A 71,671-nucleotide genomic window follows, 5' to 3' on the forward strand; every position below is an offset into this window, starting at 1 on the left:
TCTCTCAGTGCTTTTCCTTAAACTGTCTCTGGAAAACTCTCTGAGTCAGCAGAGAGAAAGCGCTTCAGAGCAGCGAGCTGTTCCACGGTGGCGGCAGAGCGAGCCGGAGCTGCAGCACATAGGATCTGATCTGTGAATGGGCCTCAGTGAAGTCTAGAGTAACAATGTGGCTCATCGATGAAAACACTCATTGTCTTTGCTCTCGGTCTCAGAGGAGTCGCTGCACAAAGGGGGTTTTGTCACGGTGCCAAACCTCTCGGCTTTGTCGGAAGTACACATCCATACTGCAGACGAGTCGAAGCTTACTGCTTCAAGGTGATACGTGTTTTGTAAATATATCACGATAGAGATGAGAGCTGGTTCTTCATTTTGGTCGTAGATGTTAAGTGAGAGTCAAGCCATGCTGATGAAATACTGCATCATTCGAGAGCTCTATTGCACATCACAGTGAAACCTACACTTGTGGCTTGTGAATCACAAAGGCAGACTGAAACAGTAGCAGTCTGCAGACACACAGACCAGAGGCCGCAAGGTTTTTCCAGACTTATTCTACATGTTTGTTAAGGTTTATTTGTCTATTATTTTTACTTGTATTGTTTGAACTTTCTGTGTTTGTGAAAGTGAATGACTGTGTCTACTCATTTGTTTAGGGTGGCCTTTGGAGAAAAATATAAATAAATATAGCAAATTAAGCATTGAAAAACAAAAACAGAAAAACCAAAGACTTTCTCTGCTGAGTTGGCCCATTTGTCATCTTGTTTTGTTTTCTCTTAAGGATCTGAATCCTTGAACCTGCATTAACTGAAGTTTTCCGGCCCCTTGTGTCAGTAGAAACAAGCAACACTGACATATCATCACCTTTTAAGTTGGTAATGTTGAACTTAATAGCAAAAAGTTGCTTATTAAGAGGTCTAGCAGACGTGGAGCACCATTATCAGCTCCAATATTACCTCTCCTTTTAGCTCCGTGTTTGGTCTCTACCAACTCCTGAGGGAAATATCTGGTTATGAAGTGAAAATCCTCTGTAGATTTGTCACTATGATGACTATGAGCTGTACTATACGAGCAGCTCCTTTAACATTATGCGTAGTTTATGCACTATTTGATCCATTTGTAAGATAAAATATTAATTATGGCAGCTATAATTCAACAGCCGTGTTCCCATTAATGTATTGTCATGCGCATTTTAAAGTATTGCATCAGAAAAGGTTGATGAAAAGTGCAAATTCAAAAACACCTCCTCAATTTCACCAAACGCTCAAGGTTGCTTCAGAGTAAATGTGTTTAATGGGAGATTGAACACTTTTTCCGAATAGGTTGTTTTTACAACATTTCAGAACTTCGCTTCAACTTTGCTTGACAGTAAGATGAAAGCACAGCTACAAAGATGTCAACCTATATCTGCTTGGGAGGGTTGAAGGACCAAGAAGAGCTGCTAATGGAGAACTTTCAAACTCATAAAATTAAATCACTATTCTCTCATATAAAGGGACAACACTAACTGCTTATGACTGACAGACTTGTATTTTTTTCCCAGTGCTCGTCACCCCTGTCTCAGCCACAGGTGGCTGCTGCCCTGAAGCCTCACACGCTTCACACCGAGACGAGGGCCGGTGAGACCGCAGGCCATGTGACAACATTTTTGTTGTAACTGCTCCGCACTCTCCCACCCTCTGCAGCATTTCATTATTTCCAAACCCATGGGCTCAAACAATTTGTCTGTTCAGCTCAGTCAGCTGTGGCCTTTGATGTGAGCTCCCCGGTGCTGCGTTCGTGTTCATTAGCTAACAATCAGTGTTTTTGCAGAGGAGTAGGAGGAGGGTCGGAGAACAAAACAGAAGTGGCCACCTCTGTTTTCTTCGGTCTGAATTAATAAATCATGAAAGGCAACAGAAAAAAACAACACATGCAAGAAGAGGAACACAGGCATTTTTACGAGAATAGTTTTTAAAGGTTAAAGTTTGATATTAAAACCCCTCTCCAGTTTAACTTCTTTGGGTGGGGTCTGAAAGAATGTTTCAAGAATGGACCCTCTGCTGTTTTACGGGGTAACAAAACTAAACACATTTGCTGACGGATTCATTAAGTGCGAAAAAATGCCCCTCACAGCCATCTGCCAAAAACTAAAGAAGTGAAAAGGAGAGGTAACCCAAGCCCACCAGCACGGCGTTATTTACCCACACCGCCTGCACAAACATGCAGATGGTAGCAGTGATGGATTAGGCCGAGGTTATCCCAGTCAGGCAACACCGTGATAATAGAGTGAGTGCTTTTGGGCTGAGGCGACGTCGACACTGAAGTGATGAAAGTGACGTCCAAGAAGGGAGATTTGTGTCCAACATGCCACAGAGGATTAAGTATCTGGTTTCTCCGCCTGCTTTTAATCTGGACCAGAGGGGACGATTGTCACTTTGCTAAACAACACGTATTGATAGTGTGCGCGTCACCTCCAAAGCCAGGTTAACACTGGGGATTAAACACAGGCACTTAAAGTGGGAGGGCTCGGATTAGGGACGCCATTGTAAATTCCTTTGTAAATGTTTTGAGGGCATAATTTCAGTGTGATAAGTTCACACAATATTTAAGGAGACACATCTTACTCTCTGAGGGCTGACGGGAGGGAGTTGTGGGTGGTCAGCGACCGGCCAAGTCCACGCAGGTGTGACAAAGAAAAAAAAAACAACAACCCACTCGCTTCAGTCTGTGAACCGGTGATGAAGAGGGTGCTGAGTTAGACAGGATGGAGAGTTGTGTGAAATGGGTCAGTTAGTTACGATCACAGGTGTGGACAGTGGAAGAGGCTGAAGGTGACAGAGACTGATGGCCACTGGCCTCAGAGACAGAAGCACCTTCACCTCACATGGGAAGAAAAAGCACTCTCAGTCTTTTCTCTCTTTTTATCTATCTGGCGTATGGGTAGCATAAATGCAAGGACTGGGCAACAGAAACGAATATAACAATATCTGTGACCAAATACACCAATATCGATATTGCGACAATATGGTAAGGATGGTATCTATTGGTGTCTGGTAAGTTCAGAAAATTACATCGCCACACTGTAATGCAGCATTTAAAACCAGGAAAAGACAACATTCATGACACATTAGGATATAAATATATCCAAAAAGATGATACATATTCTCATCCACGATAATGATATAAAATGATAAATTGCCCAGCCCCACATGTAGTCTATAAATATAAAGAAAGAAAGTTTCCAGGTCCCATTGTGACGCATTTAGTTTACTTATGTCATGACCCGGCTCATGAGCCATGACAAAAGACTGGAGACGCGTTTTTAAACGGAAAGTTCTCCAAATATATTAATTAATTAATGGACACAAACTCAAAATACATACCAAAGATATGAGGTGTGTTATCAGAGTGTCAGCCAATGAGGGAGTGAATGTGATGGATGCAGAGTGCTGTCGAGTGTTAAACTGAAACTACTAACCAGGCTGAAGCCAACTAACAGGATCATGGTGCCAGAGGGATGATGAGAGAGAGAGAGAGTGCGAGATTTGTGACTGCTGGATCTTAAAGGCTGTGGGAGACTGTCCAGGTGTTCCCAGTTACCTTAACTAACCTCACACACCAGGCACCTGCAAGACAGCAGACAGCAACAGAACAAACAAAGGGAAAACACACACCGGCAGGAGGCCGTCACACTTATTTGGTCTGTACAACAGCCCCAAACCCAAAGATATTCCAATTAAAATGATATAAAATAGAAAAAAAGGGCTTTTACTGTAAAACCTTTAAACGTTGTAGTTATGGTTGAAAATGACAACAGAAATAAACAAGTTTGCAAATAAATCACCTTGAACTTTGCGTCGGTTTGTTGCAAATGGAAGCAGAAGTAAGAATTTATCTCACCTCAGGTTGTGGAGTTTTCGTTTTTTTTTTTTTTTTTTAACACAATCTTCCTCAGTTTGCTCAGTTTTTTTTGTGAATTGTTGTTGAATTTCTCTTCCGAGCACCTCTGAAGGAGAACTCGTCCAAGTTGTAGATTAAAAGCGGGGACTGAAAGTTTGCTGTTGACCTTGGAAACAGCAGATGACAAAACAATCTCACCACGAGATCAATCTAGTCGCCGTCCTGCAGTTTTTGATTGAGTCACGCAGCCTTTCCTGAGCAGATTTGAGGAAGACTTAAAAATTAAACACCTACGACCGGGAACGGCTAACTAAAAATCTTGACATTCATCAAATAGCTACGGTTTGTTCCTGCAGGGGTACTGCACTGTTTAGTAAATTGTCTTTTGTAATTTTGTCCTCCCCTGCGTCTCTCTGTACAGCTCTAGATGGATACGTGCAATCTACATATCATATTAACACAGTATTCCCCTAAAAATGCTGATGCGAGTTAAAAAACGTAATAAAGCAAAATAAAAAATCCTCCTCTCTGAAAGCAGAATCCCAGGACACGTTTGAGTGCAATAATGATGGTCTTTTATTGCAAACAAAGGAACAAAACACAATCTACCGCACTTTCATCTCTGATTCCTGCGAGACATCAATCATTCAAAGAACAACATACAAAATAATTGGTCAGAAACTCTCCAGAACAAATACAAAATGCAGTGAAAACAGCATCGCCCTCTAGGTTATCATGAGCTCCTCAAAGAAGAACTAATACTCTGTGAAAATTACAGACCTCATACAAAAAAATAAGATTTTTTTTTCTCAATAATAATAAAAAAACAGCCAGCATATTTACAGGACAATAATATTTTCTATGAATCTGGCTTGCCTAAATTCCCAGTGAAACTTTACTTATTAATTTTCTCAGTAACCAACTTGTTACACGTGTCCGCTCAAAGTGTATAAGGCATGACAATCAACCTTTTGTCTATTCTGACATTTTGATAACAGCAAAGTCTTAAATATCAGGATGGAAGACATGTTAATGGACCAGTCAGTCCTCCTCTTGAGTATCCTTTATATTTTTCAGTAATTGTCATTTTTCAAAGTTTCTGTGCATTACTCAGCCCATCTAAGGCACCGACTGTTCAGTAGGGGAGTCCAGAACAAACTGTACACGAACATATGAATCAAACAGCTAATCCTATGCTAACCTATAGCATTATGTACAAGTGTATAAACATTAGTGATGAGAAATAATGAGCGTAGTAGGTAGCGAATAACTTAATTTACATGCAACCAGTTAAATGGGCGACCATTTCATCATCACTTCAGTCCATTTTGCTTTAGAGATGAAGCAGGGAAAAAAAACAGAGCGGAGACAGCAGTTTTACCAAGTAAGTAACAAGTAGACGCCAATGAATCAGATGTGTGCATGCAGACGCGGATGCGCAATAAATCATCGAGTTGGAGCACTTTGGTTGCCAAGGGCGATGAGAAAAAAAAACGGAGAAGTTAATTGAAAAGCTCACGGTTTGAGGTGAGGACTGCTCTTTGGATGTGGGCCGCAGTGGCAGATGTGTGGCGGCTGGGTGCGTGCGTGCGACGATGAGAGTGAGAGCGAGATTAAAGTAGTTTATTCTCAGACTCTCTAAACCTTCGACCAAAGCCCTGGCATGGGAAAGTGAGGGTGGAGAAGGGTTAACAAAAATAAAAAAAGGGAGAAACTGCAACCACAATCTATAAAACCCCAATAAGAAAGCGCAGACCGCAAACTACAGCCAACCCCCCCCCCCCCGTCCTGATCCGACTGTAACACACATATATGGTTCCGTCTTCGAGCAACAAATACCCTGATTGACTAAACGGGGATCTTTCCAGAAAGGGTTTGTTTTCCCTTTCATGTGAGGCCACTTTGATCCATGTATCATTCCTGAGGAAATAAAAAAAAAAAAGGGGGGAGCACTAAGTGGAAAAGTGTAAGGTCAAATCAAGCAGTGAGAGATGAGATCACTGGTGATGTCAACTCTTTTGTTTCTTCTTTAAGTCGCTGGGTTTGTTGTTTGTAGGAAAAATATATATCCCTTGGGGAGCCGTTACAGAGACAGCTCCAACCTAGATGTTTTTTTTTTTTTCACTCATGGATTAAATTTCTAGTTTTCCATAATCGCTGTGTATCCTCAGAGGAGCTGCCGAGGAGCCAAACCCCAACATTATAGCCTGTTCTGTGATCAGTAGTGATGTCAGCCGCTCAGTGTTTCCAACTCTTCTGTGAGGTATTCGCCCAATCGTACTTCAAACAAACTGAAGCTGAGGGATCGCTTTATTACTGCCACTTTTTCTGAGCTCTCCGACCTCGTTTTCAACAACCATTTTGCTTATTTATCGTCATGAATCACAGCTGAGGAGTCTCGAGCAGGAGCAGTGAAACTGTTGGTGGTTAATGGAGCCACATAACGTCAGACGATGACAGCTGTGATAGTCACATCTGGTATTTATAACACGATGCTTTGATTCCGCGTTTAAAATAAAAACTATAATGACCAATTGGTGTTAGTCGCGCAGGCAGAAATCATTGGATACAGAGGAGGGTAAATGGAAAAGACAGAGATGCAGCCTGTTATCATGGATAAGTGCAGAGGGCCGAGGCCTCGTTGGCTTCCTTTGATGTGTACTGACAACTGTAATAACAGAGTTGTGCTTTTCACTGCGAGGAGTGAGTGTATTAACACATCTCAATAATGATTATAGTGTGTTTGGTACAGTTATAATCCTTAATACTATCCTGATACTATACATGGTCATAGCCCTTTAACTTATTCACGATGAGTAATTATCTATATATCTTTCTAGTTTCTATTGGCAGTGAGGGAGTCTGCCACGAATCAGACTGCCTTCCTCAACACAAGGGATTCAGAGGAAATGATGCATGACTTCCGTCCAGCACGATTTTATCTTGATATCAGCTTCACTGTTTACTGTTTACATTCTTTCACACTGTGTCAGAGCTGCATCTGCTAACCGAACGTTTGCTACTGCCGCTGGGTGACTTTTATTGTGAAGCCCCCACAGGAAAGTATTTGTTTTGTTTTATTTTTTAATATCATGGCTGTCGTCAATACTGGTATATCGCAACACCCTTGCCCAAAGACTCTTCATTTATTATCATAAATGACAAAGAAAAGCAACGAATCTTTGCATTTAAGAAGCTGAAACCAGAAAATGTTTGACAATTTTGCTTAAAAAATGACAGAAACAAATAATTTATTACCAAAAATAGCTGGCAATTGACTTCCAATCAGCTAATTCATTAATTGTCGCCGCTCTAAATGTCACTGGATCATTTTTAAATTTCAAAAGCAAGTAATGAAACAAGACGGAGCTGCAGGTGACAGGCTGCACACCTCCAACTCCTCAGAAAGGTAACTTCAGTTTGACCCGCTGCTGTTTGAAAAACTTCTCACGCCATTTACATGCAATTATTATCGACTGACTACTTAATTAGTCACTATACTTGGCTGCACTGTAAACTGATGCACCACTTGCTCCTCTTATATTTCTGACAAAGCTGTTCAAGTTTGTAGTTTTCAAACCAAACTTGCTGTTACTACAGAAACCACGGGTGTCGCCAAATCAGTTATGATTGTAATCTGAAGGATAACAGCTGTAGGATCAGAGTTATCTGTAAAATAAATAAGCTGAACTGAAGCTGAAAGTAAGAGCACTTCCACAGGGAGTGACCTCTTTTACTCTGTTGTCATCTTCGCTGTCAGGTGACAGGCTTTCTATTTCATGAATAATTTACAGAAGATACTCAAAGTTTGCAAAAGCCACTGAAGAACTTTACCAGAAGTTTAACAAGGGGCAGTTTTTTTTGTACGAGTGTCAGTTTGCTTTTCCCTCAGTATAATGCCTGTGTAATCTCCCTTTGAACCATGTGTCTGACTAACGTTCCCTTTAACGTGATGATACAATTTGCTTTTAAAAAAAATCATGCAATACAATTAGCTGTAAATACTGATTGCAGCCATGATAAACATTTCATGTGTATGAAAACGCTGCAAGCAATTGATAGACCAGTTTCAAAATGCCACAGAAGCTGTGAGGTTCTATGGGAGCAGAGCTCAGTCAGTCAGGGGTATAAATACTTCACTAACAAGGGTCCGAACACCTGACCTGTGACCTGCGTTAAAGACAGGTGCAAACACAAACAAGCACAATACAAAACCTCATTCACATCAGTTGAAACTCCACTGTGTGCCTCTTAAGCCTACAAAGATAATATCATCGAGGCGTTCCAGCTTAGTTGTAGCTCCTTGAAATGCTACAAAAACTGTAATACAATCCACATCCACGTCCTTAAGGTTAAGTGGTTACAATCAAGGCAGAGCAGTATTGTTCAAAGAGCTCACTGTGAGACTGAGCTGAGTAACTGACATGACACGACCTTTAATGATATTTATATCTGTCACTTGTTAAATTATTCTCAGCCAGTCATTTGTCCGTTATTTTCTTCGCTCCTTTCCTCAAACATACCACTCTCTGCGTGAGATCACAGATCCGTCCATGTGGGACACATAGTCGCTGTCTGTACCATTGTCATAACAGTCCTCCGGGAGGTAGGGGGAGCCGTTGTTCACCACGGGGCTGTGCACAGGAGGCCCACAGGGGTGCATGTTTTGGGTGTTGTAGTGATCTGGGTAGTAGTTTCCATCCTTGAGGACCCTGTGGCCATCCCCCCTGTCGGCCCAGTCATCCCTATCCTTTCGTTCAGGGGTGTAGTCGGGGTAAATGATGTCTCCCCCCACTTTGGGTTTCAGATCCTGGCTGCCTTTGCTCGTCTTGTCCCCGTAGACCTCCTGCAGCTCGTGCGGCTGCAGCACGTCCAGCTGAGACTCCTTCTGCATGTCGGAGGGTCCCAGGTACTGTTTGGTGTAATAGTCTCCTCTGAAGGTGCGGCGCTGTCGCATGAAGCAGGCCCCACCAAGGATCAGCAGGAGAATCAGGAATAAGACTCCACCTACAGCCCCACCGACTATAGTACCCAGGCTGCTGTCAGGTAAGGAGGCCAGCGTCGGCGAGCTGAACGGGGATTTCTGCTGGTCCACGGCAGTACCGGTTCCGGCGGTGTCGTGCAGGAGGGATGCAGTGGTGCTGGGGGCCGCCGTGGTGGGGGGAGGATCTGCAGAGTGAACATGTGATGAAAAGATTTAAACAGAGAGGAAGGACGGCATATGGAGTGAGGAGTCATAAAAATAAAGGGGAGAAAGACCGCACTTTATGTTCTGTAACAACTGACGAAGCAAGTGTGACTGGTTTTTAGATTAATTTATAACAACACTGAGCAGTGTTGGAGCACAGACATGCCTCTCCTGAGACTAAAGAATTTGTTGAAAGCCGTGCTGTAGAGCATAAAGGGGGAAATGAAAGGGGCAGAGTGAGGTTAAGTGCTAAATGTCATTGTGTGCGTGCGTGAGAGAAAGACAGAGAGGAATCAGAGGACAGAGGACATGCACTCATGAGCATCTGAGTGAGCGTGATTGGCTCTCCACCCCGTTCTTTCGAAACCCTGCTGTGGGGAAGTCATGTGAGAAGATGAAGTGCTGTGTGATCGATGTGAGGTTCCTGCATCTGATTTGTCCTCTGGTGGCCGGCGTTTCTGATAGCTGCCAGAGTCGGACAGAAAAGGGCCGTGTGGAGCTCAAGGTCAGGAGAAGTGTCTCCATTTTGACCTCCAGCCTCGGGGGCTAAGAGCAGCCTGATACCACTAGTCAATCGCTGCGCCGGCACATCAAAGGCCTGACTACAAAGCAATATGACTCGCACTAATAGAGGTCTGCATCTCCGGGAGGTTTTGAGGCGCTAGTTATCAAAACCAAATTCCCCATAGAGCCATAATGATTTCCACAATTTAAGTAAGAATCTAATTACCTGCAATTATGCACTGTGTGTGAGCCTGAAGGATCAGGGCTAAAGTAAAAGCATGAGTGAGGATAATGGAGACAGATCAAGGTCAGTGAACTGATACACTGGCAATCGTCTCATTCGTCAGTCATCAATCCCACCCTGCAGCGTGACATTTTAACCTCATGTAGGTTGTGAGCATCTGCAACCATGTATCTGATCATCTGAGTGACGAGCAGCCAAAAACCACAAGGCTGCACAGACAACTGGGAATATGAAACAGCCACACCAAGCAGCCTTGGAGGGGGGAGGGGGGGATATATAGCTGAGCTCAACCTGACTATCTCCACAGGGGAGGGAAGTGAGAGGCCGCATGCCCAACTCTTAATATTTGACAAGAGAAGCAAGATAATTGCTCAGTGCTAGTCAGTCCTGGACAGGATGTCAGCTGTGCTTTCGTTTGGAGCAGGACTCCAAACCAGGCCTGTACACAGATGGAGTCTGACAGCCCTTTTTGGGGCTCCTCCAGCTTTTCCCTCTCGACAGTGAGAAACGAAAAGGGTTGTGTGTGTTAGCCGAGTACGTGTCCAAAAGCAGCAGTTGCTTTGTTTGGAAAAGGATTAAAAGGAGCAGAGGAGAAGTGAAAATAAAAAGGGATGCAGAGTTCTCAGGATCCACGCCCTGACCTTACAATAATGAACTCCTAACCCATGGACAGACAGAGGGAGCAGACGGGAGTCGTTTGGTTTCCTGCGAGTTTTCTGACCAGGATTTATGTCAATGAATCAACTAATCCAAATGCAGGGAAACCCCTTTAAATGAGGCAAGGAAGTCCCCTCTCTGGATATTAGTTTTAATCTGTGAAGTGTTGAGTTGAACTAAATAAACTGATCACTTTTCATTCAGAACAGCTTTCGGAGAAGAATAGCAAAGAGAGTAGAGAGTACACACACATACTTCTGTGTACAGCAAATCTGTGAACACAATTCATTATGCCCCGCTGTGAAATCTGACCTTAAACAAAACAAAGAAAAAGGTTACATGGGGGCATACTTTGCTGAACCAGCAGGGGTAAACACCCTCTTCCTTATCTGAGAAATCTAATGTTGCCAAAACCACAACAGTGGAAATGTTTGGTACTGATACTCTTTATCCGCGCTCCGTGCTCCTCTGTTGCCAGGAATGTGTGAAAGTGGATCTGGGCTGGGACATTTATACGGAGGCTTAGCTCGGCTAGAAGTGTTGAACCGAGGGCTGATCGTACTGAGAGGGTAATCTTACATCAGAAAGGCACCATGGAAGTCAACAGATTCCTCTTTTAACCTCAGATGTTAAAGTTTATTTATTTAAGTTAGTAGATGGTTAAAAAAGCATCCACTGGCACTTTAAGAAACTGAGTGTAAAAGTCAAACGTACCTTGTACCCAGAGGTTCACATCTTGAGTGCGGAGACCGATGTCGTTTATCACTTCACAGCGGTATACTCCAGAGTCATTGCGCTCCAACGGGCGGGTAAAAGCAAAGCTATTGTTTGAGATCTCAACACCCTCAGGCATCAATCCATCCAACCTGTGCAAAAATGAAACATTACATAAATCTCACAGTGCATCAAACATAGACCTTAAAATTCATACATTGTTATTACTCATATTATGTTTCAGAGACACAAGTATAATTGAGAAAGCTCCTCATGACTTCCAACAACGCCACTGTAGGCCTGTTGCAACTATTAAAATATCACATGACTGCGATAATTTAAGATGACTGCGCTTCCATCAATCGAGGGGAAAAGCTTTCAACTTGAACACAAGGTTTCAGTGTCAGGGCAAAAAAAGAAAGCCAAAAAAAAAAAGAAAATAAAGAGCTTGGCTGTCTAGACTTTACTGGTTCTGTCAGCTCAAATGAGACCATATTTCTTGTTTTCAAAGCAAGATGATGACAAAGAGCTGCCAATGGGCCGGTGTTATTCTGATGCATGAACCATTTGGAATCTTTTATTTATAGCAGGGAGTCCCGATGGGTGCAGCAGGGCATTCGACAGCTCCAGTGTCCGGGCTCAAAAGTTATGCTGGAGGTAATTTATAGACTGACGCTTCTTCACTTCGCTGCTTAATATAAGTTTGTTAAAAGCCAGTTTTGGATGGACCAAACAGCAGCTGGTCCGTTGTATAGTATTTGCTATAACATTAGATAGTCAAAATGTGTTGTAGCCACGTAAGTGTAAAATAACAGTGTTAAACCAACTTGAACACATAAACTATTGACTTGTCTAGGATAAAAAGGAACCAACAGTGGAGTTTAAGCCTGACTTTCATTATTTACATTCTACAATGGCTTTTTCAGAGGTGCAGATGATGTTACGCAGCTTAACATTAGCTGCTGACAACCTGAATATGAACATCAAAAGTTTTCCCAAGGTTTATGAGTTGAAAAGAACCTCCTGAATGCACCTTTTCACAACTGACCGCACTCCGACACTACCGAGGTCTGCAAAGGATATAGCAGGTAGAAGCAGCAGTAGTTAAAGTCCAAGGGGCACTTCTGAATGACATGCTCAAGGAGAGTTGTTTCACTGCATAAAGATTTGGTGAAACAGTGAAGAGTACCAGGTTTAGTTTTGCCTCAAGGATATGTTGTTCTCCAACAAGCCTTAATGTCTGACAATATAAGGAATAACGAACAATATGGCGGCCAAGAAACACCTGAAGACACCATCATGTTTCATAAAATCTGTCTGTCAAATGGTTAAATGGTTTTGGAAACTTTCTTAAATCGACAATCCGACATTCACACTCACTTCAGGGTTTGAACATCTCACTGAAATGCTCTTTTGTGATAAGTATTTCTGTCACTTTTTCATATCTCTATATATATTTAAATGATTATTGCGTCTCGTCCATCTGTGACTTTTCACTCCATCTTCAAGTGTGGCTGAAATCTTTTGCCATCCGCATGATCAGAACCAGTTATTTTCGAGCATAACCCGACCCTTAGAGGAACACGATAATCTACCGAAACCATGGAAAATGTGTGATCATCTATTTCCGATGAGAAGTGAGGTTTTTAGGAGCAAGCATTAAACCACCATTAGAGAAACGTCCTTGTTTGTTTCAGCATTCAGTTACAGTGGTTGAAGCTTACTCTCAAAGTCACCAGAGTGCCATTCAGTAACTGTCTTGCTACACCTACAGGATGAAAATCTAACAAAACGGTTGTCCCAGAGATCAGATCTTCTCAAAAATCAGACAGACTTTTGGCAGCTTTTGCTGATACTGACCTGATCCATGTGAAGTGATGGGCAGGCGGGTTTGCTTTGGCACCACAGACGAACTTCACATTCTCTTGACCCACATGCCAATTTTTGTCATTTCCTGTTATCGATACCATTGGTGCAACTGTAAACAAAATAAAACAAAAAGGTTACGATGTTTTAAATTATTTACAAAGACAAAAGAAATAGAATACATATTTATATCAAGGCTATGTTATTCTTTACAACTTACAACATAAGGTTGGTTGTTCTAACCAAAGTGTATTTTATTTTTATTTCAAAAGGTGAAAGTCAAGGACTCAATAATCAGTCACTGTGATCCCAGCAACCTGGTGACAAATGAGCTTTTCCAGAAGGAACAAAGCTTGCATTATAAGCACAGTAGCGAGCGCTGACAAAAACAAAGGCTGTGCAGGACTGTAGCAGGGTACAGCATCTGCTGGTGAACGAGCCAAGAGAACAAACAAATGACCCTGGGTTGGTGGAAAGTTAGAAAATGACAGACTCAGTCAGACAGTAGATGTAGTGCAGCTAATAATAAACTCCACTGCCTCACCGTGACAAAGAAAAAAAACACAACGGAAGGCAGGAGGATGCCTAAATGAAGCCCGGCACATGCCACTGTAATAAAACATGGCAAACACTGCCTTAGATATCCAATTTTTTATTTTGATTTCTCTGGAGGACAAATGAGGAACTCATTACAACACGCAGGAAGATGCCCCGGCTCACCGTGTCCACTGACCCTTTTCACGCAGCTCGACGTTGAAATTGTGCTTCTTTTGCACTTAAAATCCCTTGCCTCGGCATTTGACATGATTTATTGAGCTGGAAAGGCTCTTTCTTCCTGTATTAACCTTGGTTTTTCTGCATCTCCATCCGCTGCCCCCCAGCAGCCCCCCTGCTACTTGTGTTGCTGCGGAGGCCTGATCAATATTTCATAAAATACCTTCATTAGCCTGCACTCACACAGTCCAAACACAGACCAACCCTCCGTACTGATCGCCAAGGAAGTACGCATCAATGATTATAACATTAAAATAACTATTAAATGGCCTCTTTACGGGCGCAAAAGGAAAGGTAGTGACCATAAATCAAGCTATCATCATGGGATAATATCGATAAGATATGCTGTACCTGTTAGGGCTGCACAATTAGAGCTACAATAATCATTACTTCTCATATGTAATGATCATGATTATTCAACTCGGTGATTTCAGGAAGAAAAACGTTTTTTCTCTGTTTCCGACTCACAAAAGAGGACATTTAAAATTAAATTAAAACGTTTAATGATAATAAATAGAATTTCAATACACAGCATAACCTTACACATTTAACTGAGCAGCCATATGATTAAACTCAATCCAAGGTGGTGAGCAACATCATCAGAAGCAATTTGTTACAGAGGATGATGCCATTCAGACTAAATTTTAACATTTAGAGGTGGAACTTAGGGCTGCAGATATTCTATATTTTTGTTGTTTCAGTTTTTAGTAAACATGCTGAAACAGGAGTACATAGTGAATTGGTCGGGGACTGCGGATTTTGTGAGCTAGTGAGTATTTACTGCATCAGGACAGCATATGTGACTCAAAGTAAACTAAAGTGTCCATGTTCCTCATCAATGTTGTGTTTTTGGGCAGTCAGCAGAGTTTCCCACACAGACTTTACTTGGGCGGGCCGCCCAGGTAGATTAAACGGTGCCCAAGTATATGCGGTGACCCATTTCAGCATTTTTTAGAATTTTTTTCATCCTTTTGAGAGGACATGTCATCTGCGATCGATCAGCGAGTGGAAAATCTGCCCCCTCTACACCTCTCATCTACTGACTGTCACACATGCTCTGCAGAGAAACAGAGCGAGAAAGATGTTCTCTGGTATTATGTTCCTCCTGTAAAAGCACTGATTGTGATATTTAATGTAGCTCTTTTTATTCTTGTAAGTGCATCTGGTTTTTGTGATGTAATTTGGTACCACCTTGGTTTCAATAGGCGGACAATTAAAGCAAATTAAAGCAAATCTGAGGCCTAAGTTGATTTTTTGAGGCTCATTCTCAGGTCTTCAAATACAGACGCTGTCGGTTGGTGGCTTGGATCTGATATATCCACCACAGGTACGTGGTCATTCTGTAGGAAACACTGATCAGTGTCCAAAACACATGCAAATCTTTCTTGTCAAGGTTCTGAGTCCAAAGAAATTTGTAATTTTTGTCTACAGAGGACTTGCAGCTGTGTTAAGTGCTTGTTCTTTTCCCAATAGAAGTAGTGGAATGACTTTTTTGTTGGCTCTCTTTTCTTTAAGAAAAATATAGACTATCACCAAACCTTTCCTGGCAGATGTAAGAACAGACAACACAAAAACCGAAGGAGGTCTTATTACTCAGCACTTACACTGAACATTAAGTATGTAGGGAATGCGAAACTCTGTTTGCAGGGCTGGATGGCGCACCACACAGGTGAGCGTCTTCCCCTGGGCGTAGCTCTGTGGTTGCCACATGTAGCGCACATGTGTGGTGCTGGTTCCGTTGGGCTCATCCTGACTTTGTTTCTCACTTCTTCCATAGAGCTCCGTCTCCCAGAAGACCTCCGCGGCGGGACGGCCTCGCTCTGCTATGCAGGTGGCCACCAGTGACTCATTGCCGCCATCCAGCAGAGCTGTGGGGCCGGCAGACACGTAGACCTTTGGCTCCACTGTGTGAAAGAGAGAAGGGGGAGGGGAGGAAATGACAGAATGGGGAAGAGATTACAAAATGAATATTGATCTTTTTGTGTATGTATATGAATAAATAATGTCCATCATATAGTCTATGGACAGAGGGAAGTGGCTTTAGTATACTTAACTGCCAGAGAGAGCAGATTGACTTCTTCCATTTCACATATATGCATTAAAAATTGATGAACCACGCTATTCAATCATATGGAAGCATTTCAGTGGAGACATAGCTCTCTTTATTGTTGTGTGTCAAACACATGGAAGGGCAATTTATTGATCCTACTGTATGGTTCTAGCAAAGCATATTGGTGCCTAAAGTATGGATCTGACATGGGGGAAAAAACCCTAAATAATGCAGAATCAGAGGATACTGATGGTAAACTGTTGTGTTTGTATCTGACTGTGTTGTACTGGAAGATGAGAAGCTAAGCCTAAACGCTGTAGAGCTGTGGTAATGTTACCCCGGCTTCTGTTGAATAACCGGAGGTTTAGACGTAACAAGGATTTTCTCAACAGACAGGCAAAGCAGACTCATGCAGGAGGGACGCAACCAGAATAATGCAACCATCTACCTGTTGTGCAAAGAGGTAAAACTATTTATCTTTTGCTGCACTGGCCTAAAAACACATATGGGGCTGTGTTTAATAATCACAAACTGTGGGAAATGACACTTGGGAAAGTTCAGCAAGACAAAAGAGGAAACAGGACAGTGGAAATACAAAAGACAGTCTGCTGAGGGAGGGGAGGACACTGTGTAGGGGTAGTGAAGTAAACTGGCTACTTAGGTTACAGAAGATTACACTTCCATTACTAGAATTTCTCTCTAAAGCTGATTTCTTCTTCTTTGTCTTGCAGTGCACCACCTCCTCCATCTCTGTCCCTCTTAAAACAACAATAACAGCTGCTCCACTTACTGCAACGATGACAGTTTTAAAGGCGGCACGTGGAGGCCCACATCAGCCTAAGACAAGGCCATCACCTTTAAAGACAACTGCCACCCTACTCCTCCCCAGCCGAGCAGGAGGTCCAAAAACAAATCCAAATAACTCCTGGCTCCCTCTATTCCCAAAATAAAACCTGGCGTCTCCTGTGCCCAGTGCAGGGGCAGGGACGCCGTTCTCAGTCATCCACCCCACATTCTTCACTCCCTTCTCTCTGCCCCTCCTTACAGGCCTCTGACTATAAACAGTAGCAGCTCTATGTTCGGCGGCGAGCTGGCTGAAGCTCCACAATAACTAAATCAGAGAGACGTGTTAATTTGGAGCTGCTGTCAGGAAGGGAGGGGAGTGCTTTGGATGAGTGGAAATGCTTCGGGGAAAGGGTAACGATTTCCCTTCAGCAAACTGGCTGCATTGGCCCTTTCCCGCCCACACACACTGATGAACATATGCACACCGAACACCGACGTCAGAGTGGGATCCCCTAAAACGAGGGGTGGTGTGATGATCTATAGCAGCCATAATTTCTGTTTTAGATTTTGGATGCTGTGATGCAAAAAGCTGGAGCGTAGACAAAGAATTAATTCTGCACCAAAAGCAAATTTGTGATGCAAAACAACTATAATTCATTGTGCAAATGGAGCCACACATGGCAAGCAGGTAGGATCAGTGGAATTATCTGCAAGTAAGCTCTGAGCTAAGATTGGCCTCATTAGTTGATAGTTAACAGAACTGGAAAAAATGCAGGTTGTATAGTAACTGCAAACAAAATATAGCTTTACGACACATTCAGCATGATTTCACTGAAGGAAGAAACAAAACACTTTTAACCACAGAAAAACGATGACACTCTTCAGATTTTGGCTTCAATGAGTAAGCAACTTTAACCGTCTCTGTGGGGGGATTTCTCAATTTTATGTCTCAGCACAAAAAGAGCTGAATTAGTGGGCACATGATGAAAAAACAACTGTAAAGATAAAAGAATGTAGGCTTGAGGAAGAAAGTCAAATATGAGGTTTAAAATTATCTGCAGCAGAACTGCTTATCAATAAAATCTGCCTCGCCAATTCGGTTTGTGTGAATGTTTTGTTTTGAGGAACTTCAAGTGCGGTTTAATAAATGCCCTATTCATCTGTCAGCACTCTCAAACAAAGGGGTCGCTCTAATTCATTCACTTTATGTGTCATATTTTCCTTCCTGTTTCTTATTGGTAGGGACTTTTGGCTCATGTACTGTAGCGCAGTTCCTGTGGAACTGTTCCTTGAATGCTCATGCCTTTTCTGTGAGAAGTTGCAGACGCAAGGAGGGGGAAAAAAGCAAGAATGTGCTGGTCCAAAACAAATATTGTGTGTTGAGTGTCTCATGATACTGATTAATACAAGACGAGTTTTGAAATTAAGTCAATGTCCACGGCACCTGTTAATCATTATAATGCGTGTCGTGACTTTGGTCTATTATTTATGCGTTTGAGCCTTTTCACTGATTTACTTTAGTTCATTTGAAAGGAATGAAAATGAGGTCAAGTTCTCTCTCATAAACCTCAAATGTATAAACACAAATCAAAACTGGGAACTTTGAGTTGAGTTAAAAAAAAAAACATGTTTAAACTCAAACAAATACAATATGCACCCATACACTGACGTGCACAGTGTAGGGCTACAGCCATCTTGTCCTTTCTCAAAACAGCAACAGTCAACCAAAACAAGGCAGAGATGAAGAGGCTAGTCTTCATCGCTGCCTTGGGGAATTGAATCTGCTGACTTTAGCTCTACGTGTAATTGTGATGTACTCCCTGTGGGAAAATATGCTATGAGACAACCTAATTCCAACATGACATGTATCAAATTGCAAAGAACATACATGTCCTCCATAATTACACCCTATAATTACATGTGAATTGTAAAGTAGGCAGAAGCATGTATTTGTGAATGGGTGTGCATGTTATGTGTTTATGTGAGCTATGTCTGACAAGCTGCTCAGAGAGGAGAGCAAGGTGTACTTGAACTCTGTGACGTCCCAGACACTGTGGCTGTCACAGCAGCACTTAATGTACCACTCATTAGTCATCAGAGTCTCCTTCACTCTCTGGAGGCAGACAAGAAACTTCTGCCTACAGTGCAATCTGCTCCTCTCAGCCCTGCCTGAGTGCAATCCAACCACCCATTTGGGGCTTTGAATCATATGCTGACCACAGAGGAAGTTCAGCGTTCATGCTCCTCAGACAGAAGGTTATGGCCCAATCCCATTTCCAACTTTTACCCCTATCCCTCGTTTTTGAGTGCTCCTTTTACCCTCAGGAGAGAGTAATAAGGGGAAATGTTCAAAATCTCCTCCTATTGAATGACACAACCCTTTACGCTGACGATGGCGTAAAGAGATGCAACCGGTCATTTCAAATATGCTGTCTTCAGCTGTGGTGATTTCACTCGATCCTGGTATTACTACAATGCCATTTGCCATTTATCTGGTGGACATAAAAAAGTATGGACGGCCGCAATTTGTTCACAACTTCACATTATCATTAAAGCCATCAAATAAAACAGAACACTGCTTCATTACCTGACACTAACAGGGTTTATAGGCTAACATTAGCAACCTGTGATCCTACCCCTGCCAGTCTGCACTGATATTAGAGGAGCGTTACCAAGGCTACATGGCCCTCCAAACAGAGCTTTTCCTTCCTTTCTTTCCTTTTCTTTATAACAAGCATAAAACAATCGCGTCCAGTTTGCTGATGTCTCAGTAGCTTACTATCTTGCTTGCTAACGTTGCACTTGCAGAGTTGTGCATGACAGTCCAAGATTTTGAGGTGTTTCAATGTTGCATCCCCCCCTTTGATAGTATATATTGCCTTAAATTTAATTAAAGTCCAGCAATGAAGTAACTGTACTTGATACCGCTCCTCTAATATCAGTGCAGACTGGCAGGGTAGGAGCACAGTTCGCTAACATTAGCAGTCGGTAATGAGGCAGTGTTCTTTTTAATTTGATGACTTCATTGATTGGAGAACGAATTGCAAGTCTTCATGCTTCCTCTCATCTCCATCAGAAAAACTGCAGATGGCATCGCAATAATACAGGAAGTGCCACAGTCACACAAGAGGAATCATCACAGCAGAAGACACTTTGTTGGAAATGTCTGGTTGTAACTTTAACACCATCAACTGATGACGTATGAGGATCTTGACGGGTTGTCCCATTCCACGGGGGGGGGGGGATTTCAACTAGTACCCTTTATAACTCTGTTCTGAGGGGCAAGGGGTTACCTCAACAACGAGGGGCAGGAGTAAAACTTTGAAATGGGATTGGGCCTAAATGGTAGGGGTGGTAGTAATATTAGGCCTTAGTGTCCATACTCTCTTGTATACTGTCAGTACGCAATGCTTTGGGAAATCAGAAAAGTTGGTAATGAAAATCCCCATTGAAATGCATGTTTTTCATATTCATAAAAGCAGCGATAAATAAGCAAATTTTGGACCAGGGTGTGTTTGATGTGATGTTGTACATTTCTAATTGATTTTTTGGTCTCTAATATAAACTGTGGCCATGTTTTTTTGCTTGGTTATCAGGGGCAGACAAACTGCCTCAAATTAAAGATGTAATATCAGCAACAATAGAGGAAAGCAGTAAAAAAAAAAAAAGAAAATTATGGTGAAGCTAAATGTGCAGACACTGATAAGTATAGCATATTTTATGATATATTGTTTATACTGAAAAGTGAAGTTTGTCATCTGCTTACTCAAGGCATGTGAGAGCTTTAGAAATGCCAATTACTCAGCCTGAGGTATGATTTCATAATTTCTGACAAAGGCTAGAGAGGGCAGAACTTACAACAGTCCTCACTGCCTCCAGGGAAATAGCTCCACATTGTAGTTTTATGACCAGTGCTACAAATGAAACTTTTTCATGCTGCTTGGTTAAATGCGTCTGAATGTCATGAGAGTCACTATGTATCACACCCTGCAATTAACTTGTTGTTGCATGCAACTAGTTGCATCAAGTTGGGACTGTTTGAACGTTCTTGTACTCTATTTACAAAGTTGCTGCATGACGAAAGAGTCTGCATATTCCATAAAAATGTTATTATGTGCACTTTGTGTGCAGTCTGCAAGTGGCTTTATGGAGATCATTATAGAGACTCAGTGAAATTAATTTAAACCTGACGTAGCAGTTTTTCACAGTGAGCGACACTGGAGTGAGTGAGATGAGTGGGGCTACACCACAGCAGCTTTTAAACAGCTGCAGATTCTTACAGGGATTTAAGTTTACATCCCCTCTGTCCAGGTAATTTTAAAAGCTATGTAGCTTCAGGAAGTAGTTTATCCCTCTAGGGAAAATGCTTAGTGGTCACCTCAGCTTTGCTTAATCACAGAAAACAATGCCCTGCTTTGAAAAGTAAGATTTAAAAAACAGCATAAAGAACTCAATACAATGAAAAAGGAAGTGACAGAGCTCTTCTTTACCTAATACATTGACGTAGGTTGATGCTTGCGTATTGCCCAGGGGAAACGTCGCCACTTTGCAGATGTAGGACCCGATATCTTCAAAGCTAGCTCCTCCAATGTTAATGGTAGCATCACGAGCAGAAGGGGAAACAAACGAGACCCGTTTGATATACTCTGGAGAGATGGAGATCCCAAATTCGGGATTGAACACTGCCAAGGTAATGGTGCCTGAAGGAAGGCGACGCTCCCAGGAGCTCTGTGTGAGACTGAGGTTGGAGCCCACTTCTATTCTGCAGCTCAGTGTGATGTTCTTTCCCAGCACTGCGTTCACTTTCTCGGGAACAACCACCTGGTTACTGCTCACACCTGCTGGGAGAGAGGATGACAGAGATAAGATTCAGATAAACAGCAGTGACACATAATTGTTGAAGCTTTAATTCAACTATAAAAATGCATCACTGCATTGGATTCAGAAATGACAGTTTTTGATCTCTGGCGTCTTACGACAGAGGAAAACTGTCTGGGAACTCAAATTTAAATTCAATTTGTCAAACAGTGAGTTTCTTCTCATCTACTGTGACAGCTGTAACACCACAGAAGAAGACCAGCTATCACCAGACTAGGCCTGCACAGCATGAGGAAAATCTGATGTGCAGCAACATTGCTGAACACTGTGATGACGAATCGAGATAATAGTCAATATCTTCGCACGATTGACAAAAAAAACTGTCCAGCTCACTGACGTACAGTCCTATACTGGTTTCCAGATTTATTTTGAATTGTCTGAGCCTGTCACTCTGGCTGAAGGCCTGGCTTGCTCATTGTGTCCCCCACAAAAACAAGTCAAATCGGATTCCAAACTAAACACAACAAGGAGATGAGGTTACCACCATTTATTTATGCTAACCTTCATGATTTATGATTACTTTGATAAGATTCTTTGATTGATTTATTTTCATTAAAAAAGATGTATGTCGTATCTGTGATGCAAAGTGTAAGTGATTCCAGTATGTTTTAGTGCAATTTTATATTTTACTTTAAAGTTTTATGAAAGTTTTGATGATTATTGGGATATTAGCATGAATCCCAGTTATGTCTGACAGAATAATCTTGACATGAAGTTTTCATATCATCCAATGCCTAATCGTGAAGACCATGAAATCACAATTTATTGGTCACCACTAAACCAGTAGTACAGTAGCTGGTATGTGCCAATCAAGGGAGCTGGTGTGGAGACATTTTCTACTTTTACAGTGTGCTCATCACTGTTAACGCTGGAAGAACAGGACATTAGCATAAACCTACATGGCACAATGAGTCACAACTTTGTACCACTCATGTGAGATTACATAGTTGTGGTGTGGTGTTGGTGCCAGTGCGTTCCATCCATCCATAAAAGCAGCAGTGAAATTCAGATTAGAGTTTAATTCTTGATTAGCTTTCTACAAGCTGCAGTACACTGTATCACACATTCCTGTCCCTCACTCATCATCATCAGTACTAGTCTTTCCACGGTCTCATTAACAGCCATCATTTGTTTCAGACACGTTTTCCTGTGGTTGAAATAAAAAAGACCAGACTTCATCCGTGTTACTCTGAGTGCTTTAATAAGCAACACACTTTCACCGCAGGACACTCAGACTTGTCCCTCTTGCTAATCATCTGAGCACCTTCTAAGCAGGAAAGAAGAAAAACAACCTCTGGAAGGAGATGAAACAAAACAAGCAGTTTGATGGTTTTATTCCCTCTTTTTATGTGGCCCTTAATTTTGACTTGAAGCCCACCACAGGTTATTTTTTAAGCTAATGCAGCATGTAAACTTGGTTTTGAATGTTAACGGCCATTTGGATGCTGCAATTCCTCAAGTCAAGTAAAGACACAAAGAGCATTTGACAACGAATGCCTGAGTGGTCTAAGTGGTTAAAATCATACTTAAACTTTGAGAAATCAACAGTGAAGAGATGTGACTCAGTGTTCATAACGTGCGAGCTGTATGGACAGTAATGTGCATGTCACAGTTGATAGATGTGCTACTGGGTTGTAGAAAAAAAAACAAAAACAACCAGCTCAGTGGGAATGAATGCAGTATCTTGGAAAACTAGCCGGACATAAATCCTAAATTACAGGTTATAGCTAGGCCTATAACCTTGAATGGAAAAAAAATCCATCCTAGCTCTGCTTTTTGTGAGTATAATCACACAAATGAGTCATTGATAGAAAGATTTTTAAGCGGCTTTACAAATTTAAAAGGTAAATTGACGAGTAGATCCGCATTAAGCCTTGAGAAAATGTCGTTGTAAACAAAATACAAAAAGTTGATTTCATTCAAAATATTCAAACTGTCTCTGTTTTCTTAACACAGTTGCAGTTGGAGTAAGCTATATTGGGAGTCATAAATTTCCACTTTGTACGTAGTCTCGGATGTGTATGGAGTAAAGCTTATAAAAGTGGTCCATTGGCTGGTATTTTGAGTCTTTGGCATGAATGTGAGTGGTAAGCCACAGCAATGCTATCTTGGTTTGTGAGGAATAAAGCCAAGGGAGGCTGAGGCTCCCCGTGCTCCATTACGTCCCCTGTAATTTTAGTGATTACACACACACATACACATACAGAGTTTCACTCTTCCAAAATAAGGAATAAGAGTGTGGCCATGTGTGTAAGAGTCAGGCATTTTGTTTGAATGGCTGCTGCATCCTAAATGTATGCTGCATTGTGTTGTGAAGTGTCATGCTGCGCTATAATACTTGGGCTTTCCTGTTTGTTTTTTTCTTTTCTCTGCTGACCCACATTTTTCAAAATATTTTCCTTATGTTTCCTGTCTTGCTGTGCAAACTACTCTTGCACACTTGTGCACTGTATTTAGGCATTTAACCTATTAACCCAAAGCATTATACTCAGCCAGCCTTATTTGTCTTTCACTTAGAAAGACACTCTGGAAAGTCACTTCCAAAGGAAGGATTATTATTATGACATTTCTACAAGATAATTTCAGAGGTCCGTTAACATCGTTTTCCCACCTTTGAATCATGACCTGCTCTACGAAAGGGAGCTCACGCTGCTATAATGTGCTTTGCAGTGCATGTGTTGCCTTGTGTTTGCATTGCGGCTGCTGGAGTCCTCTGGGTACACTGGTGTGGGGGAGAATGAGGGTCAGAGCCTTGTGGGTTTTGCGTTCTCCACCCCATGGTCATCTGAGCCGACAGAACAGCTGTTTGTTGCCACCTTACTAGTTCAACTCAGTTGTTTTGCTTGCCAAAGTATAACATAATTACACTGCCATGACAAAAGCTTGACAGTCAGATAAATGTTTGCAAATATATATCTATAACTGGCATAAGAACAGAGATGGCATGCTGATAAAAATTCTCCTGCAGCGCTGATTTTCTCAGTAGTAAACCAACATGCTTGGCATGCGTGACATTGCGTTGATGCATGCAGACACGTGTCTCAGACCAGGCTTCTTCTCCCTAACATGCTCCACATACTGCAGCTACCTGACACGACACTCCAACTGCTACCGTACGTAGTTTGTCTATCTCAGTGTGTCAGCTTTCAGGCCTGTCAAAGCATACAAAGAAACTAGACTCCATCCATGCTATGCTGTTTGTTTTACAGTGAGCATTTGGGAGTAAGTAGGAAAGGAGGGAGAGAAAGGGGGGAAGTGCTTTAAGAGGACTCCACCCTTACCATTATGGGAGGGGTGACAGATGGCCTCTGCATGGGATACCTACAGCCAGGAGGAGAGTGGGGAAACTTGGCACTGCAAGCTGGGAGCATGAAGAACACAGCCAGGGCTCACAAACTAGAGCACCGCAAAATATTATATAAAATACTGCAGGCAAATGAAATGTAAGCAGTGCGTTAAACAAAGCTGTCATGCTGTTTCATCAAGGAAATAGGAATACTGCTGCAGACCTGAAGCACAGCTCAGGGCTGTCACTAGTTGCATTACTGGTTATCAATCTTATCCGGTAAACAATGAGGCTCAGAACTTCAGAAATGATTATTTTGGTGGCCATCTTTATGCTGTGTCACTGTTTTGATTTGCAGCCCATTTAGTCAACTCAAAGTGTGACTCCCTGCACCACAGAACAGCCGGCAAAACCTAATGTGACCGAAGAGAACACAGCTGCACTTTTGCCCCCTTTTTCCCTGAGAAACGTTAGGAAAGAATGAACTCATGGGATGGATATGCCTGCCCTTTGAAGAAATGCTTCATATTTGTTTCTTTCCCTCCTGACATCACTAATTGCGACAAGCTGCTCGAAAGACGCAATGCTAAATCAAAACCTTCCTCTTTGCCTGGCAACCGGCTCAAACATTCCACGTCGGCCACTTGATGAGCCAAAATCTCCACCTACTCAGACCTGACCGAGCTACAGCCCTGACCTCCGCAGCGGAGGCCGTCTCCTGGCTGGAGATCCTCGCTATGAAGCCTGCAGTGCATGTCAGAACCATGTGAGACGTGGGGGATCCAAGGCCAGAAACATTTACAAGCAGCAACAAAATAGACAATATGTCATGTTCGTGTAGACAAACTCCATGCATAGATTATCATGTCAAACAGCACTCATGAGGGACTGATCTGAAGACCTCACAGGAGAAGAATGCAGACATGAGATCTGCGCAGGAAGGAGTGTGGTTTAGGACTAAAGCAAGAGGAAACTCTGAATACAGTGAAAAGAGGATGACTAAGGACACAAAGCAAGAAATAGGGCAGTTATTGAGAGGAAGTAGAGGAGTGAGATGAACCGAAAAAAAGACTTTTACAACAGTGTGAACTATGTGAGGATATAAAACTGTAACTAGCTGGGTCAATCATTTTTACAAACTCATATTAATACCTGACAGGAAATGACAGGGACCACCAAGTTTGCTGCTGAACCAGGACAAAACTGGTTGATTTGAGCAGACGTTATAGTGCCTGCTTTTATAATCATTTCTATCATTTATGATTACATGCATCGTTTATGTTCTCACTAAACTACTACTGACATTTTGAAATGCTGCAACATCACTGTAACAAAGTCGAACGGGGCAATAAACATGTGGTCAGATGATCAGAGAGGAAGCTGGAAAAGAGTTTAGCAATATTATCAACAGCTTAATTTGAAGGAAGTCAGCGCACCCATAATGTTAGTAATAATCCCCCATTGTACGGGAAAACTGTGGACATGTACAACTACAGCAAGTACGGTAGGTCACAGATGAACTAGGAAGTTTGCCTTTGTTTTATCTCCCACCTAAGTTTAGCTAACCTTGTATTATCACTTGACACATGGTGTTTGTTACTCTGATGAACTACTTTTTAGCGATGTTGCAGTATTTCCAGCTCTCAACAGCTACTTTGAGGAGTACAATGTGATCACAACCAGTGACAAAATAAGATCCAAATGATCATGTCAAGAGTTATTATTTTGAGAAATGTATTTTTTAACTCTTAATTTTGAAGTAAAATGTTAAGCAATGGAGATAAATAGTCAAATTGCTGTTTTGGGGGATTCAAATTGTAGTTAGACGCCTTCTCTTGGTTTGGAAATTCAAGTGACTGCAGCAAAGCTGATTCAGCCCTTTCTGATTACATCACATTAAAGATTTCAAAGCAGTCTAAATCAAGTTGGCAGCATCTTTATGTGCCCCTTATTTCAAAATTGGTAATTGGAACGGAGTCAGTGGAAATCTGTGTCATTCTCCTCTTGAAGGTGTTAGCAAGCATCCCAGGCACCACACCTAGTCTAGTCCTCCTCACCCTCTTCCCTGCTTCAGTAGTTTTCGACTGTGAGTAGGAGGTGGACACAGGCTGAAGGGCAGTGTTTCATTACTGTTTAATGAGTGCAGTAATTTACACTCTTTCCAGGCACTGAAGTCCCTCAGTCTAGTATAGGCCAATGGCAACATTAGCTGACTATTAAACTTCCATCTTATTCTCAAGGTCACATTTCAAAAATGTCCATTAACATGTATTTGAAAACTGTATTGGCAAACTATGCCAACCTCATGCAAAGCATCCAAATGGAGCTATGAATATGGACTAATAAATGACTATTGGATAGAGTCATAAAATAATTATTCATTGAGGACTGGATGGGCTGAAGACGTCGACTGCAACTGTCCCCGACCCATTCTAAGTCCTGTGTGTGGAGGACAAAAAAATAAATAAAATTAAAAAATGAAAAAAACATCAGAAAGGTGAGAAATTTGTATGAAATTAACATAGAGTGTAACAGTTGTGAATTTTCAATAGCACATCAATAAATCTTCCACTGGGGGCAGCATTTTCTGAGTCATCTGTGCCTTTAAACACTGCAAACTCAAAGAAGTCAATAGGCGGTGTGGAGCCATTTGTTTGCTATTGTTACTTTCTAAAGTGGTGACTAGGAAAAAAAACAAAACAGACAATGCCTATATGCCTGGCACAGGCCCCCAGACTGTTGCTTTATTTTTGTGAGGCCTATAACTCCGTCTCAATCAGTTCGACACAGGATAGACCAAGTGGTGACTTGCCTGTTTTATAGCGTGTCTTTATCGTAAGAAATATTTGTGCAGTGTGTGAAAACATTAGTTCCTACACCAGCTCCATCAACCCCCTTCCTTCCTCGCATTGTATCCTGTGAGGGTGGGTGGCTTTTTCAGTGGGCTAATTCATGGTGGAGACAAACACAGGCTGACAGGCCTTTAAAAAGGGGCAGGCGGGCCTCTTTCACATGTCACTGTCCTCTTCAAAACCTTTTTCTCATTGCTCCCCCATAGCAGTGTGGACTCCTGCGTCCTTCGCATCCCGGGTCACATTTGATTAAAGATCCATGCTTAAAAGAAAAAGATCAATAGTGTTGACATACAAAGTGTCTGGGTAGGTTACAACCTCTCGTCAGAGTCAACTACAGCGATGAAGTGGAACTCGTGAAGGACAATGTCTGCCACTGTGTATCAAAGCAACACAAATACTCCTACAGCATCCTGCCTTATTGTGTGGGATTTGTTATTGTTTGCTGTGGGGGTTTGTGGTATTTCAGCATGTGAACACAGCGCTATGGATTCAGAGAGGGCCAGCATTGTTATTTTTCTATGCACATGGAACTTATGGAAAACAGAAAAAGAAATGAGAATTGCAAAAGTCACAGATGGTCACATGAGGAAAAGAAAGGCATTTTCAGTCTGCTGTGTGAATAAGTAACTTAATTGTGGAGGTCTCCTTTTCAAGCAGAGAGGCTACAAAGGGACTCTTTCTCAATTAGAGCTTAAGTGTATGTCATCCCTGACATGTTGATGCTAATAGAGACTGCACTGCACTCACCACAGCAGTGTTGAAAATTGCAGTGGGGTATAAATGTTGTTCATTGCAGGGTCTGCAATCTCATCAAGTGCATCCGTACTGCTCCTGTCCTCTTTAAGAAAGCTGAGTGTTCTCAAAAAACCTTTATCTTGTCTCAGAAGTTGACAGCCATGAACGAATGTTTAGACATTTACTACATAAAGCAATTAGTCAAGACAACTGAAGCGTCTACACTTTCAGAACAAGAGGTGTTTTATGGTTGGCCTAGTATCTGTGTCATTGATTTTAGTAAATTATTCACAGCGTCCACTGAAATCTACCATCACGAACAAAGACAGGCTACCTAGTGATAATTGGAGGTCTAACCCCCTGCATTAGCCACTGTGAAAAAAAAGAAGATTAACTGTATGTTGGACTGGCATTTGTTCAACTTTGACTCACTGCAGCTGCATCAATGGCCCCACTGCTAAGACTCTACCACTTTGTCTCACACAACTGTGCTCCTGAACCTTTGGGTAAAAAGAGGAGAAATATCCTTTTCCTCACGGCAGTCTCCTTACCAATGCTCAAGTGTTAACTCAGGCAGCAATGAACCATACCAACTGTTTCAGTCAAGAATTATGCATTGTTTTTAGACACGTCACTGTCCTTTGATAAATACTGTAATTTCATGACAAGAAATCTGATAAAACCAAGTTCAATTTTCATTCATTAGGACAGAAATAGATCAGGCCCTTGTTGGGTGGTGGTGGCAGAGGGTGGGTGGAGCTTTGCAGAGAAGAGCGAATGAGTCCTGTACTAATCACAGACTCCACTGCCCTCGACTGGGTCTAAATGGGCTACTGTACTTTCATTAGGCCGATCAAACATAATGGAAACATAGTTTCCCACATGCCACAGAGACCCTGAAGGGAATTAGACTGTTTTTCTTTAAAATAATTCCCATGATTGTCCAATTTTAGACTTCTTGTATGACGGCTGTTTCTGCCAACAACCAGCAGCATGTCGTGTTTTTTTTTCCTACATTATGTCAGTGACTGTCACATGTAGGCTACACCCACTGGACTAGTATTATCTGGGAAAGTGCAGAGATTTGAAATATGTTTTGGTGTAGAAGAAGAATACTGGTGGGCGGTGAACAATACACTGCTATTTTTATATATAATTACACTCTTTTATCCAGTAAGATGCATTTCAGACTAAAAGCAAACCACTCTATGTTAAAAAATTTGCTATTTGAACATGTTTACAGCCCTTTGTATTGATACAAGTGTAATGGTCAGGCTTTGTTTTAAGTGCTTGATCTGCCAACCAAGCATCTAACCTTATTTGTGTCCTCTAATGGGGCCTTAATGTTATGTGGGATAGTTTGCTATGTTAAATACATAATTTTATGTGGCCATTCCTTGAATACCAACAGAGGAAAGAGGGAGCACAGTGAATCATTATTGAAGCTACGATTCAAACAACTCAATCTGTTTCTCTAACAGCAAATTAACATGGATTTCGCTCGGTAGAACTAGAGTGGGAGTTAAATGCACGATATGTAATTAGAAGGCCATATGGCAATATACGATATATACCTCAACATTTTGAAATCTTCTCAAAAGCACTTCATATATATGATAGGACAGGGCAACAAAATCAAACGTCACAATATTTTTGACCAAATAGGCCCTACTTTGATATTGATGTCGCAACAATATTGTAGGGATGACTATTGGTACTTTCACAAAAAAACACATGAGATTTTTTTATAAATAATCATCAGTAATGTGGATATAATGACTAAGAGGGTAAAGGCTAATATTAGAAGAAGTAGAACAGTCTGGTAAGTTTAAAAAATGACATCGCTTTACTGTAATGCAGCCTTTAAAACCAGCAAAAGATGACACGACATATCACAATATAACCATATCCAAAATCTGAGACGAAATATAGTCTCTTATCACGGTAACTCAGCCCTACCCAAATGTTAGAGCCTCCATGCCTCTATCAAGACAGTATCTAGAAATGAACAAATGTACAGTGCTTTAACACATCGATGAAGTAAGTGCCGGTGGACATTCTTGAGCAATTAGCATCACTGCATATGTCAACAATCACCACTTAACAGGAAGAAGTAAAGCAAGCCAACTGCCTCTGTACTGTGTATCCAGTGGTCAATAAAAACAGTAGATAGTTCGGTCAGTGTGGCATTTCGGCAGCATTATCCTGGTTAGAGGCAGTTCACTTTCCCGGCACACCCACTATTCCCGGCACACACTCTCACCCTGTTTCTGCAACAGATTAGAGCGGTACTCTTGAATCACAGTTACCACCCACTTCGAACAGTGAAAACAAGGAGATTTAGGCGAAAAAAATCACAGCTGACTAAAGCACATCTATAGTGACCTCACAATTATATGCATGCCAACATGCCAATGCAAAGCATTAAGCCAGCTGCTTTGTGTATGATGACATTAAGTTGCCCTACATCCTGTAAAACTATTTTTAGACTTCAATCGAAGTCTACACATCGTTGCAATGTACACCACACTCCCCTCCTACAACTGCAAAGTCCAAAGAGATTAAATTTGCTACAAGACTAAAAAAAGTCTGTAAGGCAACATTCAAGTGTATTTTTTCTGGGTCTTGGGTTACATGTCTAGTTTGACATAGTGTTCCCATATTGTGAAACTCGCTTGGATTTGAAAGACAAATATTTTGAGAACATAAAGGTAGCAGTACCCCATTTATTGTAGGTCTAACGGCTCTGGGTTGGAGAACAAGTAAACTTTTCAACTGTGAAGCCCTCCTCTTTACAATGTAATGCAATTTACATTTTAACATTGTTTTTAAGCCCTAAATAGAACTGGCCACTTGTTTTGTTATGATCCTTTTCGCAATCCAAGTAGAGGCAAAATATAGCAACCACATTGACCTATCATGTTTGTCAGCAGTGAGCAGTAATCTATGTCTCTGTGACAGAGCCGCTTCGCTACTGAAAAGGACAGTGTATGTTCTACCTTTCTTCGTCAATTTTAAACATTAATGAAACCTTAGTTTTTACAGCTTTAATCAAACAGGGGGAAATGTCTTCAGCTTTAAAGTCTATTTGAAAATAAAGAGACCATCAGCAACTTAAAGAGAAGCAGGGGGGATTGTGGACGCGGGGGGTGAAGCTGGGATGTCAAAGGAATACATAATAATTTGGCTGAATACCAGCAGGGATATAGTTGAGCAAAATCCTATTCAAGCCATTACTGCAATATATCTGCATCAAGAACCGGGGCTGCTCTGCAAGCCAAATCAGGGAACTCTGAGGTAAGGGACAGGTCTTTCTTTCCCTTAGTTTCGGTGTCTGATGTTATCTCACACAAAAGGAGGGCAGAGGGCGGGTGCTGAAACCTAGAAAACTTGGACAAAAGTGCTGATAAAATAGCAAAACTCTATGTGAAACTCAACTGCATCAACTCCGACTGTCACAGGCCGTCTGCTTCAAATGATGTGAGTGTTCCCAACTGAAACGCAGGAATGTTAACACTCAGTACTACAAGACACGGTTCTGGACTGTCACTCATGAGCAAGTCCATTATTGTAAATAATGCATGCAGTGAACATTTCCTGCTCACTTACGGTTTTGGACCTGTCATTCTCAAACACTTGTTTTATTTTCATGGCTAAATTCACTTGTATGTCATAGATTTATTATTTGTTAATAATAGGCTTGCTGCGGTAGTCAGTGTTACTGGTGTTACACAGTGTTTGGGCATATACCAATTACATTACTTGGCCACTGTCCCTCACTGTCGTTTTGTTTTTTCATAACTATTTAGTTGGATGATGAACGCACCAGCAGCGCCAGCAGCAGAGTAGAAGGAGTCACATTTCTTTTATAACATGACAGGAGTCAGAAGAGCTGACCGACAAGACGATGTCAGAGGATTTGTGGTCAAAGTGAAAAGCAGTATTTTGGATTTAAACCCAAATCTAATAAGGAAGCAGATAACGTTAAAGAGAAAAAAGGAGATGGTTACCTCACTGAGAAGTTGTATGCAGCTTGTTGCCTGTAACTCTTCATCTAACAGCTAACTGAGGCTGCAAGTTGTTCAATTACTCCTACAAAATGTATAAAACTACTCCCTAGCATATTTCAAACTGATACACTATCAACAAATACTGAAAATGACCATTGTTTTGCATTTTTGATGAATGATAGAAATAAGTGCTAAACTCTTGTGACTAGTCTAGTTCATAATAAAAGTAAATTTGTGTTTCACCAGCTAAATGCTTTTAATGTGAAGCTGCAGCAGTAGGAATTATTCAGTTTGCATTAGCAGCAATTTATCACAGCGCTCTAGACCCACAAGATTATTAGCTGGTGGGGATGTTTCGACACCGTGGGTTGATAAACTTTGCAGGAGGAAATATAGTCTCTAACAAAAGCTAGTATTTTGGTTGACTGACTTTGCTGAGATTCTCCAGATATCTTGAGCCAAGTGTCTATTATCACACTAAATAAACACTGTGGTAAAGTTTGTGTGTAATACTGAAGGATCCATCCTGCAAGTGTGGGGAAAACATCAGCAAAAAAAGGACATTCCTATCTAGCTGTGGTATACTGTATGTCCGCATTTCTTGTGTACAAGCAATCAGCACTTCCCCGTATCTGACTGGTGGGTGTTAATAATCTCCCACTTGGGTGGTAGGGGGTGTGTCAGTGCATACAACTGACTGTGTGCTCTTCCCAAACATCAGAGCCACCTGACAGCTGAATGAGTGAAACAAATAAGACTGAGCGGTGAAAAGCAGCCACACCTGTTTCCCATAACCCCGGCGCTCCACTCCTGGGGGATTCAGCTGCTGAGTGTGCACATCCTGCATGTATACCTCTTTAATGTGGACTGTGAAGCCTCAGTGTATCCAAGTGACCCTAACCTCAGTCACATACTGTGATGTGCTCTTTCAAGAAAAAAAACCTTGACTCCTGAAAACAGCAGGCAAGAAACTGTTTAAAAGGTTTCCCTCTGTTCATTCACAGTGGGTAATTAGCCATGGAAATATCTGGAAGCCATTTTTACAGCGTAGTTTCCTATGACGCAGTGGTTTGAACAGTCGATTCCTGTCTATCTGAGATTTATTCAGTAGACAAGACACAGTAGCTAACACACAGCATCCCTAATATTAGCATTTTCCTCCCAATTTTGAATGGCTAATTACCAGTGCACTGTGGTCCTAATGACTGGTAACTCCCAGTGTTGGTCTGGGGAGGAAGGAGACACAAAATCATGAATACCACAAGGACTGGGATTGGCTTGAGAAACCAGACGGTTGGGTTAAAGGTTGAGGTGTGGCGTTATTCTATATTTGTGTCATTATCATTAAATCTCATGGAAAGACCAAATTCAATAATTAGTTAGTCTGCATGTAAAAGCTTTCCAACTTCCCTACCCTGTCTGTGGCACTCAGCCCGAGCCCATTAACTCTTCTACAGAAGATGAAAATCTGTAAAAGCAAAACAAAAATTAAGTTTCACTGATGACATTTGGTACATTTGGTGAGCTAGCTAGTATTTATGGCTCCAGCATTGTTTATGTGGGATTTACTCAGAATAACCTGAACTGGCCATGTTCATGGTAATGTAGGTGAATGGTGTGACTCACTGGTGTTTTTTGGACAACACTGGAGGAATAAGCCATATGAGGACCACCATGCCATTATAAAATGATCATTAATACATCTTGACTCTAAACGTTTGATTTCTATACATGATTATTTATCTCACTGTGTGACTACCTTACTTTTAAAACGTATTTGTTAATGATCCAATATTTGATAAACAAATGAATTTACTTACATTATCTTTGCTCATGCTCAGCCATCCTCACCAATTTCTTAAGTAGCCTAGCTTTAAACGTAAACACGATGCACATGTGTACATCAGGTATGGTTTAACGTCCAAAATTTTGAGGCGTAACAAACGTAAACATGACACAATGACCCGCATGTTTTACGTTCAATATGTTTCACCATCCAATTGGTTCAGCCAGGTCTTGCAAAATTGTTACAGGCAATTATAATGTCAAGAATTGGGTTTTAAATTTCTGATTTTTGACTTCCTGCATCATAATCACCAGCCTTATACCTGAGTATAAGATTAGAAATGATAATAATTCTGAGCAAGAGATGTCTGTAAATATGTTGACAGGACACCTCAAACAAGATGGCAAGAAAAGATATTTGTATCTGCATCTGAAGTCATTTAAATGTGAACTCTAGACCAGTGGGTTCAGGACACTGATGCGCATAAGTAGTGGGCCACTTAACACAGAAAAAAAAGAAGAGAGAAGATTTTTTTTGTGTATGTGTTAGCTGAGTAACTTTCACTGGAATAAATGGGAATTGGTGCCATCTTCAAGATCCCCTATTATAAAGTATATTATTTAGTATTTAGGGTAATTCAGGTCAGAACAGGTTGGTGCAGGCAGTCTGAAATGGATTTGTTAAAGCAGTGGGCTGAAAGTAATCAAGTCCAGGGATAAGCTAAAACTGGGGGTTACAGCTCTGAATTTACTAATGGACCACCAGGGAGCAGCTTGGCATACAAAGCCTGTGACAGTCAGTCACATCTGTCGGGGGAAGAGGAAGCAAAGGGTGGAGTCAACAGAAGCTGGTGACCACAGCCTGCTCCCTGAGCCCCACACACAGCCTCCGTGTCCCACAATAAAGCAGCCAACTCATCTGCTGATGGCCTTCCTTCAAAAAGAAAACACTGCGTGCATTTAATGTGATTAGGAGTTTTCAGTCTGCTGCTTCACAACCGAGATTTCAGATCAAATGAGAGGATCAGATGAATGCTGCAGCTGTGACCAGCAAATGTACACCCACATTTTTAAACTTACTTTCTTGTATATAATTCCAACTCCGAATAATAACTGGGCATCGGCAGATATATTTTGACAGTGGATCACACTTTGTCTTCTTGCAAAAAGTTAATTTAGGATTGTTTGGAGAATACAGACTGAAAAAATGGTAAGTGTATTAAGTCAATCGAGTAAAATTGACTGTTACAGAATATTTCTTAGCTTAATAAAATGTTCAAATATCTAAGAAAAGCAAGAAAGGTTGGCACATAATTATATCTCTGCATATATGACACATATTTAATGTTCAGACTGACAAATGCATGAAGTTGTCCAATCACCCCCGCTGAACAAACGAAACCAAGAAGTTGCTTGACCTGATCTGCCCTATGCCATGTGGTGACAAAGCTGAATGACTAACCTACTTTCTTGGCTACATCTTGCTTTCAATTAATAACCAACCTCTATGAGGACCAAATCTGCTCAGTCAGTGCACTGCTTTTTCAAATCTATTTCTGCTTTGAGTCTGTAATTTAGGCGGCTCCATTACTACATTATTTATTTAGATTATGAATCATGCGGCCCCAAGAGAAGAAACCTCAAAACTATGGTCTTCAATTACAGACCTCACAGCCTGTAGCCACGCCTCGAACGAATCCCCTCCTCACAAACCCGTCTACACTACAGGGAATCTGAAAACGACACAGTGAAGGAAACTGGCATCAAAACTGTTTTTGTCTCTTCAGTCCCCCTACACACTTGTGCTCTGCTGCTAAACACACAACAGTAGGCCCAGGCCACATGGGCTCCAACCATATGTTACTGAGAGTCAAAAACCTGCACACATGTCTCTTCCAAACACGACACCACAACTAACCTTTCACTGGCTAGTTAGTACCATCTTAATAATCAGCTAATTTGGCCTTCCAGGTGAATAGTTGGGCTGAAAACCTGCATGCACATGGCACCAAACAGCAAATGTTTGGAGCCTAATCAGCTTAGCTTGGAGCAGTTTGTTGTTTATCAGTTCTCTGTGTTGATTTACGAACCAGTGTTTTGTGGGTAGAGACAGAAAGAGTATGGTATGAAGAAGACTCTGTAATTGTATGTGTTGGAAGTGTGTGTGTGAGTGTGTGTGTAAGGATGACAGAGATGACACTGGCGGCAGCTGTTGAGACGCTGCATGCTAGAGCTCGACCGATGAATCCACCGGGCCAATAATATATCAGACACCATTATCGCAGATATATCGGTATCTGAAAATGTGTCCCCTGATACATAACAAGAATTGAGAAATGCCAAAAATATGTTTGGTGTCATTTGGAAATGTCTCCATTATATTGTTTGTGCACTAATAAGGACCAAAAGGTTTACTGTTAACTGTAAAATGTACCAGCACATGTCTCAGCACAGAAAATTAACTGGCAAACGTCTTAATAATCAAATGATTGTGTTTTGTGGGAAAAAATGCCAAAAGAAAATCTCTGCTTGTTTCCTTAATCGTCAGGACATTTGACGACGTCTCCTACGTCTTTGGGAAACTGGACATTTTTCAATATTATCTGATGTTTTATACACCAAGAGATTATAAATCAACTGAGAAAATAATACTTGTAGCACGGAGTAACTCACGGCACGATACGATGCCCACAATAACAACAGCAACACAACACAGCGATTCTGCAACACTTGGTACACTGCAAGATAATCATCTACGATACATCATAATGTCTATGTAACAAATACATTTTATCTATTCGCTGCATTGTGGTATCAGTTTCACAGAATTTGACATGAACTGAGATGAGTGTATAAAAGAGTGTGTTGGCTCTTAGATTAGGGTCTCATTAACACACACTGACAGCAACTCGTCCATGTTCACGTGTGTCATCATTATCATGTAACAAAACATCTTTTCAGCTTTTGTTTACACCACGAGGAGTCATAAAGTGGTGACTCCTGTAATCAGATTGTCAGGGGAATCTGTTTAGTGCCTGCACACTTTAATGAAAATACAGATATTCAGTGGCAGTGTATCAATGATAGTATCACAGGAGGAAGCGATACTATATATTGCCATATAGATATGTTGTCCCATACAAAGGGAAGGCCAATGTCAGCTTTAAAAATGATTGTTGTGGCTGTCGTACTTATTACAGTCAGCGACGCAGCCAAGGTTTTATGTTTGTTTATAGAAACTGCCACCATGGTATATCTGAGAAGCTTTTACTGCTTTTGCATTGAGGAAAAAAAAAACGAATGGTGCATTCCTGGGCGGTATTTACTTCACCATCCACCAGTGTTTGTCTCTTCTTTTGTCTTAGCGGTCCTGTCATGTATTGTAATCCCCAGCTCAGGAATTGGGATACAGCAAAAGCTCTCCAGCTGCACTACCCGGGACAGTACGGTGGCTGGAAGGTGCTGTGGCTGGCATGCAGCCCAACTGCAGGTCAATACTTCCAGAGACTCTGCGACTGCAGTGAAATATGTCTTCATTTCCCCTGCCACCCCTCACGCCCAAAGCGGACAAGTCTGCGCTGCCTCTCCTCTCCCGTATCACATATCCCCCCCACCACCACCACCTCCTCATCTGTGCAACCACTTGGCAAACTTTTCACAAAGGAGCTCCTCTTTGCTCGCCATAAGTGACACCCCATAACACTCATGTCGTATCTATTCCTGTACACTGCTGCTGCTCCTCTATGTTTCTGGCCATCTGAGTGGGAGAGAGCAGCAGCAGCCGGTATTTCCCCCCTCATACACTCCCTGAGCAACGAAGGCGAAGTCGTGATGTGACACACTGGAAGTAACGCTAGCTAGCAAATGTGCGCGTAATCACCAGCAAATCAGTGCCGAGCCCGAAGTTACGGCGGAGAAGCTTAATAGTGTGTAATTAGTAGCAGTGGCTATAAGAAAGTTAACACAAACTATTAGTTAGCAACATTAACTAAGTTGTGTTGAAACGGGACGGACAGGCGAGGTTTAGCTAGCGGTTTACTGACCTCAGCAGCTAGTTACCGTCGCTATGTTGAGATAAATGTCCACAGACGAGGACCGCTAGCTAAAGTAAAGCTAGCTGGCTTCAGTGAGAAGAGCACAGCCCCGTTTCAGCACATCGAGGTCCGGCCGTGTTTTTTAGAGAGAGAGAGCCTCCGCCGCAACTTCTCTCAGCAGCCCCAGAAAGTAGCGCAACGACAAAGAGAGCGGTAACTCACAGGTAAGTCCGTAAAAGGTGAGGAGCGATGTTAAAAGTCGCAGTCCGTTAGGTGGCGAAGTCCTCCTGAGAGCGGCTCGTTTCTCCATGATTCCCGTCCGTCTGTCTGTCTGTGCGCCCTCGCACTCTCGCTGGATCCTCCTCGCTGCTCGCTGCTCGCTGCTCTCTAACTGCTGCTGCTGCTGCTGCTGCTGGCTCGCGCTCCTGGGGAGCTGCTCTCCATAGCGACGGACCCGCGTGGGCTGTACCACTGCTGCGGGACAACACGCGGACACACGCAGCCTGCGCGCGCACGCACGCACGCACGCATACGGTCCCAATCAGCCCCCCATCTGATCTGATTTGAACCACGCGGGACACTTCTGAGATATAATGATTTAAAGTTAACAGAGCAGCACGGGGAGTATGAAGAGTACTTTATCTGTTGTTTATCTCAGCGATGGAATGTAACTGATTACATTTACTCGAGTACTGTACAAGTGTGAGGTACTTTACTAGTGTTTCCATTTTCTGCAATTTAATACTTAGGTTTTTGAATATCTTTTTTTTTTTTTAAACTTTTTGTTACACTACATTTATTTGATAAGCTGAGTTTGTAGTTAAATTCAGCGATGGAATGTAACTGAGTACATTTACTCGAGTACTGTACAAGTGTGAGGTACTTTACTAGTGTTTCCATTTTCTGCAATTTAATACTTAGGTTTTTGAATATCTTTTTTTTTAAAAACTTTTTGTTACACTACATTTATTTGATAAGCTGAGTTTGTAGTTAAATTCAGCGATGGAATGTAACTGAGTACATTTACTCGAGTACTGTACAAGTGTGAGGTACTTTACTAGTGTTTCCATTTTCTGCAACTTAATACTTAGGTTTTTGAATATCTTTTTTTTTAAAAACTTTTTGTTACACTACATTTATTTGATAAGCTGAGTTTGTAGTTAAATTCAGTGATGGAATGTAATTAAGTATATGTACTCAAGTACTCTACTTTAGTGTAATTATGAGGTACTTGAGTGTTTCCATTTTCTGCTACTTCATACTTACTTTTGTACTTTTTACTCCACTTCATTCATTTGATAACCTCAGTTACTTATCACTTTCAGTGACGGGATGTAACTAAGTATATATACTCAAGTACCGTACTTGAGTACAACTTCGAGGCACCTGTACTTTACTTGAGTGTTTCCATTTTCTCCTACAGACTTCCACTCCACTACGTTTTGGACGAAAATATTGACATTTTTACTCCACTTCATTTATTTGATAACCTTAGTTCCTAGTTACTTTCAGTGTTGGAAGGTAACTAAGTATATTTACTCAAGTATTCTACTAAAGTGTCATTTTGAGGTACTTGAGTGTTTCCATTTTGTGCTACTTCATACTTCCACACCACTACATATTTGAAAAAAATGTACTTTTTACTCCACTTCATTTAGTTGATAACTTTAATTACTAGTTACTTTGCAGGTTGATCAAAAGTAACACATTTTTTACTTTTTTAAATATACTGTACTGTATAATTTACTTTTACTTCTGCTTTTGATACTTAAGTACATTTAATATCAGATACTTTAAGACTTTCACTCAAATAGTATCAACATAGCTGAGAATCGTTAAAAAGCCTTCGTCATGTGTTTTGTATGTAAAATCTTAATTTAAAAAGTAAGTTGTCCAATGAATGTCATGTTGTTGTAGTGGATAATATGGTAAAGTTATAATCACCGTAGAGGACCATACTATTAGCAGTATCAGACCTTCATTCATGAGACAACTTAAAAACATTAGAGACTTACCAGCTGGACAAAGTGAGCAGCTGCCCTGAGGCCCCCAAAAACCTCAGGGGACCCCCAAAGGCCCCAGGTTCACCATGTAGCAATTAGTTTTTGATCATTTGTTTAACTGAACCTTTGTTACGTAATGCTGTTTGCAACACTAAAGCACAACGAAAACTGCCACGATAACGGCCCTAATGACCTTGTTACATGCAGTAATTGTGAGGCCCCTGCCTGTGAAGGTGCCTGAGTAAAAATCAAATTTTATGACCTTATACTGCACTTACATTATGTATATTCCTTAATCATGTTGCCACAGAATAATTACCAACTTCTAACACAATTTAAACATTAACATGGGGATTCATATTAAAAAAATGATCTTTATGCATGCTTCTCTTAAAACCAACTAAATTAAAGTGAAGTTTGGTTGGGAACCCCCTTGTTTTCTGAGGGCACGGTTGTGAAAACTGGCACTGCGCGCTCACTGAACTGCAATGAAACCATTAATTGTACAAATAACAGTTTACTTTTTAAGCATGATTGCATTCTTCACAGCAGTGACTGAACAAATAAAGGCTCATTGTCTTGCTGGAGGAGACACCGAACCTTTATCTGTTTTTGGCAGATCCCATGGGTGTTGTGGAGATCTGCAGCTGGTTACTCTGTCGTCTCTCTAACCACCACGTCCAGCCTATTTAAAGACGGAGGTTTTGAATTGTAAGCTGATATAAATGTTGTTTTGACTTTACACATCTGAAAGGGCTCTCAGATTGCTGGAGCAGATTCAATCAGTCAAAGGAAATATGGATAAGACAGGTTAACACACCCTGAGAGGAACATTCTGAGCACCTTTACCACATGTGTTGTTTGAGCTAAACCGAGATTAAAATGTTAATCAGTGATTGTTGTATCAGAGCTGGTTGAGGCACATATTTCATAGACAAAGTGTAACCAATGTCATGAAGTTATTTTAAAACTGTGGGGGGTGGGAAATGAAGAAGTGAATGTGAAAGTTAATCTAAACCCCAGGAGATCAGCCGCTGAAGGACAAAACAATCATATGCAGCTGAACTTCCCTTATTCCTGTTTCTCTCACATTGAAACAGTGTGCTTTCTCCAGCTTAAACACAGGCACACTGCTCTACTCTGTCCTAAAACAAAGTGGTAATGAAACACTCTCTTGCATTGTTCTTTTCTTTGAGATAATTACAGCTTTTACACATTCAGGAATCCGGCGTTGTGTGCAGCACAGTGTTATTATCATGCTCCGTAGCTTGAACTGATAAACACGCTCCCTCAGCAGTTTAAGGCGGACATCATATTCACTCAGTGAAGATAAGCAAAAACCGCTCGTCTCAGTGTGATTCCCTCACATCGAGCTTCCCGTTTCACTCTGCTGTGACGTCCTCTTCGCAGCCTGCATCAGTGTCCTCATCAGAGGACTGGGACTCTCCGGGGAGCCTCCATCTCCCGCAAAATTTACCTCGCTCCCTCTTTCCCTGCGCTACAACCCAGCTTCACTGTGATTAAAGCATGACCCATGATGTGTCACCACACTATACCCCCTGCCTTTATACCCTCTGGTGGTTTATTTATATCCTCAAAGAGCCATAAATCCCCAGGTGAAAGTGCTGCCCTTTTCACCAATCAATCTCCCCTCCTGGGCCACTTTACATCGGAACGGTAAAGTCAGTGCAGGGAGGAGGCTCGTGTATTTATGAGATGATGAATCACGTCTTGTTTTCTCTCACAATACATTTAATGTGTTAATGATATCACTAGTTTGGGTGAAATAGTTTCATGAGGCTTACTTTCACGCCGCTGGCATAACTTGTGCTGCACAAATGGTGCACAAATGCTCAAATCCCCTCAGAAGCACTAAATAGTTTATGAGCATTTATTACCCATGACCTTTGTAATTGTGGTTACCTCATTGAGGTTTTATGCTGCAAAAATACTCAGTAAGCACTATTACATTTTCTTCCAGGCAGGCAAGGCTGCGCTGGCACCACCTCCCCTGTGACCAAGTGGGTGCACATCCACACAGACCGTCTGGGACATTTGGTTTTACAGTCTGTGAAAACAGCCTTTGTTAAACACAACATTCCTCACTAGTCACATTGGTGAGCCAGTCCTTGCACACCTCAAAACCCCCCCCCCCCCTCTGTAGCCACTCTCAGGGTCCCATCCCCTGCCAAGGCTTGACTATCTAGAGCAGGGAGAGGTCACCTCACTGCTGACACCACACACTTGTGTTTGCAGCCTCACACAGGTCTTTCCCCATAATGAGCTCCCTCTGAAATGACCTTCTGCAGTACACGCTGACCTTTGGAAGGCATACATGAAGACAATAAAGACGACAGACCTGTTAGAGAGCATTCATATTACTGAACATGAGTAGATCTGGTCACAGTCTTGCAGGTTAGGTGTATATTTCAAAAGTTTCCCCAGAATCTAATACAATGTGAAGGCACGCACGTAAGTGGTGACAGAAATGAGCCTTGTGTTGTACTGTACTGTATGTGCACATGCTGCTTTAGAGATAAAAAGCTTCTCTAACAATCTGGGGTTCTCATGTATTCACAAGCATAAACACCAAGAAAAATAGTGTAGGTCATAACTATTGCAATAAAAAATAGTGACTCCAAGAAATTAAACTGCAAAGTGCATCCAACTGTAGCAATAAAAACAAATAAAACATGCTGTAATGGATTTAGATCGCCATCTGCTGGAATTACATGAGAGGTTCTTTAGTGTTCAAGTCTATCTTAAAATAATCAGATGTCGACATGAATATTAAAATTAGAGCTGTAACAATGAATCCTTTAATTGATTAGTTGTCAAAATTATCTGATTCCAGCTTCTTTAATGTGAATATTTGATATTAAGGGCTTTGCAGACAACGAAACAAACAACTAATTGATTAATCGAGAAATAATCCACAGATTATTTGACAATGAAAACAATATTTTGTAACAGCCATTTTATGCAAGTGGTGTGCATGAGTCTCTGAATCCATTTTGTTTTCTTAAATATCCGGTGTTTTCTCAATCACTTGTAAAGTGCATTGCATTTTGATTTGTTCGAAAGATGCTGTATAAATAAAGTTTGATTGATTGATTCCTAATGTGCGTCCAGCGTAAGGGCCCACAGTCCTCCATCTGTGTAAAAAATAAAATCCAAGCTTTTGATTAAGCTAATCACAAAAACAAACCAAGTGACTCTTGAATATATTTTTGGATAGAACGAGTAGTGTGGATTTTGTCACTAACATCACAAGCATAAAAACATCTCTTAAGGCCAAACCTGCTTCAGTGTACACATGGGCACCTGGTCTGGAAAAATTGTGAACCTATCCTTTAAGCTTACAGAGCAAGGCAGTTATATCAAATAAGATATTGGTTCTCCCTCAGCAAAAAAACACCAAACATGGTTAGTTGTCTGACTGAAATTCTAAATCATGTGTTACACTGTGAAATTGAAAAAAACTCTTATATACATGCAAATGACATCAGTCTGCAATCATCTCATCTAAAAGCTTGGGCAACTTCCCCGCACCTTAGCCTAAATCTAACTTGGAGAAAACTGTATTATTTTAAAACCTGTGTGCTCAAAACAAAATGAAATAATTCTTGTTTTCCATTATTAGAAAGTCAAAATATTTCAACCAGTTTTTTTTTTTTATGTCAATCAGAGGTAGACTGTGAGCTAAGAGGTGACGCTGAAGATGAAGTGATGACAGGGAGAGAAGGCTTTGAGAAAGGACCTAAAAGCTCTATGACAGAGAGTCAGGACATGGGTAATTTGCAGTGAAGGCAGAGTTGCTGAGTGATAAAGAGAGATACAAATAACAAGTAAAGCAACACTGCCTCAAAGATGTTCTCAGAGGAACACAAGTTGTGGGAATCAGTGAGAAATTAGTTCATTTGCAAATTGGAATTTGTGTGGATGACATGATCAAACATTACAACAGTGTAACATGTAAAAACTGCAACTCCACCAAAAACAGTGTTGGTCAGCCAATCGTGTGGTGCCTCTGGGTTTTATGGTGGTTACAAAGTGGCTTCTGGGAACTTCTGCAAACAGAGTATCTCCCAAGATGACCGCAGGGGACATTCTGTTCACATAGTCGACAGAGATACTTCTCATGTGAAACATCCGTTCACACCAGCAATTAAATCAGAACAAAATCTGGCAAATGCTGGTTTCAAACAATTCCCATCCTTTGGCAGCATTATGAGGTGGACACATTGTTTTCTCTCCATTTTTAGCACTGGTTCAGTGTTTTTCAGTTATTTGGATCAAAAAACAACCCCAGCAACACAATACTAGTCACTCAGTAAACACAATGATCATCTAGTAAACAGGAAATGAAGTGCTACGCTTCATTATCTGACTCAACAAAGACCAAAAATAAACAGTTGTATGGTTTTTGTACTGTTTTGTCTTTATTAAAATGAATTCTGGCAAAATATAAAGCAAAAATCTAATGCTGGTCACGTCACAATACACATAAACAGTGGACAGAAATTCAAATAGTAGTCTTAAAGGTGGTCCTCATTTTGTGTGCTTCACTTTTTCAGCACTGCAGCTTAAGTGCAGACGTAAATACATAATTTGAGTGTGACTGAGACATAACAAATCACAGAGTCAAACGTGTTGGAGACCCAAAAAGAAAGATGACTGTGGGGATTATATAAAATTATTGTTTGCTTTGAATGCAAATTAACTTTTTTTTATGCTTCTTTTGTTTTAGTCTTCTCTTAAGTAAGCCTCAGGCACCTCTTCCTCATCGGTAGTATTCTGTAAGGAGGCCATCCTTTGAACCTCCATCACTTTTGTCTCCACCAGCTTCTTATCCGCATCCGCTGACAGTTTCTGCACCTCCTCCACCTGCGACAGGGCCACCTGAATGTTTGTCCTCATTGTGACGGACGCATGTTCAGCTCCTGGACACAAACACACGCTCAGTCAGTGTGCTGAAAAAAGTTCAGAGGTTGACATAACACCAGCTCAAGTTCAGACATTAGTGTGTGGTCATTAAGAAGGCACTACTGTCCGTCATCTCCGTTTGGTTTTACACAAAGGCCTACTGAGTGACAGCAAATGATCCGCGCACTGTCCAAAGTGTAACACTGACAGCAGCTGAATGGGAGCAGGCGCAGACAACGACATACAAAGCTTTGAAAAGATGATTCACAGCTAAACACTTGAATTCATCGTTACTAGAGCCCTGAGAAAACCTGCCTCGACCTATTCAATCACACAGCCATATAACCACTCTGACATGTTCTTTTACACACCTGACGTGTATGCTGCCTCCGCTGCCGTTTCACACAGCTTGACTGCATTGATCCAGGTGGACTCAAAACGCTTGTATTCATCTTGTCTGTCGTCAACCTGTCAGGACAGAGAGAATTATAAAACCCAAGTCAGATCAAACAGATCTGCAACTGTTTTGTTGTCTGTCGGTGTCACGATCAATAAATCAACACAATATGTTCAGCTTTGTTGTGACGGACAACATAAATTTACCTGTGCACGCTGGCCAATTATCACCTGCCAGATCGTGTCCTCTTCTGCCGGACTCAAGTTTCCCAGCGAGTCCAAATATCGTTTTTGGAGAGCAATTAGTGTGTGCACAGCCTGTTAGCAAACAGAGGGAGGACATACACAGTTTACATTTAAAAATCAAGGGCCAAGTACGGAGAGTATCGCGGAGGAGCAGTTTCTGCAGCACAGATCATTTTCAAACTTTTATAAGTGACAAATAGGTCTGTAGATTATCCCTATTGCTAGCCAGAACAGTGTTTCTTGAAAAAAAAGTATTTTGGTGATTTGACTACCACAAATGAAATCCTTTTCACAGCTGTTATTGGAGTGGCAGGAGAAGTCACAGAGATCTTGAATTCAAAATTAAACCAAACCTGTCTGCAGGTCTTTTACTAAGTTAAAGGTGAAAACAGTGTTCTGTTTTTGTATGCTTTGGATGAACGGACCTTTTAAGGTTTATGACTGGCTTGTCTTTTGGTTTCGGGTTTGTTTAATCGCCTGTTTACTTTCCCAATTCATTAATTTATCTTTTAGTGACAAAATTGTGAAAAATGATCATCATAATTAATTTCTTCAAATTGCTTCTACAGTCCAAAACCCACACTCTTCATTTTTTTTTATCATATATGACAGAAAAGCAGCAAATCCTCACATTTAAGAAGCCGCATCCAGCAAATATTTGACATTTTTGCTTGAAAAATTAGGATTTACAATTAATCGATCGCCAAGATAGTTGGCAATGAATATTTTCTTCAACTGATTAATTGTTGCAGCTCTAGAAATCAGTACATTTACTTTGTGCAACACCTGGAAAAACCCAAGCTGTCACAAGTACTACACAGAACATTACTACACTTAAAAATATTTCTAAAACTGAATATGAACATGCTAGTGACATAGGAAACAAGATTTAAAAAACCCTTACTTTCGAGTACTCTGTGATGGCATCTACAAGAGCCAAGGTGGCCTGAGAGAGAAAAGTGCTTGAGCTGTCTGTTACCAGAGAGGCTGCTCGTCTGATCAGAGAGTCGTGAGAGAGGTTTTCAACCTGCAGCAGAGACACAGGGAGGAAACCAGGAACAGAGTATGAAGTAACATACTGTAGATGACTGGTTATAATTTCAACGTGTCTCAATGTGACTCACCTGTCTGAAGGGTATGGCACACAGCCCGCCGCCAACTGCAAATGATGCTATACTTGTGTACACAAGATTTGTCCATTTCCCCGATTTATGGACTGCAGGTTTTCTGCTGCTTAACAGGACACGAGCAGAAGTCCTGAACAACACAAACAACCAGGTTCATTAATGTCGAGTCCCATTACATCACACACTCTCATATTAATCTGACGCACTGTCACCTATGGCAAACTGGTCTTATATAATGTCAAAGCTACCTACCTAGTACAAACTACCGACCAAATCAGACTGACATCAAACCTAAAGCTAATTTGAAGATATATTTAACACCGCCTACTCATACAACTCTTTGTAGTGAGTCACTTCTGTATGATTCAGTAAAAAGACGCACAGAAAATAAAACGACAATGCTAATTTTAGTGAATGAAAAACAAGTTAAACGTCTTTTGTGACAACTTCCGGTTGTCTCTGCCAGCGCTGTTATGAAGCAAAACATGCTAAATTTCCCAACATTAACATCAACAGCAGCATTAAATCCGTAAGAGACTGATTGTTAAGTAAAGCGTATATAATTAGGTGACAAACGTTGCCAGTTTAAAGTTATATAACTGTAATAAACATCCTACCTGAGGAGACGGAGGCAGCTCGTTACCCTCCTTAGCGCGGCCATCTTGGTCCGCCACAATAACATGTTCGTCGTCACCGGGCAAAGGTTCCCCTGGTGTGAGGCTGTCGACACTGTCGCCCCCTGGTGGTCAAAACAGCGACATTATCTTGTGCTCAGCCATGCTGCAGATAACATAAGACAAGCCCAGCACAAGGACACAAATGAATATAGATAGAAAAAGAGTAATTGTAAACAGAAATAATTAAAAACAAAAATAAGAATTGAAATAAAAATAGAAACTATACAAGAGCAATTAAACTCAAATTACAAGGTAACTTGTACAGTACTATCTCAAGCAGAGTGTAGAGGGATGGGTATACATTGTGTTAGTATCTGGTATTAAATGTACCAAAGTATGTAATTAAATATATAAAATTATTGACTAGTTACTGGAATCACAGTTTGTTTGTTTGTTTTTTTATTGTTTTTTTTTTTATCTTTTTGCTTATCAAATAAAAAATAATAAATATGTGCTACTTTACCTAGTTACATTCCATCACTGACATTTATACTTAATGTACTTAGTGTTTATCTGTATTAATATAGCAACAAGATGTACTTGATTATGAATAAAACATTTAAACATATTGACATAATATAGCATGATATAGTACAGTATGACATTGTATGAGATATAAAATATTGTATATAAGTTGAAATATAGCATAACTTAATATAAAGGCTAGTTTATTATATAAAACATAATAAAAATAGTAAATTATACAAAATAGCTTGTGTATGTTATTTGTATTTTTCTTATGTTCAATATTTGCGGACCAGTCAAAATCAGGTTGTCTGCTCGATAACAACCTGTCCTGGCCTGAGGGTTTTGTAAAGTCCCAGCAATGTTTTGCACAAAACGCACAAAAAATGTAATGGCAAACAAAGATATTGTGTCCGAATGCTAAGATAGACCTTTCTGTTCCTTTCTCCTCTCTGTGTGGTTAGTTGTGTTTATCAGGAAATCAAACCTCAGAGAATTATAACCAAAATTATATAAAACTAAACTAATGTGAAGATTTGACATACATTGGTCTATATATAATAAACTTGGGATAGTTGTTTATATACTAGTTGTAAATAAATTTGAGAATTTGTTGAAATAATATATGAGTTAAAAGAAGAAAAGTGAGAAAGGGGTGGGGATAGATAAGTTTTACTTCTACCTACTCCCTTTTAGACACTGTTACTTTTGTTTTGTTTGTTTTTTATTATGTTATTTTAATTTTTGGTTTGAAATAAAGTACTTCATTCATTCATTCATATATTCCAGATATTTAATGATGAAACGGCATTGTGCAAATATCAGACCCTTTTAAGGCCTTTAAATCTCCCTGTCAGCACTGAGCAAAGAGTCTGGAAAATGTGTCGATAATGAGTACAAAACTTTAAAACGAAGCACACGTATGATACTTGAAAACTTATTCTCCTTACAACGTATTAAAGCACATTAGGAATTTTAGTTAGTTTGAGCAGAAGTCTCAAGTCAAGATGAATTTACCCTCATTGTTTATCTGCGATACTTCACATGACTCAGTATGGTCTGTCATGCATACTGCTCATATGCATTACCATACAACAACCGTATTTCTTAAAAAATCTCTGGTTGCACTTCAGGAGAAATAGATAAGAACATCGTACTGAAATGTTATTACTCCTCTACAACAGCTTCATGATCGCACTCCACTCTATGATTGTACAGTATGTAGGTTTCAACAATATTTTTTTTATCAAGAACTCTGTGAGGTCAAAAGGTTATAAAACTGCTGGCTACAATTTTTTTTCTGGCCTTGTCAATTGTTTATTAATTGGTTTTAATTATTCAATATCAACTATTTTTCAGAAACAGCAACATCATCGTAGCTGTGCTGATAAACATATCTAGTTTTGTGACTGTGTGTGTGTGTATGTGTGTATACAGTGACCAGCTGGAGCTTCGAGCAGATATTCCTGCTTATGTCAGCACTAAAATACATTTTGATGAGCTTCTTGGCTTTGCATTGTGGTGATGATTCAGCCATGTTCAACTTTCTTGTTGGATGAGCTCACATTTTTATTATTATCTTTTTTTCTTTCTTTTTTTTTGTTTTGCCATGTTTGCATCAAGACCACGGCTGTACCAACACATTGGCCTCATTGGAACAAACAAGAACGCACTGCCATTGTTGATGTGAATGCAGCCTGAATGCACCGTTATAAATAATCTTAAGTGCAAATATAACAAAGATAAATAAAATACATGTTATTTAAAGTTTTGTGAATAGTGTAGAACTCTTAACAAACTTTGACAGATGCATTCATCATTAGCCAAGTCAACATCAACAGAGCAGTCTTTAAATAATTAATGATGCCATTAACTATCTCTCTTAATTAGTTTCACTGGAGTTTGTTATGACACACAGGGATACAGATGACTGGCTAATTATCACCATTACAACCAAGAAAACATCTGATGATGAAAAACAAGCCACCGCCCTGACAGTGAGTGTGATATCCCCTTGTGATGTCTCAGAGTTAATTATCAGAAGTTCAGGCTTCACTGTGCAGCAAAGTGTGAAAGTTTGATAAAATTACTCAGTTACATTAAAATGACATTTTATTTGACATTTTTTGACATTTAATCTTTTTCCACAGAGAAACAAGTGTATTAATAACATTTGAACATATTTAAGTCACTTTATTCTCTGTGTGTACTCATGTATTCACTGTATGTGTCTTGTTTAAAGGGGCAAATTGTACAGTCACAATCAGATCCTACCGTATTTAGTCACAATGTTAAAACATGACTTACACAACCATGCGCTACATCTTATTCGATAATACATTGTTGATTTTTACTTGTGACAAATCTCTTGGTTATATTTCACAATCAGGATATTTTATGTACAGATGTGGTTATGTCTAATCGTGTTTCATGTGCTGTCTCTGTACTTTTTCGTCACACCAGTTACTCGGACAGCAATGAATCAGGAGCACTATGTGGCTATTTGCCTGCCCCTGCGCCATGCAGAGCTGTGCTCCACACGCAACGCTCTGTGCTGTATCCTCATCATTCACGGCCTTAGCTCTGTACCCCGTGTTAGTGTGTCCAGGTTCTTTGCATCTGTCAGCCTAAATGTTTACAAATACAAGATCTGCACTGTGGAGGTGGTCGTCTTGCACAGTTGACAGCGTCATCCTAGGTCCGCTTTCAGCGATCATGGTTATTACTATTGTATTCTCATATGTTAAAATAATTTTAAAAAGGGCCAAAGCTGCATCAGGAAAGAAAAACAAGAAGAAGCAGAAGCTGCTCTCCTTCAGATAAATCCTCTGTTATTCTTTTATATTAGGGACATCAATTTTATAACGTTTGTTCTTGTTCCAAGATGTCTGACTCCTCTTGTTTATGGCCTCAGGGATGAAGTGTTTTCTTGCACTAAAATACAAAAATGACTGTTTATTGTACATGCACGTGAATGAATGAAATACATTGCCAAGATTGGTAAAATGTACAAACATTAACTTCAAACAGAATATCTTACAGTCTCTCAGTCATATTGGCACCAGGAGTCCACATCTGACAAGAGAACTGGTTAATCCATCATCATGCTTCATCCACATGGTGTGGGAATGGCTATTTGTTGCACATTTCTGGCCATCTTTAGGTTTTGGTGACATGTATTGACAATTATTGGATGGATTGCCATGAAATTTGGTCATCCGGTACAGACATTTGTGGTCCCCTGAATTGTAAAAACGTATCCCCTAATATTTCATGGAGCACCACTGAGTCAAAATTTCTGGTTGTTCAATAATTTGGTTTCAAACTAAATAACTATGACACCAAGCACATTCCCATTAGCTTCAGCTTTGGTTCAGGTTTAGGGATAATCAGGAAATTGATTACCACACTAACATGCTAGCAATATCATCCAGAGCATCTTAGCATGCTGATGTGAGCATTAGCCCAAAGCACTGCCTTGTCTAAGTACAAATTCAGTGCTCTGTCTTGTTTGTATAATGTGTTGTTGTGGTGTTGGTTGCAAATTTTGTATGGAAATGAGAAATTAAATAACATTTCATCTGACTGTATAAATATATACTTGAATCCAAGCATGTTGATCATAGTTTTGATAACAACACAGAATGTTACAGAAACTTTGAGACAAGCCAATACCTTTCCAACATTAAAAAACTTTTTTTTAGCAGTTATGTCATCCATCTTTCATCAGAGCAAAAATCAACAAAGGACAGTCTAAATAATTAATGAAGCAATTAAGATTCCTAAATCGGTTTCACAGGAGTTCATTTGCCATGAGGGAACGCTGTTGATCGGCTCATTAGCACCGCTGCTCTGTTTCGAGTCTAAATCCATACGGAGAAAAACAAAGCAAAAATAAAATTACCCATCATATCGGACATCCTTTTGAATTTCTTCTGCCGCATAATGAACAGGCCTTCACAAAGCTGCATCTGGAAAGAGTAAAATGGCAACATGGAGAGGGCCCAGTAAAGTTTCTCCTGCTTCTATATTTCATTCAGATGTGGTGTCAGTTTATAGAGGCTGCCATACGGTTTAATGTCTCAAAACAAAACATGACTGCATGAGGACGTTCTCTGAACTGTAGCAATTTAAAGTTTCGAAACGTAACACATTGCTGCTGTAATCAACAAACAACTTACTCTTAAAGTGCCGTTATGTAGGAATTTGTACTTTTGCGATTTTAGGGCCCCCAACCTTTTGAGTGCAACACAAGATGTCGGATGTTATGTAACGTACAGTTCAACAGCAACACGTCCAGTTTGGCATCTTTGGTTTCTTCACCTCTGTCATGATTTCCTGAGATAGCCATGTAGACACATACAATCCCCAGCGCTGCTCCGAGCAGACTCAGCTAACAGAGCTAACTTGCTGCTACTGTATGGTATGCAGTAGTTACAGGTTGCATTTAGGAAACTCCGTAAATCACAGCAAGATGAGGCAGATCCAGTCTCACCAAAATCAGTAATAGTTGGTGCTGTGTGCAGTGTAAGGCCTTAAGCATGGCTCTTCTAGACTTCTAGATGCTTAATCCACTACCTGAAGTTACAAACATAGGATAGGGGGACTGCCATCATTTATCCAATTATCAGTCAGTGTACCATCAAAATGATTTTGAAGCTTTTATTTTAAGGTAAAATCGCAACATAATGCTACTTTATTGTCTGGAAAATAAGGGCTGGGGATAGACGGATTATCAGCCTGATCGATTACCAGAGCCGATATTTAGCATTTTTCCGATCATTGGTATCAGAGATTTTCTGTCAGATAGCCAATAAAATAAATTCATTTAAAAATGTGCTTCTTTGGCTCTGATGCAGCTTCCCGTCACACAATGCCCCACCCACAACACAATCTGATTCATAACACATCACAATTAATAGTTTAAACTCTGAAAAATCTGATTCTGCAAAGTAACTAGTAACTAAATTTATCAACTAATGTGGTGGAGAGAAAGTATAAAGTAGCACAAAATGACAAAACTCAAATTGCATTTAAGTTCATTCCATCACAAAATTTTGACACAAAGATTTTCAGTTTTACTGCAAATGAATCTCCCAGATATTGGTTATGTTATGCCCGGCTCAGTCAGGAGCACAACAAAGAAGGGAGGTCCACACAGTAACTGCTTAAGTAAACAAATAATTTATAAAAGATAACTCAACAGAAGCAAACTATGAGGTGTAAAGTCAGTAGGGAAAGGTGGGTGTTGGGTGCAATGAAACTGTGGGTGCTAACCTTAACTATGTAACATGAACCAAGGCTAACTAAACATAATCACAACCTAAACAAAACCAAAATGGAGTGCCCAAAAAGGCACCAGCCTTCCAGGTGGGAGAGAGGGAGCCATCTTGGAATCACCCGGCTTATAAAGGCTCTAAACAGGTGACACCAATCCCTTAACAATAATAATAATAATAATGATAATAACTTTATTTATATAGCATTTTTCAAAAACAAGTTACAAAGTGCTTTACAATAAAACAGATAAAATAATTAGTTAAAATCAGCAGCAGCAGCAGATCATAAATATAGGCAGGACCCTGACCATTCAAGGCTTTAAAAACAAGCAGTAAAATCTTAAAATCAATTCTAAAACTCACAGGTAACCAGTGAAGGGCAGCAAGGGTTGGTGTAATGTGGTCACATCTCTTAGTACGTGTTAAAAACCTAGCAGCAGCATTTTGTATCAGCTGTAGTCGTTGGATGTTTCGCCTGCTGATACCAGAATAAAGTGCGTTGCAGTAGTCCAGTCTGGAGGAGATAAAAGCATGGATAACCTTTTCTAAGTCTGCAGAGGACAAGAATGACCTGATCTTCGTTAGCTGTCTCAGTTGGGCAAAGCAGGATTGCACCACTTTAGTCACCTGAGTATCAAAAGATAACTCTGAGTCAAAGATGACACCGAGATTGCGGGCCTCTTTTCGAACATTGTTAGATAAGGCGCCCAGACTAGAGGAGAGATTGGTAATGCTACTAGTGTTGGGGCCAGAGGGGCTCATTATAACAATGTCTGATTTGGAGTCATTCAACTGCAGAAAATTTGCCGACATCCAATTTTTTATCTCAGCAAGGCAGGACAAAATACAAGAAACATCAGTTTTACCAGGCTGTAGTGGGACATACAACTGCGTATCCTCTGCATAGCAATGAAAATCAATATTATGTCTACGCATGATTTGCCCCAGGGGTAACATGTAAACAGTGAAAAGGAGGGGACCCAAAATAGACCCCTGAGGGACCCCACAGAAGAGAGGAGCACAAGAAGAGGAGGCTTCTCCACACATTACAGAGAATGACCTGTTGGACAGATAGGAGATGAACCAATCCAGCGCCACATCACTGATACCAACATAATTCTTCAGACGGCTGATTAAGACATTATGGTCCACTGTATCAAAAGCTGAGCTCAGGTCAAGGAGAATTAATATTGAATACAGGCCTGTGTCGGCTGCAAGCAGTAAGTCATTGGCGACCTTGACCAGTGCAGTCTCAGTGCTGTGAAGGGAGCGGAAACCAGATTGAAATTTTTCAAAAATATGATTGTTGCTAATGAAAGAAATCAGTTGGGTGGAGACGATTTTTTCTAAAGTCTTGGATAAATAAGGCAGCTTTGAGATTGGTCTAAAATTACTTAAAAGAGAGGGATCTAGAGAGGGTTTCTTTAAAAGAGGGTAAACAGTGGCATGTTTAAAATAGGAGGGGAAAGTACCAGTAGACAATGAGCTGTTAATAATGGCCAAGATGTCTGGACCAACCGTCTGAAATACAGCTTTTAAAAATCTAGTGGGAATGCAGTCTGAAAGGCGGGTGGATGATTTTGAAAGTGCAATAGTACGTTCCAGGGTAGACAGAGAGATTTCACTGAAGTGGGTTAATGTTGAGAGTGGGCAGGAGTCAACTACCAACTCTCTGAAATCAGTGTTAAAATGCTGCCGGATCTCCACTATTTTGTTAAAAAAGTGATTAAGAAATTCTTCACTTTTGTCTGGGGAGGATTCAACTGGCTGGCTGGGAGGGGGACCAACCACAGAATTAATAGTTTTAAAAATAATTCTGGGATTATGACCCTGTTTGGAAATCAACTCAGAAAAATAGTTGTTTCTTGCTTCTCTGATTGAACACTGATAATTGAACATTAGCTCTTTTAGAGAAGCAAGGGAGACACTGAGTTGATCCTTTTTCCATTTTCTCTCTGCCATCCTGCATCGTCTCTTTAAAATCTTTAGTTCTTTGTTCAGCCATGGCAGAGAATGAGGTTTCAGCTTTTTAAGTCTGACTGGAGCTATAGAGTCTAAAATGTTAGTGCAAGAGCTGTTAAAACCACTGACAAGTTCATCTACGGTGAGGCCATGTTGTTCACCTGTATTAAGAACCGTGCTTGAGGACATAAAAGCTTGGCTGAAACGAGGAACAGACAGTGAATTTAGGGGGCGGGAGTGAATCAGTGTGGGGGGTTTGGGGTCAGGAGAGAGGAGCGGAACATGGAAAAGCACTGCCTTGTGATCGGAGACGGCAAAATCAACCAAGTTCACTTCATCCACACAGAAACCATGGGCGAGCACAAGGTCGAGTGTATGCCCTTTGTCATGGCTGGGCTGCTTCACATATTGGGTCAAACTAAAAGAATCTAAAAGTTTCATAAAATCAGAGGTAAACGAGGAGGAAGAAGGGCAACAGACATGGATATTAAAGTCACCAAGAATGAGAACTCTGTCATATTGTAACATGATGACTGATAAAAGGTCTGAAAATTCCTGAATAAAACCAGAAATGAGCTTAGGGGGTTGGTAAATTAAAACACATAAAATAGGCAATTTAAAGCTAAGACTCTCAAAGGTAGAGAAGCAGCCAAGCGGGACTTGACAACAGTTAAAATCATTTCTGTGAATTACAGCAAGGCCCCCCCCTCGGCCTGTCATTCTTGGCTGGTGGAAAAATAAATAATCTGGGGGGAAGACTCAATGAGAGGGGCACATTCATCAGGATTAATCCAGGACTCTGTGATGATAAAAAAGTCAATATTGTTTGTCATGATAAAATCCTGGCATATAAAAGACTTATTTGCAAGGGACCTTACATTGAGTAAGCAGAAATTAGCTGATTTAAAAGCAGGGGTTAAAGAAGTGGTTTTAACTGTGATGAGGTTGTTTCTGTGTGGACAAGGTATAATAATAATAATAATAATAATAATAATAATAATAATAATAATAATACATTTTATTTAGATAGTGCTTTTTTACACAAAGCCACATCACATCATTTTGAAAGGAAACAAATAAATCATATAATGTATAAATAAATATACTGTAGTGTTGCACTGTGGCTTACAAGTCAGGTTAGGATAAGGGTCAGTCAGGGGCCATGACAGTAATGGTGGCTTACAACCCAGATATGTCTACAGATGAGAGAACGAGCAGAAAGCGTCAATGACGACACTGGTGAGCAAACTTTAATTAGCTGTTACTCTCCTTGTAGTGGAGTCACTCCTATAAAGTCTTCATACAGAGCCTTCGCTCAGAACAAAGGCCGAACAGACATCTGTCTTTGGAAATCAGTGCCACAATGCTGTGCCATTGCAGGAAAACAGTTAGTGTTTCTGTGATGAGGATCACAATGTCTTTTTACGGATGATGATTTAACACTTGGCTGTACCTCAACAACTTGTGTATGTGCCTAGAGAAGTGATGGAGGACAACAACTCATGGGTTGGTGGTGAGGTGAGAGAGATCGATGACCGGGTGATTTCTGTGCAGCTCCTGGTCATGATGTTTCTTGGCATCAACTTTTTACTCTTTCTTACCTTTTTCAAGAAGAAGTCCTTTTACACAATTGCACGCTATATCTTATTTGCTGTTACATTACTGTCTGATAGCTTTTTATTACTCATATCTAATATTCTGTTCCTCTTGTCCTATTTTAATTTTACCATACAAGTTTGGTTATGTATCAATATTTCAATGGTAGTGCTTCTGTATTCGATGGTGACACCAGTTACTCTGACAGCAATGACCTTGGAGCGATATGTTGCCATTTGCATGCCCCTGCGCCATGCAGAGCTGTGCTCCCAATGCATCCATGTGCATTGCATCCTCATCATTCACGGCCTCAGCTCTATACCCTGCATTGTTGTCTTTTCCTCTTTCTTTGCATCAGCCTCTCTTAGCTTGTACACACAACACGCGATATGCACTCCACAGATGTACATTTTGCACAGATGGCAGGATCACATATGGTCAACTGTACAACAGTTTTACTTCTTGGTTATGGTAATCATCATTGTATTCTGTTACGTTAAAATAATGAAAGTGGCCAAAACGGCATCCGGAGAGAATAAAAAGTCAACATGGAAAGGTCTCAGAACAGTAATTCTTCATGGTTTCCAGCTGCTGCTCTGTCTCACCCAGCTATGGATCCCATTCATAGAGAGTTACGTATATCAGATTAATTCAAGTTTATTTATTAATGTAAGGTTTTTTAACTATGTATTGTTTTATCTTACTCCAAAATGTCTGAGTCCTCTGATATATGGGCTCAGGGATGATAATTTTCTTCATGCACTAAAAAACTATGCCTTCTTTGACTTGTATAAAAGAAATATTTTGCAAAGTAGACTAGTAGTTTTTAACAGAAAAAATGCACAATGCAATTCAAAAAAGTGACTCACTATGGTTGCAATTCACTTAAATATGAGAATTTCAAGAATGTTTTATTTCTAACTGGTTCATTGTAACAAGCTCTACTAATAACAAACTTTAGTAGTTGTGATAGTTGTGATGTTACATCTGTGTTGTATGCTTCTAAGAACAAGACAAAACTCTTTTTCTGAATCTTTTGACAGTGGATCAGTTTGAAATATTGCAGAAAGTTCAGCAAGGGAACATGAAAAAGCAGTGAGCTGTCACATAAGGAGGGGCAGGAGACAGACTCAGGCCATGTGCTGCATAAAATCAGATCAAGGTTGCTCACCGAAAGATTGAAAGAGGCCAATCAGCCTACTGCCTTACTTCTTTATCAAAACAATATATTCTATCGTATTGTACCACTTTTTTTGTGTGGAAAAAGCTGAGATATCTATTACAGTTCTTTCATCTACATCCTGACACTGCAATACAAACAAACTGTGAAGTTCTTGTATTTTTCCTACTAGTGAAGATGTTGACTTTTTTTTTTAACACACAGGATAAATTTAGGATTTGTCTGAACTTCCCTAAAAAAATGAAATACTCAAACTGTTCCTTATTTATTCAAATACAAAATGGACTGTCTATAAGCACAACAGATTGAAGCAGTTTGCCTTGTTGTCCAGAAATGGACATTCTTCAAGTTCACTTTATTACACTATATGAGGGCCAATAATTACTTTCAAATGCTTTACGTTTTTAATCTGGACTATGCTCTACACTTTGTAAATAAAGACTAGTTACATTTCCCCTTATCGCAAAATTACAGTGTTCAGATGTAAATCTTTGTAAATGTACAAATTGATAACACTTGTTAACTTTTCAAATAAAGTAAATCCACACATTTTCTACAGGTTTTTTTTCTCTTTAAATGCATACCAATCTGCTCACTGTATCCTTACATATAATACACAGATATGAGACTGGTATTGATCCTCTGATGTCTGATGTCTGATTTTCCTTCATCCACCTACCTCAACCCCCATCCCTACCCTCATCAAGCCTTCTATCAATTCAAATAAAATTACCTTTACCTTTATTTAGTGAATGACTATATATTGTCCATGTTCCATCCTTTGTCCATTGTACATCTCAAACAACCATTACCATGGCTTACTGGTGAGCTGGAAAGTAACAAAATAAACCAACAGACAATGCATTTAATTGTTTAAAAGTAAGTAAAATGTGAGTAAAATACAAATGTAAAAAAAAATATATATATACAATAATATGAAATAAATTAAATAGAAACTTAAATAATGACATAAAATGAACTGGTTGAAATGGTACTTGTGCGGAAATGATTAAACCAGTAGTGTGGACTTGTCAGTCCGTTAAAATAATAACAAAATATGTTGTTTTTCTTTTGTATGATTACCACTGATAAAACATATCACACAGTGATAGCAATCGCTTAGTTCACTTATCGCTTGCCAGCCATAACCCCATTAATCCCATCACTGTTTATGTGTACTAATTAATGCAATGCTACAAATGCCTTCGAGGAGAGGCTGTTGACTGTTACAGCTGGATTTACACCCAACCTTCCTATGTGGCAGTTCAGAACATCTATCAACATGTTTGCATTGGTCATCCGACAGAAAACATATTTATAATTTAAACCTCCAACCTCATGTGTACATAAGATGTGTGATATGAGAAGTTTTAATATTTGTGGGAAAACATCTCTACAAAACACAAAGTAAGTAACTATATTTAGTATGGCCATTGAGGTGTGTTGGTGGCAACAGTTGATGATGACAACACTGTGGTGAGAAACGTTTAGTTTCGTCATAGTTAGTTATAAAGTCCTCATACACAGTCCTCTCTCAGAGGGCTGCACAGAGCTCAGCAGAAGATGTTTATCTATGGGACTCTGTGCCACAATGCCATGTTGATGCAGGGATGTTTTGTTAAGCTGATGGTTTAATGCCTTTTGACCTTTTGATGTGTTTCTGTCAAATGTATTTTAAGTGCAATGAATGTGATATTATACTGATGTGTATGTTTGTGTTAATCATCTAAACTTTCACCAGTCACATCTGTGAAATTATTTGTGTGTTGTGCCACAGAAAATCTGGGCATCTTGCTTATACAAATATTTTACATTATACTGGCAGATATATGAGTTCTTGAATTTTGGATCTGACTTTTGGTTGAATGAGCTGTGGAAGTGTCTAAACCCTTGATATTTCAGAATATATGGCAGCCAATAACTCTTTGAATGGTGGTAAATCCTCACCGAAGAACATCAATGGTCGGGTCGTTTTTGTTCAGGTTCTGGTGTTAGTTTTTCTTTGCATCAACTCTTTGCTAATCATGACATTTTTTATGAAGGATTGCTTCTACACAACCATGCGCTACATCTTATTTGCTATGACACTACTGTCTGATTGTCTGTATCTACTCCTGACTGATATCCTGCTCATTTTAAGCTATTTTCATTTTACCATACAAATGTGGTTTTGTCTCATGATATATATTATTTTGTCTCTGTACACTTATTTAACACCAGTTACTCTGACAGCAATGACTCTGGAGCGCTATGTGGCCATTTGCCTGCCCCTGCGGCACTCAGAACTGTGCTCCACAAGCAGCTCTATGCACTGTATCCTCTTCATTCACGGCATTAGCTGTTTACCATGCATTGCTGTTCTGTCCATTTTCTTTAAATCTGCAACCCATGGCTTCTACATTCAGAGAAATGTATGCTCTGTGGAAATGTTCATCATTCAAAAGTGGCAGGGTCATCTTCGGTCAGCTATCAGTCAGTTCTACTTCTTACTTATGGTGAGCATTATTGTATTCTGTTATGTTAAAATAATGAAAGTGGCCAAAGCTGCATCTGGAGAGAATAAAAAGTCAACAAGGAAAGGGCTCAGAACAGTAATTCTTCATGCCATCCAGCTGCTGCTCTGTCTCATCCAGCTGTGGTGTCCATTCATAGAAGCTGCTTTACTTCAGACTAATTTTCTGTTATTTATTAATGTCAGGTATTTTAACTACATTACTTTTATTCTTGCTCCGAGATGTCTGAGTCCTCTCATTTATGGCCTTAGGGACGAAATGTTTTTTCATGCACTGAAATACTACGCTCTCTGTGGCTTGTATAAAAAACCTTTGGATTTTTAAAGTAATGATGTTATGCTTTTAAAATAAATTTCTCGCTTTAATTATATTGTTTGTTTGTTTTTCCAGAGAAATGTCATTGAAATGATTCAATAGATCTTTTGGGGGGCAAGTTGGCATTTGCTCCTCATGAGGATGTTTGTGATTATTTGCATTGATAAATATCCAGTCTGGTTCCCTGTACACACGACATTAAAGTGACCCTCTTTTTATCCTTTCATTGCTTGTTTTTAGCACATCTTCATATCGGCAACAAACCAAAATACCAATCATGTGGTGTGTTTCCTTTTTGGCTCAAAGTTGTGTGATTGTAGTAATATTTTAAAACCATTTACAAAAAATATCATATCAATTGTAACAACATTTTTTTTTTTAAATAAACGTTCTTATACTGCACAATTTGGATGTGTGCCTGTTTCATTTAGTGTGCCTGATGTACAAAGTACAGTAGTCCCGCAGTGACACATACACAAAAAATACATCAAAGCCCGATACCGATACAAGTACTTCTTATCATGAACACAGACCAGTTTTTAAAAGCAGTGTAATGTTAAATTAAAGTGCATACATACAATAATTATCATGATATATATAAAAATCTGCATTTATTTTCAATAGCTTCCAGGTCATGTGACCAATCGACTCAAAATCAATGCCAAACTATGTTCCTGTACTGGCAAATTGGAATTGCGGACTTTGCAGGGGTCAATAATAAAGATTGCCTGATTGCCTGGGGCAAGTAAAGTGCCACGTCAGTCTAGCAAATCTGGCAACTGACTTTCATGATTGGGCAAGTGGATTAAAAGAATTAAACACATTGTTTTTTCCTGGAGTTCACGATGAAAGGGGCAAAGGAGTCAGCCAGCTTGATTCTCTCTTATCTGTTGTGCACATGCAACCTGACCAGGCCTCCACGAGAAAATGGCAGCAGGTAAAGACATCATGAACTGAAAAACAAACGAGGTTAGCATTTTTTAATTTTGCAACAATCTTGTTGCTTTGCATGTATGACACACTTTGTTCTTGTTTTCGTCCATTAACTTAATTAAAGCAGCTACAAGGAACTCTACTTTTTTGTTGATTCTTGCACTAACTGATTTTTCTTTTGTGAACACAGTTGTTAGCAGGATGTGTGGTGATGAGGTCATGTATCTATTTTGTAGCTATGTAGGATTAATAACAATATGACGAAGGTGAAACAAAGTAAACTTTTAGTGATGTACTGTACGATCGGATACATGGCAGCTTCTTTCTTGAAGTCTGACTTCATCTTCAGCCCACCGCCACAAAAAAATCTATTTCTTCATTTTAAGTAAAGATTAAACATGACACTTACTTCTAGTGTTTGTTTTAGTCGAATTTGTATAGTGGGCATATAAAAACTGACTGGGCAAATGGATTTCTGTCCCATTTCCCCTGTTGGGCAAAAAAAAAAAAGTCTTGGCAAAACAGCTTAGAGAGGGAACTTTTTAAAATAATAGTTCACATCATAATGATAATAACAACAACAATAATAATAATACATTTTATTTATATAGTGCTTTTCATGATACACAAAGCCACATCCCATCATTTTAAAAGGAAACCAATAAATCATATAATGTATAAATAAATATACTGTAGTGTTGTACTGTGGCTTACAAGTCAGGTTAGGATAAGGGTCAGTCAGGGGCCATGACAGTAATGGTGGCTTACAACCCAAATAAGTCTACAGATGAGAGAACGAGCAGAAAGCGTCAATGACGACACTGTGGTGAACAAACTTTAATTAGCTGTTACTCTCCTTGTAGTGGAGTCACTCCTATAAAGTCTTCATACAGAGCCCTCGCTCAGAACAAAGGCCGAACAGACATCTGTCTTTGGAAATGTGTGGCACAATGCTGTGCCATTGCAGGAAAACAGTTAGTGTTTTTGTGATGAGGATCACATTGTCTTTCGATAGATGATGATTTAACACTTGGCTGTACCTCAACAACTTGTGTATGTGCCTAGAGAAGTGATGGAGGACAACAGCTCATGGGTTGGTGGTGAGGTGAGACAGATCAGTGACCGGGCGATTTCTGTGCAGCTCCTGGTCATGATGTTTCTTGGCATCAACTTTTTGCTCATCCTAACCTTTTTCAAGAAGAAGTCCTTCTACACAATTACACGCTACATCTTATTTGCTGTTACACTACTGTCTGATAGCTTTTTATTACTCATATCTAATATTCAGTATCTCTTAGTCTATTTTAATTTTACCATACAAGTTTGGTTATGTATCAATATTTCAATGGTAGTGCTTCTGTATTCGATGGTCACACCAGTTACTCTGACAGCAATGACCTTGGAGCGATATGTTGCCATTTGCATGCCCCTGCGCCATGCAGAGCTGTGCTCCCAACGCATCAATGTGCATTCCATCCTCATAATTCACAGCCTCAGCTCTGTACCCTGCATTGCTATTTTTTCCTCTTTCTTTGCATCAGCCTCTCTTAGCTTGTACACACAACACAGGATATGCACTCCGCAGATTTATATTTTGCACAGATGGCAGGATCACATATGGTCAACTGTACAACAGTTTTACTTCTTGATTATGGTAATCATCATTGTATTCTGTTATGTTAAAATAATGAAAGTGGCCAAAACGGCATCCGGAGAGAATAAAAAGTCAACATGGAAAGGTCTCAGAACAGTAATTCTTCATGGTTTCCAGCTGCTGCTCTGTCTCATCCAGCTATGGATCCCATTCATACAGAGTTACGCATATCAGATTAGTTCAAGTTTATTTATTAATGTAAGGTTTTTTAACTATGTATTGTTTTATCTTACTCCAAAATGTCTGAGTCCTCTGATATATGGTCTCAGGGATGATAATTTCCTTCATGCACTAAAAAACTATGCCTTCTTTGACTTGTATAAAAGAAATATTTTGCAAAGTAGACTAGTAGTTTTTAACAGAAAAAATGCACAGTGCACTTTAAAAAAGTGACTCACTATGGCTGCAATTCACTTTAACATGAGAATTTTAAGAATGTTTTATTTCTAACTGGTTCATTGCAACAAGCTCTACTAATTACAAACTTTAATAGTTGTGATAGTTTTGAGGTTACATCTGTGTTGTATGCTTCTAAGAACAAGACAAAGCTCTTTTTCTGAATCTTTTGGCAGTGGATCAGTTTGAAATATTGCAGGAAGTTCAGTAAGGGAACATGAAAAAGCAGTGAGCTGTCACATAAGGAGCTGCAGGGGACAGACTCAGGCCATGTGCTGCATAAAAATCAGATCAAGGTAGCTCACAGACAGATTGAAAGCGGGCAATTAGCCTACTGCCTTAATTCTTTATCAAAACAATATATTCTATCGTATTGTACCACTTGTTTTTTGTGTAAATAGTTTTCTGGAAATATAATATATGGAAAAATATTATGATAGTGCTCCTGACTTATACAGTGCTATACACTTCAATGTCACAAGCCAAGATATCTATTATAGTTTCATACTTTCATCTACATCCTGACACTGCAATACAAACTGTGAAATTCTTATATTTTTCCATGTTCACCACAAAAACAACTAGTGAAGATGCTGACTTTTTTTTACACACAGGATAAGTTTAGGATTTGCCTGAACATCCCTAAAAGAATGAAATACTCAAACTGTTACCTAATTTATTCAAATACAAAATGGACTGTCTACAAGCACAACAGATTGAAGCAGTTTGCCTTGTTGTCCAGAAATGGACATTCTTCAAGTTCACTTTATTACACTATATGAGGGCCAATTATTACTTTCAAATGCTTTACATTTTTTAATCTGGACTATGCTCTACACTTTGTAAATAAAAACTAGTTACATTTCCCCTTATCATGACAGTGTTGATATGTAAACCTTTGTAAATGTACAAATTGATAACACTTGTAAACTTTTCAAATAAAGTAAATCCACACATTTTCTACAGGTTCTTTAACTCTTGAAATGCATACCAACTGCTTACTGTATCCTTACATATAATACACAGATATGAGACTGGTATTGATCCTCTGATGTCATTTCCCCCAGAAAGAAAATACTGTGAGTGTTTTCTCCCCAAAATGTTGAAGTAAAGATATTATATTCAGTAACATGAGAGGACTGAGCAACTCTGGTGAAGTGAACACTGAATTTGTGGTATTTTAATTCATATTTTACTTTTGTATATGTTACACATAGATTATTTGATTGACACAACATTGATCAACACAACATCGATTACCTGAGCCGATATTTAGCATTTTTCCGATCATTGGTGTCAGTGATTTTCTCTCAGATTGCCGATAAAATTAATAAATTTAAAAATGTGTTTCTTTGGCTCTGATGCAGCCTCCTCTCACACAATGTCCCATCCACAACACAATCTGATTCATAAGACGTCATAATTAATAGCCTACAAACTCTGAAAAATCTGAATCTGTCCAGTAACTAGTAATTCAATTTATCAAATAAATATAGTGGAGAAAAAGTATAAAATAGCACAAAAGGAACATTCTCAAGTAAAGTACCTAAAAAACTGTACTTGAGTAAATTGTACTTAGGTTCATTCCATCACTAAATTTTGATGCAAAGATTTTCAGTTTTACTGCAAATTAATCTCAGTGCCAGATATTGGTTATCAGTCTCCTTGATTTCTAAAAATCACTATCAGAACTGAAAAAGCCATCTCAGCCAAGTGCTCAACACCAGGGACGACATGATCACTGCGATCGGCACATAGGTGAAATAGGAGACATAACATAGGAGATTATGGCTAAATTTTATGCAACAGCTGATACCGTCCTGTTGTCTGTGTGTTGGAGGAAAAAATTGTAAAACCTAATAAAAGATTTCTAAAAATAACAAAAATGTATTATTATTTACGGGTCAAGTAATCAGTGATATACTGCAGACCTAAAACACGCATCAATATGAGACTGAGTGATAGGATCAGAAGTGCTTGCTGGATAGTCAAATATCATCAGATTTCATTGTGCCTTGTCTAATAAGCTTGTTGGCAAACAATAGGGGGAAACATATATTATATAACAATAATGATTATATAATATATATATTGCATCCTTTGGGCAGCACTTGGCATACTGATACTGTTGTCATTCCTACACATTTAAAGTGGCCTATAACATAATCTTACAGACACTAACATACATTGATTATAATTTTTTGTAAAATCTTTCAGATGGCTGCTTATTTGTGTTATACAACCATCACAGTACCAAAATGGCACATAGACACTGTGGTCACAAGTTGATCTAGCCACCTTATGCATCCAAAAGGTGGCTGTCTGTATGCTGTGAGGAGGCTGAGAGGCTATGCCGTGCTCAAGACATAGTTTGTCTGGTGTAGTGGATTGGTTAGCATGCTGCAGAATACTTTTTCCCTCAATGAGTCTGAGTTCGAGTCCCGTACTTTTTAATTTTGTTTTTCTTCTTTTTTTGTTTTGTTTAAAAGGGTTCCATAGTTCTTCTATGTGATGCATGTTTAATCCAACAGGCAGCAAAGATGAGTAAGTGAATTTAATAATGGTTATGCTTATTTGTGTTAGAAACCATCACAGTACCAACACGGTGTATAGACACTGGGGTCACAAGTTGATCTGGCCACCTTCTGCGTGTATGTTGTGAGGAGTGAGATAGGCTATACCGCCAGTTACCTGTGTGGTCTGTTTTGCATGGTGAATCGGTTACCATGCTAGAGTTTTTTTTCCCTCAATTAGTGTGAGTTCAAGTCCTGTTATTTTTTTTTTGATTTTTTCGTTTAAAAGGGTTCCATAGTTCTTCTATGTGATGCATGTTTACTCAAACAGGAAGCAAAGACGAGTAAGTGTATTTAATAAAGGTTTATTAGAGATACACATTCACAGGAAGAGCAACTCTCCCTTTTCCTGTTTACAACGTCTTCCATAACAACCAGCAACGCTGATACAGCGACTGAGGGTTAGACACATTTACTCAAACAGGAGCCCAACTACAGATCAGGTATGTTTTATACAGAGAAAACCTGAACAAAGAGGTGTATCCGAGGACAGCTACGTTTTCTCTTCCCGTTTTCAACATCTGTTGTAGCTACAGTGACCACTGATGCATTCGGCTGACGGTCGCCAGTTAACATAGTCCCGTGTTAATCTGGAACACCAGCCAGCCTCCCGGCGCCCAACCCACAGCTGCACAGCTGCCAACCTGAGACTCCCGGATCCACATCCCATTTTGTCGGACCGACAACAAAGCCCGGCTTTCCTGCTGCTCACAGCCTCCACCTCCACCTCCACTCCGGCCGCCACACACTCGCACTGCACCGATGACGTCAGTCGCGCCGATGATGTCACCGTGCTGCCCGCCGCAGTGGACTCACTCCAGCCCCTGCAGAGGGCCAGGTCGTATCTCCCCCGTGTCTGCTCCCCACCTGTCTCACCTGTCCCACTTTTTTCCTCATTATTCTCTTTCCCTGTACCCGCAGGCCGCTTAATCATCCCACGCACATGCATCCCTCCATCCCAGCATCCTTTCCTCTTCTCTTCCTTCTTCCTTTCCCCGCAGCTCCTGCAGCTACCCCCAGTTACCCACTTCCAACACCCACCACCAACCATGCCACCGCGCACACCGCCACTGCCACCGCAGGCCAGGGCTCACCCACTGCTGGTCTTTCCCAACCTCCTCCTTTTCTATCCCTCTACCCCTCCGCTCAAAACACCACCGCGACTAGTCAGTTCATCCACTTCCTCACCCACGTTTCCACTTTCAGTTTCCACCCAGGCATCAAAGTTATGTGTAGGATCCAGCACATCCCTCTAATTCCTCGGCAGTATCCTTGACACACCTACCTCCCAACTGGGAAGCTACTCCTCTGCTGCACAAAGCACCAGCTCCTCTCCCTGCTCAGACACCTCCACTTCACCCTTTACACCAGCCCTCAAAGTCTATCCTTTATCTCCCACTTACCGTACCTGCCACCCACCATTCCCTCCCTCTGCGCCTGCATCACCTTCGACAACTCTCGTAAAACGGAGCACGAACATGGCGCCACTTCCTCTCTTTACGGAACAGCATCTTCTTCTTTCTTTTCTTTTACAAGGACCAAGTTACCCAGCCCGAGGACATCCAGCCATACACTGACATTGCACTCTTAGTAGTTTTCAGAAGCTACTACGGCGGTAGATGGTGCACCACCAGTCGGCCCCTCAACCGTCCTCACTCTTCCCTTCCTTCACCCACTACAAACATATCCAGTCACCATCGCAGCACTTCTTTAGGGGCACGAGCTCCTCCGTTCTTATCCCCGAAATTCAAATCCTGGATTCTCACCCTTCACCAGTCCCTCCGTTTTTAGTCAACACCCATATCTGAACCCTCAGTTCTTTCACCTCTTCATCACATCTCGGCAAACAACCTTGAACAGCACGTTTCCTCGACTCTGATATCCGACGAGCCCATAGCCAGTAAACCTTTTTCAGGATAATGAAGCCGCGCAAATCGAGACGCGCTCATCGAGATGTACCCCCACTCTGAGTCTCAACCTCCCTGGTTCCTAGACGGACCAGAAACTCTACAACCTTATACGATCCCCTCTCCTCCATCTCGATCTCGACCCCCCCCCCCCCCCCCCTTTTTCCTTCATCCACCTACCTCGACCCCCTTTCCTTTCATCCACCTACCTCGACCCCCTTTCCATAAGTCCAACGCACTCGACCCCCCTTTTCGTTCGTCCAATGTACTCGAACCCCCTTTCCATTCGTCCAACGTACTTGAACCCCCTTTCCGTTCGTCCAACATACTCGACTCACCATTTCCATTCATCCACCAACCTCGACTCCTCCTACCTTCATCCACCTACCTTGACCCCTCTTTCCATCATCTACCTACCTCGACCCCTCTTTCCATCATTCACCTACCTCGACCCCTCTTTCCTTCATCCACCTACCTCGACCCCCTTTTCCTTCATCCACCTACCTCGACCCCCATCCCTACCCTCATCAAGCCTTCTATCAATTCAAATAAAATTACCTTTACCTTTATTTAGTGAATAACTATATATTGTCGATGTTCCATCGTTTGTCCATTTTACATCTCACACAACCATTACCATGGCTTACTGGTGAGCTGGAAAGTAACAAAATAAACCATGCACTTACTGTAAACAGTCCTTCCAGAAAAATGCGGAGTTTTTTTGTGATTGTTGCAGGCAAAAATCCTTGATTATGCGGCACGTTTTCTTAAAAAATGCGATGGAATATGAGGGATATTTATGCAATTTTGTGCGATGAAATTGCGGGAATTTGCAAAAATTGCGGGAACTTGCAAAAAGTGCAGTTTGATGAATAAGAAAAAAAAGTGATTCCCCCAACACTCTGTTACTAGGCTCACTAGACTACTACCTTAATGTAAAGAGTCATTTCTAATGACTTCATATGATAAGCAAGCATACTACGTCACAGAAAGTGCTGATAATAATTAAGTTCTCAGCTTTCTGATGACGTCACTTCATAACGTTCCCAAGGCAACAGGAGGAAAATGGCTGCTCTTGTGTGAAGTAAACGCAACATTTTTCAACTTTCTGCGAAGATATATGTGACTTTTTTGCAACAAAAATGCGGGGATTATGAAATCATGCAAGCCCTGCATCTTCAAGGTTTTTCCTACCTATCTAAGGCAAAGGCAGGCCGCCTTGGTGATTTGGCTGCCGCCTTGGTTGAATACGGGCAGAAAATGATGGTTTCCAACCATCTTCACACAATAGAAATATGAGGATTGTAGTGCCTCTACAGGGCGGATGGGGAACAGTCACCCTGCACATATCGCGAACGTCACATGCGTCATACCTCACCAGTGTTTGCAATGTATGCATGCGTGTCACGTGACGCCTCCCTCTCCCACTCCAGCGCGCTAAACAGATCGTTACTATGGTTACTACTTCCAACAACTCCCAGCGTTACGACTTCCAACAGGATAAAGGCAGAGATGTTCTAGGACTTTGATAAAGGTAAGAGATTATTGTTTAGTTTAAAATATTAGTGTCTGTGTTAAAAGCTAGAAGTCATGAGTGTAACGTCAGTTCTCAACTTCATGTGTGGCAGGCAGACGACAGCAAGAACGAGAGAGAGAGAGCCCCATTCACACTGCCGTTTGCATGCGGGGATCCTGCGCCAATTCTCCGCATCCGCCTCCAGAGGTAGTATCAGAGGCGCAGTATTGGTGAACCGAACCAGTGTGAGCGGATAAGCCGGCAGCGCAGAGCGAGGGCGTGTCGGTCTGATGGTGTTCACTGTCTGATAACTAAACAGGTCCATCACTCAACAAAATATAGAGAAATGTCCCACAAAGCAACGTTACAGGACCTAACAACAGTAACGTAGTAACTGGTCCTGTCTTTGGCAACTTAAATGAGGAAAAAAATACCGCAGTTATACGTGGAGAAGTGTCTGTCCGACCGACTCTTTGTCACATTTCTGCACATTTCTTCAAACAGCGTTTGTCCCCGGCAAAAAACTTTAACTCACCAACTGTTTGTCGCGATGAAAAAAATCGCCGCGATGTCAGCCCTCCACCGAGACTTCAGTGAAATTTCCCCCAGAAAACAGCCTCCCTCCCCACGAGTGAAATAGTCAGGCAGCGTCCAGTTTACTGATGGCGATTATGTGATTATGTAATTTAGAGAAAAACGTAACTTTGTCACTTTCCAGGATGTTTGGTGGGTCAGGATCCCAATCACAACACATTATAACAGCATCCATATGATTATAAACAGTCAGTGTGTACATGTTTATATTAACAGGTAAACACCGGGGAAACACGTTGAAAAAACACGTCACCACCATGACACGTATCGTCACGCCTCTTCTGGAGCTGTGGCGCCGAACTCGTCTTTTACGCCGGAGCTGCTTGGCTCTGTGTGAACAACCAGTGGCGGAGAATTGGCGAACCGCTGCTGCGGTGATAATGCGGCGTCTCTGTGTGAAAAGGGAAATGAAAAAAGTAACAGCCCTCTTTGCCAAAAGACCGAGGCCAGAGGAAGAGAGAGACAGGTGACAGCTAAGGGGGCGATCCATGGATTTATTAAAAGATCCATGGTGCGATCCCACCTAGATTAGACGCAAGAAATGCGACGACAGGTTTATATAGTTCGTAGGGAGTGATTTCGGACAGTCATTGTTTTCCTATGGTCAGCTTTGGCGCTCCCCAGGCGCTTTAAAAAAAATTTTTTTTTAAAAACTTAACGCACATTTGAAGTGTCCGCGTTTCTAGCGTCTCCCTAAGACGTCAACATATTCACAACAGTATCTCTGTATGGTGAAGTTAATTAACTGAACTCTGTCAATTTTTCCAATGATCTACCACTTCTAGCCAGTCAGAATATGAGGGTCAGAATGAAACCAGACAAGGGTGAGTGAGTATACTGTACAAGCAGGAATGAACTAGTGTATGGTATATGATCATATTAATATTAATAATAATAATATTTAATATAATATTTTTGATCCATCTTGGTGTAAAATAAGATTTTCGTTAGTAAAATCATGATTTTTCACTTAATACACCACACTCTCAAGGTGGGCTCACACACTTTGCACGCGCGCATGTCATCCAGGTTCTCCAGCCTTTGCCACCTTGGTCTCAAAAAAACCCAGGGAAAACCCTGATATTTTCACGCATATTTCACACATTTTGCGTGGAAATCAGCGATTTATGCGGCAAATGTGCGGACTTTGGCTGATTATGCGTTGAATTAT

At 40.5% G+C, this 71,671-nt stretch overlaps 5 protein-coding genes and 1 pseudogene across 6 annotated transcripts; 4 read left to right on the forward strand and 2 right to left on the reverse strand.

Moving 5' to 3' along the window:
* Positions 1–4,477: 4,477 nt before the first annotated feature.
* On the reverse strand, positions 4,478–38,609 carry nectin3a (nectin cell adhesion molecule 3a). 2 transcript variants are annotated; one of them, XM_073480194.1, is made up of 6 exons: positions 38,465–38,609; positions 21,150–21,497; positions 15,428–15,727; positions 13,044–13,161; positions 11,184–11,335; positions 4,478–9,045 (listed from the first exon to the last, which is right to left on the reverse strand). In XM_073480194.1, exons 1-6 carry the CDS (start codon positions 38,550–38,552, stop codon positions 8,390–8,392), a joined length of 1,662 nt encoding a protein of 553 aa, XP_073336295.1. In that variant the 5' UTR covers positions 38,553–38,609; the 3' UTR covers positions 4,478–8,389. The 2 variants fall into 2 exon arrangements, with proteins under 2 accessions (XP_073336295.1, XP_073336294.1); XM_073480193.1 differs by having other exon boundaries at positions 21,150–21,500.
* A 6,051-nt stretch (positions 38,610–44,660) lies between these two features.
* LOC141017083 (diablo IAP-binding mitochondrial protein-like) lies at positions 44,661–47,616 on the reverse strand. The gene is made up of 6 exons (XM_073491704.1): positions 47,558–47,616; positions 46,938–47,070; positions 46,718–46,840; positions 45,775–45,885; positions 45,543–45,639; positions 44,661–45,188 (listed from the first exon to the last, which is right to left on the reverse strand). The coding sequence occupies exons 1-6, from the start codon at positions 47,599–47,601 to the stop codon at positions 44,992–44,994; spliced, it is 705 nt and encodes a 234-aa protein (XP_073347805.1). The 5' UTR covers positions 47,602–47,616; the 3' UTR covers positions 44,661–44,991.
* Positions 47,617–50,487: 2,871 nt separating this feature from the next.
* On the forward strand, positions 50,488–51,033 carry LOC141012251 (odorant receptor 131-2-like; annotated as a pseudogene).
* A 5,775-nt stretch (positions 51,034–56,808) lies between these two features.
* On the forward strand, positions 56,809–58,018 carry LOC141012260 (odorant receptor 131-2-like). The gene is made up of 2 exons (XM_073485699.1): positions 56,809–57,730; positions 57,963–58,018. Exons 1-2 carry the CDS (start codon positions 56,809–56,811, stop codon positions 58,016–58,018), a joined length of 978 nt encoding a protein of 325 aa, XP_073341800.1.
* A 1,988-nt stretch (positions 58,019–60,006) lies between these two features.
* Positions 60,007–60,936, forward strand: LOC141017568 (odorant receptor 131-2-like). Its single transcript, XM_073492265.1, has one exon. It carries the CDS (start codon positions 60,007–60,009, stop codon positions 60,934–60,936), a length of 930 nt encoding a protein of 309 aa, XP_073348366.1.
* Positions 60,937–62,932: 1,996 nt separating this feature from the next.
* On the forward strand, positions 62,933–67,759 carry LOC141012268 (odorant receptor 131-2-like). Its single transcript, XM_073485708.1, has 3 exons — positions 62,933–63,862; positions 67,086–67,321; positions 67,405–67,759. Exons 1-3 carry the CDS (start codon positions 62,933–62,935, stop codon positions 67,757–67,759), a joined length of 1,521 nt encoding a protein of 506 aa, XP_073341809.1.
* Positions 67,760–71,671: the final 3,912 nt, after the last annotated feature.

The sequence above is a fragment of the Pagrus major genome, chromosome 2 (genome assembly GCF_040436345.1).
Source record: "Pagrus major chromosome 2, Pma_NU_1.0".
Lineage (NCBI taxonomy): Eukaryota > Metazoa > Chordata > Actinopteri > Spariformes > Sparidae > Pagrus > Pagrus major.

What these genes read in the sequence shown, in the direction of transcription:
- nectin3a (XM_073480193.1), bottom strand. Translation starts at nt 38,552, where the DNA reads ATGGAGAAACGAGCCGCTCTCAGGAGGACTTCGCCACCTAACGGACTG. An exon ending in CACCTTTTACGGACTTACCT is followed by an intron (nt 21,501 to 38,464) that starts GTGAGTTACCGC and finishes CCTCTCTCCCAG; the next exon opens with CAGGTGTGAGCAGTAACCAG. An exon ending in CTACATACTTAATGTTCAGT is followed by an intron (nt 13,162 to 15,427) that starts GTAAGTGCTGAG and finishes TTTTGTTTACAG; the next exon opens with TTGCACCAATGGTATCGATA.
- LOC141017083 (XM_073491704.1), bottom strand. Translation starts at nt 47,601, where the DNA reads ATGGCCGCGCTAAGGAGGGTAACGAGCTGCCTCCGTCTCCTCAG. An exon ending in GTGCCATACCCTTCAGACAG is followed by an intron (nt 46,841 to 46,937) that starts GTGAGTCACATT and finishes TCTCTGCTGCAG; the next exon opens with GTTGAAAACCTCTCTCACGA. An exon ending in TAATTGGCCAGCGTGCACAG is followed by an intron (nt 45,640 to 45,774) that starts GTAAATTTATGT and finishes CTGTCCTGACAG; the next exon opens with GTTGACGACAGACAAGATGA.
- LOC141012260 (XM_073485699.1), top strand. Translation starts at nt 56,809, where the DNA reads ATGGAGGACAACAACTCATGGGTTGGTGGTGAGGTGAGAGAGATCGAT. An exon ending in TAAAAGAAATATTTTGCAAA is followed by an intron (nt 57,731 to 57,962) that starts GTAGACTAGTAG and finishes ATCTTTTGACAG; the next exon opens with TGGATCAGTTTGAAATATTG.
- LOC141017568 (XM_073492265.1), top strand. Translation starts at nt 60,007, where the DNA reads ATGGCAGCCAATAACTCTTTGAATGGTGGTAAATCCTCACCGAAGAAC.
- LOC141012268 (XM_073485708.1), top strand. Translation starts at nt 62,933, where the DNA reads ATGGAGGACAACAGCTCATGGGTTGGTGGTGAGGTGAGACAGATCAGT. An exon ending in ATATTTTGCAAAGTAGACTA is followed by an intron (nt 63,863 to 67,085) that starts GTAGTTTTTAAC and finishes CTGGAACACCAG; the next exon opens with CCAGCCTCCCGGCGCCCAAC. An exon ending in CAGCCCCTGCAGAGGGCCAG is followed by an intron (nt 67,322 to 67,404) that starts GTCGTATCTCCC and finishes CTGTACCCGCAG; the next exon opens with GCCGCTTAATCATCCCACGC.